Here is a 72,089-nt window from a genome sequence, read left to right on the forward strand (position 1 = left end):
GCATCAGAAAAAGCAATACAAGTACTGCCTACTCAGACATAACCCTTGGATCCTTACATTCTGCCCCCAAAAGGTAATTAGTTTACAGTATGTTCCATACCAAAAACGTAAGCAACTCACCTGTTACCATCTGTGCTTGCCTCCCTTCTTTAGCCCAAAGAAAGAAGTAGCAACCGGATCACTAGTAGAGATTTGCTAAAATGAGATCATTACTGCAGAAATATTTTAGAAGATTCCGTAGCTCAAACTCTGACTAGTCTTTCCTTATTTGAAATGTTTCTTGCAGATTTAACCATGATACATAATTAACAAGTGTGTGTTATCATTAATACAGTTAAAGTTAGATGCTAAAATGCTTTGTTATATTAGAATTCCCAAACTGACTACCTGAATGACTTCAAATAAACACTGAAAGGCTGAAGAGATTGCTCAGTGGCTGAAGAGAGTGCCCCAAAATCTGCCAATCAGTTACTTGACACAGAGGAGTTAAGACAGTAGACACAGTTAAGGTTGCTAATCTGCTGATATTAAAACCAGATTAGCCTAGATTATCCATGTGGGTCCAGTGTAATAACTAGGATCCCTCTAAAGCAAAAGAACAAGAACACAGTGCTGGTAGCATAATAGGACCTGGTCTATTATGTCTGGCTTTGAACATAGAAGACTCCATAAGCCAAGGGAAAAGGGTGGCCTGAAGAAGCTGGGAAGGGAACCCAAGATGATCTCCTCCCCTGAAGAGCAGGCAGGAGTACAGGCCCTGCTGATGTGGTTTTGTGGTCTAGAGAAATGCATGTCAGGTTTTTGACCTTTGCAACCGAAAGATAATACATCTGCATTGTCCACAGTGCTAAATGTTTTGGTCATTCATTTCAGAGGCAATGAAAAAGCAATATGGAGAGTAAACATGAGAGGGAGAAACGTGTATGCCTGGGGCAAGGGTTTACAGTGGGAGGAAGGCAGCAGCAGGGCAAACTAGAAACTGAGTTTAAAAGCAAGCTTTAGGAGTCTTCTGTCTCAAAAGGAAGGTAGAGCTTCCTTAAGCTCAAACCTATCAGACTGCAAGAGGCTAACAAAGACCCAGGATCATGAAAATTGGGAAGAAATGATCTGAGAAATATGCTTTGGAAGTACAGAAGAGTTTGATGACTTACTGTTGCCTGTGCCCTGTACTACTGGCAGCCTGATTCTACCTGCCCTTGGGGGTTAGAGGAGAGGTGGCTCTGAGTCAAAGACAACAGGCTCTGGGAGCAGGTGAGAAATGCCACAGCAAGCTCCTCTGAATGCTGCCACAAGCTCCTTTAATATCCTCCATCTGCACCCCATTGGTCCCAAGAAAGCAGCTCTTCTAAACAGCAATTCCGGATTGGCTGGCATTGTCTGTACCAGCAATCCTTGGTATCTCAGGCAGTCCTCAATTAGGTCCTCCTGCAGGAGATGCCTTTGTGGCTGCACAGTCCCCAGAGTTTACATAGAGGTGGCCTCCCCATTTCTCCTACAACTTACTAGAAGAGAATAAAAGACAAAGGGACTCAAAATGCTACCCATGTTGGCATCTGGATAAGTGAAGGGCTAGTCCTTTGAAAGCACCAGGAGAACTAGAAAATCATTTGTTGAACTGCTCCTTGAAAGGAACTAAAAGATTCGCCCATGCTATTGAATCCCAGAGCCAGAGAAACAAAAACTGGACCTCACATGCCCATCTCAGCTGATGCCCTCCCACAGTGAGTGCAGGACACTGGTCCAAGGTCTGAAAACATCCCATGAGTGGAATATAAAACTGGATAAAGACAATTCTCCATGGTGGACAGGGAGTGGCTCGTGTAATAGGGAAACTATTTTCGGCTGGTCATCTTAGCAGATGGGTCTGTTTTCTACCCTGGAGTTAAATAAACATCTCCTGTGTCTTGCAATAATGGAAGGCAGGCATAACAACTCAGAGTGATTTCATACCCTTTTATTAGGTGGGTGTCAACACTTTCTTGAGGATATTGTTGACCTGAGAAGTAATTCGCAAGCTAATACTGGATTCCTCATCGTAATACTGTGTTCTGTAGTTTGCCAGGAGTTTTTCTTATACAATGGTTTGGAATCATGGAGGAAGAGATCCTGAGCTGCTAAATTAATGTTGACATTAGCAGAACTGACCCTTCTGGCTGGAAGATTATGTCAGTCTTGTTAAGTATTAATTAGCCTCCTCCTAGGAGATGGTCACACACCAGCAACCATACACACATAACTGATAATAAACTCCAATTGCTAGAAAATAAATGAAGGAAATTATACTTGGGTCTGATTGAGTTCAGTCATAAGTGTTCCAATCACCGCCCAGTATTCTCTTTGTTCCGTCGTTTCTTCTGTAACCGAATCTGTTGCTGTACAATTTTCCTCATACGTATGGATTGCTAAAGCATTCCCATTCATTTTGACAGGGCAAGTAACACATATAGGAAACAGGTAAGTTATTTGCCATTAGGTCTGGAGCGGTAACTTTAGGAAAGTCAGGAGAGTGGGGAGAGGAAGGGAATGGCCCCAGGGTCAGAGATCTGTGCCTGGTGTGAGGGACCCCAACATGCAAGGCTCACAAGTCTTCTTTTGGATCCTAAGTGCAGCCTGGATATTGGGGAGGATTGTAAGGGTAGACTGTAACAATGTTTTCTCCACGATTTTATTGTGAACCAGTTCCTGTGCAAGGGGGGAAAATACCCTGAAAAACAACTTCTTTTCCTCCATGACTGCAGCACTCAGCACTCTGGACGATGAGCATCTCCAGTGCCTCGCCTTCCGGGATGATCTCCATTCTCAGCCCGGAACAAAATACTTTCCACAACCAAAGGAACGATCTTAAAATAGAATTCAATAAATAAAATTCACTGAAATGCTCCACCCAGCATATTCATCTTAAATTTCTGATCCAGCATCCTCAAAGACACAAACCCAAAATTCCCTCTAGTCCAGTGTAATTCTTCTCTAAAGCGGAAACTCTTTTTGCTACCGGGTGGCTGGGGTACAAGGAAGCTCTTTCCCTAAGAAGAATCTCAGATTATGGTGCCAAGACTTTTTATTGTTACTAATGATCCTCATCTCCGAATAGTTTATCTTTAGTTGGCTCGTTGTTGGCTGGCTGGTTGCGTCTTTGGTTTGGTTTTCTTTGTTGTTTATTGCTTTGTTTTTAACAAGGTTTCACCCTGTTGGCCTGGCTGGCCTGGCTGGCCTACAACTCACCATGTAGCCCACGCTGGCTTCAATTCACATCAATCCTCCTGCCCCAGCCTCAGGAATGCTAGGGTTACAGGCATGAGCCACTAGGCCTGGCTCGAATAGTGTCTTTATCTTTGTCTCTCTGACATATGATAGAAAAAGCCATATTTTTAAAAATGTCATTTTAAGAATTGAAATACATCCATATAGCATAAACTCTATCAATATTAAAAATATAGACATTCCTTACCTCACTCCTATCTGTCCCCCTAACTCCTCTATCTGTTTTCATGAATTTACATAATCTGTACATGTAATAAAAACATAATCATAAGACTTCCAGGTACAGGTGATGCAGGCTCGCTACTCAAGGTTTGATCTCATGGCTTCCTGCTGCCGCCATGCCTGCCACTTGTCATGTGGTCATACACGCATCCTGAGTATGTAATGGAGCTGCAAATCAAAGTGACATTTTCCAGTACAAAGGATGAACTCAGGTACTTTGATTAGCACTGTTCAAAAGAGATGGCTAAAGTTGCAAGGTCATCACATCCTCCAGCTTTCACTGCATATATGGGGTTATAATATGTGGCATCTTGTATTGGGCTTCTTTCACTTAGCTTACTTCCAAGGCTCATGTCTTATGTATCATATATTAGTATTCCATTCTATTTTATGGCTGAATGAGATGGATGTTTATTCTTTCCACTTTGAGCAATTATGAATAATACTGCTGTGAACATTAACACACACAATATTTGCATGAAAGTGTGCTTTTTATATGTCTAGGAGTGAGATTGCTGGATCATGTGTTCATGATTATTTCAAAGAATAAATCTGATGGGCTTGGTCCAGAAAAGCAAGTTAGGGCATGTAATTTTTCTCAAGGCATTGTTATGATCTGTTCCACTGGCAGTACATATTTGCATAAAGGAAACCCTAAGACTCTACCACAATTAACACTGAGAAGTAAAGAGAGGGTGTCTTAGTTAGGGTTTTACTGCTGTGAACAGAAACCATGACCAAGGTAAATCTTATAAAAAACAACATTGAATTAGGGCTGGTTTACAGGTTCAGAGGTTCAGTCCATTATCATCAAGGTGGGAGCATGTCAGTATCCAGGCAGGCATGGCACAGACAGAGCTGAGAGTTCTATGTCTTCATCCAAAGGCTGCTAGTGGAAGACTGACTTCCAGGCAACTAGGGTGGGGATCTTATGCCCACACCCACAGTGACACACCCATTCCAACCAGGTCACACCTATTCCGACAAGGCCACACCTCCAGATGGTGCCACTCCCTGGTTCAAGGATATACAAACCATCACAGAGGGGAACAGGTTGGTTGTGACAAAAAGGCCAACGGTAAGTTCAGCAATTAATGTCCTCCAAAAGCCAGGTCGAACTTAAAACTACATAAAACAAAAGGTTCACAGAGTTAATAGCTTAGAGGAAAGGAAGATTTAAAAACGAGGAGCTGGCTGGGAGTGGCGGTGCACTTGGGCAGAGGCAGGTCTCTGTAAGTTTGACAGCCTGGTTTACATAAACAGTTCCAAGACAGTCTGGGCTACATAGGGACGTTATCTCAACAACAGCAAAGCAGGAAAGGAAAATAGTACTAGTAAAATGGATGTGTTATCTCTCTGAAAAGTTGCAAAGATGCTAATGTTATTTGGTATTCCATATGGAATGTATTGGGTTCTTTTTTTTTTTTTAAGTATAAATCTGATCATGATGCTCTCCAGTTGCTAAGTTCTTGGGATGCTTTAACGTGCCTTCATGATCCAATCTCATATTCTGCTATGCTCATTGTTAACCATGCCGCAATCAACTGGCCTGCCCCCTCTTTTCTCATAAATATCAAAATCCTGAGTATTGAGAAACTGAGAAGTCAGATGTAAAAGATTGAGGTTGGTTTCCTATCTTAACCACATACAAAACTTAACTCAAAATGAAGAAAGGATGAAAACCTACAAAGCAGGGGAGGGAGGCTTACCCAGGGCACTGGATTTGGCAGGGAGTTCTTAGATAGAACTCAGGACGAAAGCAAACTCTAATCCCCGGTACATGACAGCAATCATTCAACAAAAGTTAACGGACAACCTACAGGACAGGATACAATGCTTGTAAATCATAAGTAACTAGGGTTATTATCTAGAACATATGAACAAATCATACACTTCAACATCAATGGCTAATGTAACAATAGACAAAGGACTTGGGTCTATATCATGCTACACATTGCTACTGTAAGGAAATATAAACCAAACCTACGAAACCGTGCCTGTAACCAGAGCTGAGAAGGAAGATGTCAAGAACCAGGCCAGCTTGGACTGGACAGTAAGATCCTAGATTAAGAGAAAATAATTGAAAGACCATTCCATACCACAGAATGAGCAGAGGAAAACAAAACAGAACAAAAAACAGAACACAACATACCAAACGCTACTGCGGATGTGGAAAAATTGAAACCCCGCTGTACTATTAGTGGAAATACAAAATGTTTCTGTCAGGGAAGTTTCTCAAAAACTTAAAAATGATTATTGTATGATCCAGCAAACTAAGTCTATATCCAAAAAGAGAAAAAGAAAAGGAAAACTGAAGTATGAAAAGAAAAGTCTTTTAAAAATATACTTATTACTTGTGTGTGTCTGCTTCTGTGTATGTATATATGTGTGTAGTGTATGTGTATGCCACATGTGCTGGAGTTCCCAGAGGCGTTGGTGACAGATTTCCTGGAGTTAGACTTACAGGTAGTTGTGATCTGCCCAACATGAGTGGTGGCCATTGAACTTGGGTCCTCTGCAACTGCTGAGCCATCTCGCGAGTAAAGGGAAATGCTGGAGAGATACTTACATATCATGTTCACAAGAGCATTAGTCTCAAGAGGCAAGAGAGAGAAACAATTCAAGTGCTCCTAACAGAAGCAACAAAAGTGGCAGGTATCTACAGTGGAGTGCTAGTGGGTGAGTGGACAAACAAAATGCAGGATATATGGCATTCAGCCTGAAAAAGGAAATCCTGACATATGCTTAAAGACACTACTCTGGGAAACAAGCCAGTCATAAACTTACAAATTCCACATGATTCCACCTATATAATGGAGCTGACATAGCCAAACGCACACAAATAGAAGGCAGATCTGTGAGCAGGGTGTGGCAGCACATGCCAGGACCTGAGAGAAGGATCAGGAATTCAATGTCATCCTTAGCTACATAGAAATTCTGAAACTAGCTTGGTGGCGTGAGATTCCATCTCAAAGTCTGGGGTGGGGCTGAGGAAGGGCAGAAAAGGAAGGTAGAATTATGGTTGCCAGCTAGTGGAGCTGGGGACAAAAGGGATGTTGCCAGTAAGTATACAATTTGAATTTCGCAAGCTATAATAAAGGTTCCAGGGGTTTGATGCCCAACATGTGAGTGTACTTAACACTGAAAACCACCTACTTCAACATAATGAAGATGGAAAGGTTTATGTGTTTTTAAGCACAATGGTCAAAATACTATTTTTGAATGCCACATTCTTTCCTGCCTAGTGTCCTTTGCTGTCCTTCTGCCTGGAACATTCTCTCCCTTGTTTTTCATGACAGGAGCCTTTCACACTTTTAGTCAGCTTAGAAGTTTCCTACTCAAAGGTACCTCCCTCAGAAAGCCTATTTTTTCTTTTTATTAACTTCTCTTCTAGTCTTACTGTCAATAATTCTTTTACTGTTTCCTAAATATGTGGCAATATGTAATTATTTGATGTACTCATTTCTGTTTGAAATTTAATCTATGGTAAAAGCAATAATGTATTTTGAACTATGCTCATGACTTAGTAGCAGACACACAATAGGTATTATGCATGTGAATATACACCTGTCTCTAAATATTCCAAATGAACATTGTCAATTCTCTCCTTACACCACATAGATTCCCAGAGATCAAACTCAGAACATTAGTTTTGCTGCCATACCCTGTACCAGCTGAGTCACAACTAGCCCAACGTTTCTTTTTATGTTCTTGAAATATATATTTTTTAAAAAAGATCAAAGACAAAAACAAAACCAATGCCAATGGGCCAACTCTCACTAACCAATTTTGATGGCTTTTGTTGGTTGTCTGGAATGAGCTACAATCCAGAAGTGAAGGGTATACCGGTGATCCAGATCTCAAGGGAGCAAGACAATGTGCCTTTAATCCAGATCTTGAGATGGGAAGACACACTTTTAATCTGGGCCACACCTTTGTGACTTTACATTTGATGCCATTTTATTTTCTCTTTCCCAGTTCACAATCCCTCACCTGTATCTAAGGACACTGCTAAAGACAGGTCGTCTCTTCTAGTCTAGAATTCGACATCTTGTAGTCTCATCCTCTCATTTCTGTAGCTATTTATACTTGGGTTTTCAACTTCACTCGTACATTGGCTAAATGTTGTTATTAGCAAATATAACTTGTTTATTTTCCATGGAACCCTGACTCCACAAAACGTGTCTTAGTGACTGTTCTATTGCTGCAAAGAGATGCCATGACAAAAGTAACGATTATGATAGAAAGCATTTAATTGGGAATTAGCTTATTATTTCAGGGTCTCAGTCCATTATCTGCATGCAGGGAGCATGACACCAAGCAGGCAGGCAGGCAGGTGCTGGAGCAGTAGCTAAATCCTGATGGCTAGGCAGCAAGAGACTCTAGGCTTGCCATGGGCTTTTGAAACCTCAAAGCCCACCCCTAGTGATACACTTCCTCCAACAAGGCCACACCTCTTAACCCTTCTAATCCTTTCAAAATGTGCCACTCCTTGGTGACTCAGCATTCAAATATATGAACCTATTGAAGGTCATTCCTATTCAAACCACCATAAAAACAAATCTGTAATTCTACTAAAAATTAAAATTGTCAATGTGGCTTCCATTTCTCCCTTGTTAATCAAAATACTTGTGAAAAATCAGTAATGGCCTTGGAGTCAGTAAATCTATTGGCTTTTCTAGTATTTTATTTTCTCTGAGGTTTTGATAAAAATACTCAGTCTCCTTTCCACTTCATTGGGGTGGGAGTGTTGGTGTTTCAAGGGTTAAAACCCTGCTAAACAAGTGCTTGACCAGCCTGCCACACTCTTCTATTTTTTATTTGTTTTCCTTGTGCCCCCGCCAGGTGTGTGTGTGTGTGTGTGTGTGTGTGTGTGTGTGTGTGTGTTGCTTCACATTGCTGAGGCAGTCCTTGCTATAGACCCTCAGACTGGCCTTGAGTTTATCATCCTCTGCCTTAGCTTGTGATGTTTTCAGGGATGTACCACAAGCCTGACTTGTCTTATTTAAAGTGTCCTGTCTTGACTACTCTGTACAAGTGTGACCAATGACAGCTCTTCATCCCTTCACCCCAGATGCTAACAGGCACTCATTCTTAGAATCACTTTCTCCTTGGCTGTGGTCTGGAAATCCTTTGGGAAGGCTTCCCAAGCGTCTATATGTTAGTCCTCAGAGCAGCAACGTTGGAAGGCAGTGGAATTTTTAAGAAGTGGAGCTTAGTGGAAAATAATTAAATCATCAAACATATCAAGACGGTGGATGAACTAAAATGACAGACTCAAAGCTAAGTTCCTGAAGGTAGTACCTTTGTGTTATAAAAGCAACACTCTGTTCGCCCCACTGTGCCTTTCTATTTTTCATGAAATCTCTCATCTTTTATGTGCTCCTTCCATGAGGTCATCTGCTTCATGATGTAGACAAGGGGCCCTGACCAGAGACCAATCTGATGGGGCTATTTGATCTTGGATTTTTTCATCCTCCCAAATACAGCAGTTAAACAAACCTTTTATAAAATACCCAATTCCAGGGGCTGGAGACATGGCTCAATAGTTAAGAGCATTGACTACTCTTTCAGAGGACCTACATTCAATTCCCAGCACCTACATGGAGTCCCACAACTGTCTATAATTCCAGTTCCAGGGAATCAACACCCTCACACATATATACATACATAGAGGCAAAACACCAATGCATATAAAAATAAATAAATAAATTTAAAAATAATAAAATAACCAATTCTGATATCTCAATGCATCAATAGAAAATAGACATTCTTGTAAATATTCTTCCTTGGACTCTTCCTAGAGATGGCAATTGGGAGGATCCCTATGCTAAATGACTTGCTACCCTAAAAAAGAAAAGAGGCACAAGGAAGAAAAGAAAGACTTCATTATCTTTCTTTCTGCCTTTCACTACAATCCACTGAGTTGGCAAGAGAAATGGGAAGAGAAATAGATCAGGGTTAGTTAGCCATGGCTGTATTCCACTACCAGAAACCCTTCTCCTACAACTGTGACTTCTGCTTTTCTTCTACTGTGCGTACTATTGCAGGAAGCAATCCATGCCAAGACATAGTAATGTCTTCCCCTTATTACTACCTCCAAGATATGACAGCACTCTGACTTGACTTCACTGTGGTTTTAGTTTACTGTTAAACTCAAACAATTTATCCCATTGTTCACTTGACTCTAAGCCTGACTAAAATCCTTTTCAACTATTGCTTATTTTACAGTTTGGATCTTAAACATCCCTCAATAACCCATATATTGAAGGCTTGGTCTATAGCTTGCAGTGCTATTGGGAGTTAGTAGAGATTTCAGGACATGGGTTTTTTGGGAGGTCTTAGACCATTGGAGACATAGCCTCCAAAAGAACAGTGGGGCTTCAGCCTCTTTGACTCTTTTTTTTTTTTTTCTTTTCTCTTCTTTTTTTTTTTTTTTTTTTTTTTTGAGTCAGGGTTTCTCTGTGTAGCCCTGGCTGTCCTGGAACTCACTGTGTAGACCAGACTGGCCCGGAACTCAGAAATCTGCCTGCCTCTGCCTCCCAAGTGCTGGGATTAAAGGCGTGAGCCACCACTGCCTGGTCTCTTTGACTCTTTTTCTCTTGGCCACTATGAAGTGGTCAGCCTGCTTCTCAAAGTGCTGTTTTGCCATGATAATCTGTCTCATTTTGTGCCCAAAAGCAAGGAGCCCAAGTTATGAGCTAAAATCTCTGAAACTCATTAATTCAGTTGATTTTCCTTCTTTTTATGCTACCTCTTGCTGTGTTTGTTACTTTTCTATTGCTATGGTAAAACACCACAACCAACCTATGGAGCTTAAAGAAGGAAGAATTCATTTGGGTTTACTTATAGTTCCAAAGAGTTAAGAGTTATGCTGGTGGAGCAAAGGTATGGCAGCAGAAGCGGGGGGGGGGGGGGGGAGGGAGAGAAAGAGAGAGAGAGAGAGAGAGAGAGAGAGAGAGAGAGAGAGAGAGAGAGAGAGAAGCTCAAAGCCCACCTCCAGTAACATACTTCCTCCTTCCTCCAGCCAGGGCCAAAGTTCTTAAACTTACCCAAACAGCAACACCAAGTGGGGACCAAGTGTTCAAACACGTGAGTCAACAGGGGAGATTACCACACAATCATTTTATCATTGTAACACAAGGCTAACACACTTAGTGTTGTGTTGCTGTATAAGACTGTATTTGGAAGAGAATGTATAGTTCACCACTTTTATATCCTCAAACTTTAATAGAATACCTATTTGAAAGATTAGCTGATCCACTACACCTAAAATTAGCATTACCACTTTCAGCAAGAAAGCCATGTTTGACTTTCAGCACACTAAACCCTCCTAGATCAAGTGGGATCATCGCAAGGTACTAAACTTGAAAGAGTGCTTCTATATGCTTTAAGAATAAGCTGGGGGGGGGGGCATGGCTTCCCCATCAACAGTAGATGGGCTGCAGGAAGTCCACAGCTACCACCACAGGATCAGACTGAGGTCCTGCTGGAGCAGCTAAAGATAAAACAGAAGAATCAATGGCAGACAACTGCGAGAGGAGAAAATAAGAGAATTCTATGTTGGCCTGCCATTTGACACTATTGATATGGTGTCAAATCAAAGGAAGGCTACAAAAAGTTAGTCGAAAATAAGACCAGGAGTCAATAACCAAAAGCTTGCTCATCAGTTTGGAAGAAACTTGGCACAGGGGACATTTTCAGAGAAAGTCTAAACACTTGCACCTGGTGCACCCTCTCCGCATCTCCCTAAAAGTAACTGGATAGAGTCAAGACTACAGGCTGAATGCAGTAGTACACAATGTTGCATAACTAACCCCTCTGAATTGGAGCACTGCTCTTGGAAGGAGAGGCTCACAAGATTCGGGAGGCTACAGAATGCTACAATGCTACAGAGCACAAGATTCTCAAGACACTAAGCTCATAAAAGCAGAGCTGCTAAGTCTCTCTAGTGGAGTCATCTGCAAGTTGGGCAACAAGCCATGTAGGGGTTGGCTTTGGGTGATGCACTCTCTGCTTTTGAGTCACCCACACTCCAGGAAGTAACCCCAATCAACTCTTTGGTTCACCACAATAGACTGGGGTGGAATTATTCTCTTGTCTGCTGCTGGTGCCCTAGCTGAGGAAAAATGGACATTTGTTCACACCTCCCTAGGAAGTCACACACCATAGAAGGAAACTGGTCAGACAGTGTATTTATTTATGGAACTTTCTCAGCCCCCAGGTTGTAGGAGCTGTTGTCTGGTCCGCTGCTGGGCCACACAGCATTGTTCACCATGGGTACTCCACACAGCTCACAGAAATTGTGTCTTTTAAACCAAAACTTTTTTTTTTTAAGATTTATTTATTTATTATATGTAAGTACACTGTAGTTGTCCTCAGATACTAAAGAAGAGGGCATTAGATTTCGTTACAGATGGTTGTGAGCCACCATGTGGTTGCTGGGATTTGAACTCGGGACCTTCGGAAGAGCAATCGGCGCTCTTAACCACTGAGCCATCTCACCAGCCCCAAACCAAAACTTTTTGATAGGCTCTGTATAACAAAATTGTTTTACTTGTACTAAGATAAAATAACATACTGACTTTATATTTTACTATCTCCATTTTGCACTAGTTTTTAACTATAAAGTTGATAAATTGATTTTTACTATCCCATTCTCTTGTTATTTGGCTTATAAATGCTGTTTAAGTGTTAGGAAATTTTCAGTATTAGGAACAATGTATCACAATGCAACATTTAAAAATAGTTTAATTTGAATATTGGTTCTGTTTTATTTTCTTTCTTTCTTATGTAGACCAGCTGACAATGAATGCTCAGAGATCCACTTGCCTCTCTTCCTGAGTCCTGGGATTGAAAGTGTAGGTCACATTGACTTCTAACTACAAATATGTGACAACCACTGTGTCTTAGTCTACCTTTGTGTGATTGTGGCATCCTGGCATGTTAATTCTATACAATTTTAAAGAACTTAGTAGTGAAGTATCTGAAAAAATCCTAATTTTACTGATATGTCTATTCAACATTGCAATTGACTCAATTTACCAGTATACTTCCACAATTAAACATTTTTATCCCTCCTTTCAAAAAGTAAGAACTGCCTAGTTTCTATTTTAGGGGAAGCATGTGACCTATTTGGATGAAATATTTATTTTACCTTAATGTAAGCTTATATCTCTGCAATATTCATTAATGCGTATTCCCTAAAACCCTGAACAACTACACAATCTTATCTCGGAATCATGCTCTCTAAATTGACAAGGAAAATGATACTATCTCTAGGTTGTTGTATAGTAATAGAATGGGTTAACTATGAGGATGGTGCTTAAAGACAGGCATTTCACAAATGGTGGCCATTTTTAACAGTAAATTAAGACATATAACACAACCAGATGTGTTTCCTTTGATGTCCTCATTTGAAGGAGGGGCATTTCCCTAAGATGTATAGGGAGTTAGGGGGGAAACAGAGTGTCTCTACGAACCCTTCTTTTAATGTCATGTTTAAGTTTTCTGAGGAGTCATCAGGGCATTCCCAGTACCATACAAACATGATTAAAAAAAAAAATCATAGTCAATCTGTATTTTAAAGCCGGGCTCCACATAACTTACTTGATCAAATGATACAAAGTAGGGACAGGATTCGATTACTTGGCATTGCTCCTTAGCTAACTCTTGACTTGGGTGCACTTTTTGTCCAGGGAACTCTATGTGCTTTCTAAGCGAGATGTATAGTTACCCCACTAATACAGAATGAGCTAGCTGACTCAGCTATGAAACAGCTGTTAAACACTGTTATGCTAATTAATAATTTACACTGCTACTTCTCAGTGATCTATACCCTTGGAGCCAGATTCCTGATGGACTTACCATAAGTAATCTCAGCCCACGGATATGTTGCTAAAGAAACTCCACGTATATGAATTGTTCTGCAAGCAAATACTATTAGTTTGTTTGCCAGGGAGTCTGTATTTCTATATGTGAAAGACCACATTCTTGTTTGCTTAGGAGTGTTTCCCTATAAAGAAAGAATAGACAGCATATTTTTTGCTGAGCTGTCTCCTACTGCTATTCACTGACAAATGGAACTCAGCATTTTATTATTTCTTATTTATTCGCATTCTTATAATTTACATTCCTTTTTTTTTTTTTTTCCTCATAGGAAACAATAGCAACAAACGATTGAAAGCTGGAAAGGAAATAAATCAAGCAGCAATCACCTTAGCAGATTTGAGAAGTAGGAATCCTGGGCAGGGCATGAGACAACCTGATTTACACACAGACCTCAAATACGGCTCGGGAATGGGAATGAGAATTTCTGGAAGAAAGCATGAGATGAGCTAAATCGAAAAGAAATGATGGAAAGTCCACTTAAGAATCTGACGCTTGGGGCTGGAGAGGCGGCAGCTCAGCAGTTAGGAGCACTGGCTGGTCTTGCAGAAAAAACTGATTGAATTCCCAGCACCCACATGGCGCTCACAACCACCTGTTTCTGTTGTTTGTTTTGAATTATTTTTCATTAATTATTTATTTACAGTCACAGCCCCTCTCCCTCTTTACCTCCCAGTCTCACCCTCACAAGTCCCTCCCTCCACTACCCCCTCCCCTTCTTCTAGGAGAAGGGGAAGCCTCACTTGGGTACCAGCAGGCCCTGGGATATCAAGTTACAGCAAGACTAAGTGCATCCTTTCCCACTGAGGCCCTGTGGCCCTATCAGGCAGTCCAGCTAGGAGAAAGGGATCCAAAGTCAGGGAACAGAGCCACAGACAGCCGCCACTCCATTTGTTAGGAGACCAACGTGAAGACTAGGCTGCACATCTGTGCTGCAAATGTCTAACAGGCCTAGATCCAGCCCCTGTATGCTCTTTGGCTGGGGGTTAATTGACTCTGTAGGTATTGTGTCCTTGACTGTTCTGGCTCTATCTGCTGTTTCTAATGCAGCCACTAGAAATACTAAGAGTCCAAGCCGGATATGGTTGCCCCTGCCTTTAATTTCAGTATTTAAGAGAGAGAGGCAGATGGATCTCTGTGAGTCTGAGGCCAGCCTGATCTACATAGTAAGTTCCAGGACAGCCAGGGCTACATAGTAAGACCCTGTGCCAAAGCCCAACACCTTTAGGATGCTTTCCTTTCTCCTTCTAGAGCAGTGCATCTCAGCCTTCCTGATGCTGCCAGTCTTTAACACAGTCCTTCATGTTATGGTGACCCCAACCATAACATTATTTCACTGCTACTTCATAACTGTCATTTTGCTGCTATTACAAATCAGGATGTAAATATCTGTATTTTCCGAAGGTCTTGGGCAATCCCTGTGAAAGGGTTGCTTGATACCCCTCCCAAAGGGGTTGAGCCCCACAGGTTGAGAACCACAGCACTAGGTGAAAGACACTACTTAAGTGATTAACGTGTGTGCATGCAGAGTCTGGTGGGATTCTGAGTCAATGTAAAGAAGACAGACACAATGAAGGCGGCCATGCCTGCCTCTCATACTACCTTGATTTACCTGTGGGCCCAAGCACGTAAGGACTCAAATGATCAGTGCTTTTTAATGAAAGTGGTTTCTAAGTTCTTGTTACAGAGATATTTGTAATCATTCATACTTACTGGTACTATGTGACTGTGGTGGTTTGAGTAAGTATTGCCTCAGGAAGCTGACAGCTTTGAATGCTTGGTCATTAGGGAGTGGCACTACTTGACAGGGTGCTCTTGTTGGAATAAATGTGGCCTTGTTGGAGGAACTGTGTCACTTGGGGTGGGCTTTGGAGTTTCAAATGTCCAAGCCAGGCCCAGTGTCTCTTTTGCCTGCTGCCTGCAGATCTAGAAATAGAACTCTCAGCTTCTCTCCAGCACCATGTCTGCCTGATGCCACCATGCTGATAATGGACTAAGCCTCAGGACTGTAAGCTAGCCTCAATGAAATGATTTCTTTTATAAAGGTTGCTGTGGTTACGGTGTCTCTTCACAGCAATAGAACAATAAATAAGACAGATACTCACACTGACCATAGAAATCACACTTCCTAAGTTTTCACAAATGCTAGTGATAGTCAAAGGGTCTCTCCCACATTACTAAAGAAGAGTGAGGGCATATGTTCCTGGCCCAAAAGCAATCAAAATAAGTAGCCAAATTAAGGCATTATGACTAAATACAAAGAAAAATAACAGATTATTCATAAGAATAATAAGACATATATGAATGACATGTCCATTGTAGCTCTATTATCGTATTTCCTTATGCTGTTAACAGACAAGGACATTAACTAGCAAACAAGGCAAGGAAGTTCGGCGTAGTAATCAAATATATGGATAAAATCATCAACTGAAGGGGCTGGAGAGATGGCTCAGTGAGAAAAAGCACTTATCCTTCTTGTTAAGGACCCAGGTTCAATTCCTAGCACCACATGGCAGCTTGCAACAGTCTGTAACTCCAGTCCCAGGGGATTTGAAGTTCTCATCTGATCTTTAAGAGCATCGGGCATACACACAGTAGTGTATGCACATGTATGCATGCAGCCAAAAACACTCATACACATAATAAATCTTTTAAAAACATTAAATGAATAGAAACAAACAAACAAACAAAAGACTACCTCTGGGCTGTCTAGTGACTCCGTGATAATCTCACTACCATGCCCTGCCAGAGACACAGACTAAGATACTTCTATCTGGGCAGGCCATTTCAGTCCAAGTCAGCCAAGTTGTGAGGTGAAAACTCTCAACCAGTGAGCCCAACAGCAACCCTACACTAAAGAGCGGGTGAAAGAGGGCTTTCTCCTGGAATTTTCCTCCTCCGGTTTGTTTTCTTGTCCCTGAGCATCTTTTCTTATTTTTGTGTCTATCAAATAAACTGGCAATATATTTCCCCACAGTTTAAAAACTCTTAACAAAGGACTAATAACCATTAAGCTTAAAAGACATGTAGGAGGATAAATTAAAAAAAGAAAAGAAATACACATTTCTACGGTTTTGGACTAAGTCTAGCAACGCCAGACTTCTTTAAATAAATATGTCAAGCAGAGACCGAGAAGGAGATGAATTATTGGCAGAAAGGCAATGCAAGGATGGTTTCCCGCCTGAATCCCTATGTCTGGATCCTGCCATTTAGGCTACAACCAAAAGGAATGAAACTGAGTACCCTCACCAATTTTGTAAATGGTATTAGACAGATATTTTATCACATGTGGCCCCTTTTACTCAGGTCCTTCAGAGAGCCCCGCAAAGTAGCATCTTCTACGAGACCTACATCCTAGTCACCCTTTCAGCGCCAGTTGAAAGACTTCTCCTCAACGTTCCCTACTCATCCCATGTACAACCCACGTGCTCCTCCATCGGATCTGAACGTCACAACCCCTGGAGGTTCTCTGGGATTCAAGAAAGACGGAAGCGATCGACCCGCTCAGGGTCTCCATTGCCTGAACATACCCCCTCCGCCAGAAGACAAGACCCGGAGCGCCGAGACGCTCGATCTCCGTTGCCTGAGACCGCCCCCTTGCGCCCTCTCCAGGACTCGGAGTACCGAGAGGCTCGATCTCCCTCGCCTGAGCCCGCCCCCTCTACCCAGCGCCAGGCGGCGGAGCGCCGAGTCGCTCGATGAGCGGGGGCGCTGCAGCAGAGCGGAGCGGTGGCGGCTCTGCGCCTTCGGCCTTCCCCCTCCCACCCTCCTTCCTCCGCTTCCCGCTCCCTCCCCCGCCCGCCCTGCGCTGCCAGCAGGGACTGCTGCCCGGAGCCCATCGGAGACCGCAGGTATCCCGCCCCGGCGCGCCTGAGGAGGCAGGAAGCCAGGCGACGCCCCTGTCTACCGCCCCCAACGTCCGCTGGGGCTGGGAGCCGGCCTGCGCGAGGGTCGGGTCGCGAGTGGGGAAGGCCGGGGGCCCGGGGTGTCCTGAGGAAGGGGCGCGAGGACTGGGGAGGGGCTGGGGCGGCCGAGGAGCTTTGAGATCGAGTTGCCCTCCAGGGGGAGAGCTGTTCCCGAGGGGGCACCTGTACGGGGAGTCGGGGGCCAGAGTTCCGAGCAGATGTCGGGGTGCGTGGCCTGGGGTGGCGGCAGCGAAGGGAGCCGAGGAATTGGCCAGAGAGGATCGCCCGAGGTCCTTCCTCGGGGGTTCGGAGAAAGCGCGCATCCCCGCTGTGCTTAGAATGACCCGGGGGTGGAGGTGAATCCTTACACGTAACAGGTTTTGCGAGTAAGATTTCCAGTCACGATTTGCGTGGAACTGTCACCAGCCGAGACTGCAGATGAGAAATGAGGAAGAACTGGCGAGGGGGTTAGAGGCTGAGCAAAGGAAAGCCGTGCCCAGCCAGATTCGAGCTTTTTTAGCGAAATGAAATAGAGCTTGTTTTGTCGAGGTAAAAAGCCAATGTAGATTAAACAACAGGTTAGAAGTGGATTACATGTAAAGCCACGGAATAGAGAACGTACTACAGAAGATGCATACGTGAGATTTGAGCGAGCGGGGAAGTACACGTAAGAGTCGTGCGATGTTGACACTTCAGTGAACCGTGTGGTGTTCCATCCACGACGTGGAAAGACATCACGATGACTCTTACTTACTACGTAGACACGTTAACCGACAAGAGTGTTTTTGGTAGGAGGAACTGTAGGCAGAATGGAGTCAACTCTAATTTCTGAGTACAATTTATTTACGCTACTTATTTTTAATCTGTAACTATCATTAGTTGCGGGCAGTTCCAGGGTAGCTCGTTTATCAGTCTGCTGATTTGCTGGTGGTTTGTTTATTTGTCTGGCCTGAGTTTGCTTCCTTCCTCAAACTGATAGCTTGGATTTTAGAACTTGAATAAGAGGTTTACTCCTCATTACGTTTTAGTGTCATACCGTGTAAAGACATTTTGTGAATTTGCTTGATCCCTCTTTCCTGTTGGCCAAGATCAGCTTTTGCTGTTGGCCAAGATCAGTATCTGTTATCAGCCAGTTGTTTCTTTTGGGCTGTCAAGGATATAAATATTCGTCCAGATACAGTTTAAATCTCATTTTCTCCCGTTCTTGCCTTATCAACTTTTTCCCCGTGCATTCTGTAACATTTCTGCATGAAATTTATTCTGAGATTAAGATGTAAGGAATAAAATGGGCCAGATGATTCTAACGGAAGTAATGTGGAATAAAGACCCCCTGGACTGTGACTCATGCATGGATGGATAGCAGCTATGTTATGAGTGAAGTTGTTAGTTTGAAAACAAATAACAGGAAGCTGATTTCAATGATATTACTTTGATTCGGGCTTCTCTTAGTGCCTTAAATCAATAAACTGATATCTAAATTATTTAAATATCTGTTTGTTTTTTATAGAAGATAGGTTGTTATAAGAAAGGATACCTTTCTAAAACAGAGTTCTAGAACACGATGACAACTAAATGAATAAATATTAAAACTGATAGTGCATAGCCACTTATTGGTCTGTTTGAGTGGTGTGACATAACACAGTTATCTTAGTAAATTTTCTTAATGCTTACTTGAAAGAAGTGTCAAGAATTATGTAACCCAATGCTAAGAATGCTTCTGTTACTGAAGATGCATACATGGGTTTAGCACATACTAAGCATCTTAGGCTTGTATAGATTTTTAGTCAGTCATCATCTGCTCCAAAATACTGGAAATGTGTATTTGCATATAGCCACTCCCCTAGAAAAATTTGATTATGTTGCATACTCAAGTATTCCCTGGAAAAATCACAGTGCACATTAACATATAAAAGGCTGTGGGGTGCTTCCACAACAAAGGAGCCCTGCTTTATCTTCTTTGTTTTTATGTATGAAAAAGCACATTTTCTCTCAGAAAATGTCTGTGTACCCAGACAGCAAGGAGGGTGTTTTTCCTCAGAAAGCAAGCAATTTTGCAGGAGATTTTCCAGGAGATACCAGTTGAGAGTCCTCTTAGTTCATTTCTACCACTGTCTACTAGGAAGTAGCCACAACTGTCCCCTTCTTCAGGTGGCCACTGAATAGAAATGTTATACAGAAGATACATACGTGAGATTAAAGCGGCGGTGAAGGACACTTAGAGTGTACTTGCAAGTTACTGTACCTGATTGGCTGTAAATTGTGATGGCCACAGTCTCTTTGTTGGTTTCAATTAATTTACTAGACTGGTTCACAGAATGCAGGGAGACACTTTGCTTAAGTTTGCCAGTTTATTTTTAAAGACTGATATAAAGGGTGCAGATTAATTATCAGATGGAATAGATGGAAAAGTATGAGGAGCCCAGAGCTCTTCTGACCCTCCAGGTGTCCACCCTCTAGAAAGTCACATGTTTATATCTCAAAGCACCCTGGGGTCTGGACCTCTTGGATTTTTGTATCTGGGGTCCCAACCACTTGGCTTTTCATGGAAGCTTCATTTGTGGGACTAGTAGATTATAACAGCAGCTGTCAGGTATCACTTCTGCCTTTAGCCCACCAGCTTCTGCAGAGGTTGGAGGGCTGTGGACTGAAATAGCTGGGCCTTTTAATCCTGACTTGTTTTTTTTCAGTGATAGCCTCCATTCTGAAGCTGCTTATAGACTGCCGGACACCTGTCAATCTCATTAGCATAATACATATTTACCTCTCATGGGTATGGGGCTTTTGGGGTCTACATGTCAGGAAAAAAGAGGAAGGCCAGAGAGAAAACATGTACATATACACACATTTGAATATGTGTATACATATATGTAGTGAGTTATATATGTGTATATGTGTGTGTGTGCATATATATAAATATAGAATTGTTATTACCAGATTGTCACATTAGTACTTACAAACTAGCCTTTCTCTTGGAACACTAATGGATGATAGTTTATAAATGTTTTTGTATGTGTTATCTCATGTCACCACCTAACTTCATGCAGAATTCTGGAAATCACTCTTTTACAGATGAGGAACTGAATCATTGCTTAAGCAACCAATTAAAAGTGCAGTGACTAGAAGTATGCCTCTGTGTTCTGACTCCAAGTGAAAATTATAAAGCTTTTTCAAGATTTAGGGACTATTCCCATTTTCTCCCTCTTTGACAGTATCTGTTCTCTCGTGTTTCCTTAGGGGAATACCATCCATTTTTATTCTGATTTTAACTAGTTCTTCAATCTAAGCTTAGCATATGGAGTGTGGTCAGTGGAATGGAGGAGAAGTAGCTAGTTAGAGTTAGAGGTGAGGAGATAACTCTCTTGTAGGGCACGGTACAATGTCAGGCACTTAGTTTATACCCCAAGTTCCTCATACGGTGAAATTTGTTTGTTTTTTCCCCCTAAGGTGGTGGATTCTTACTCTGTTGGGAAACACAGGAACATTTGTGAGCAGGAAGTATGCCTCCCAAGTTCAAGCGCCACCTAAATGATGATGACGTGACCGGGTCTGTGAAAAGTGAGAGGGTAAGTTTAGACTCTTCAGCTTTAAAGAACCTGAGTGTAAGTCTCATTCCCCGCAAGTGATAGAAGAGCGTCTGAAATGCATGGAAACAGAAACAGGGCAGTCCGTTTCCTCTTCACCTACAGGGTCCTGCCTGATGCCCCATAATAAAAGGAAGGTTAACAGAGGAAAACTAGAACATATTTATTTGTTCATGGTTTTATTTTATGTGACATGTGGGCCTTTAGATTGAATTCCTAAAAGCAGGGTGAGTTGGCCCGTTTTTATGCTGAGGTTTAATGAACATGGACGACTGTATGGAAGTGCAATTGGGCAAAGGGTGTGATCTAATTACATAGAGAAAGGAGGAGGAAGAGAAACTGTTTCCTCATTTCTCCTTGGCCTCTGCTCCTTCCTTCCTGCTGGAGATGGGACAGACAGGGTAGATCAGAGAATGCTTTTAATGATCAGTTCCTAGGTAGAAAGATGGGGGCAATCAGGGCAATATTTTCAGGTTTTATGGCCATTTAAATGGGATGTATACAGTTCAGAGGATCTTGGTATTTTAGAGTTGGGCAACTACTGGCACAGTCAGTTTTAAGACCTATCAGTGTCTCCGAAGGAGACCTTGTCCTCTCTGCCAGTCCTCCGTGTTCCATTCATCCCTTTAGCCATGGCGAGGAAAACTCTATTTTGACTTATTCTGAACATTTTATAAAATGTAAGTGAAATCATAGGATGTGTATCTTATTGTGGTTGGTTTCTTTGACTCATAAAGTTTGCAAAATTTGCGCATATTGTATTAGTACCTTATATTCCTTTTATCTAAATATTTTATGTATATAGGTGTTTTGCCTGCATTTGTGTCTGCACACCATGTGTGTGCAGTACCCAAGAAAGCCATAAGAGGGCTTTAGATCCCCTGAAACTGGAGTTACAGAAGATCATGAGCCATCATGTAGGTGCTGGGAATTAAGCCTGGCTTTTCTGGAAGAGCAACCAGTGTTCTAACTTCTGTGCCATCTAACCAGTCCCTGTATGTCATTTTCATTGCTTCTTGAAAGATGGTACATTTTATAATTGTCTCACAAAAGGTTTTACTTGGTTATGTCTTTCAGTGGTTTAGATTACTAATATTCTTTATGTGTGAACTTACCAGGATATCTTTTCTCCACACCCCACCTTATTCTTTATTTGACATTTACATTAGGTGAATTTTTTTAAAAAAAAATATTGGCTAGAGTTTGTGGTATTCCAGTCATATAAGATTTTAATTTTAATAGGGTCATTCATTTAATGTAAATAATACCATCGGACTTTCTCTGTGCCAGCTGTTCGCCTATGGGCAGTGAATACCGTTTCTTATTTTTGGCTGACTCTTTATTATCATGTGAACTTCAGTTTAAATTTCATCTCTGCAGAATGATTTTCCCCAACAATCTAAATCCCATGTAGTCACCTGTCCCTTTCTGCCCCATCGCTGTTTGAATTCTCTCCATGGCATTTGTCTCAGGATTACCCAGCACTTTGAAAGTTGAGACATAGTACAGCTCACATATTAAATGCTCAGTATTAACAAGTATTTGTTAATGAACATTTCATAGAGCCTTCCTTTGTTACTGTTTAGTATGTGTTATATACTAATAATTCTACATAGACACACAACACACATGCATTTTTTCTGTTCCCTCACACTTGTGCCAAATTGGTTATTTTTCTCCTCATCTTTACCTTTCCTTGGCACCTCTAGGCACCTTAGTGATTTACCCTCTTTGTTCTTCTTCCCTCTGTTTTTCAAATATTAACTGACTATTTAAGCAGCGATATTTAAATAAACTGATCCACCTTTGCTAGTGTACTTTTTCTTTCCCTTCCTGCCCTCACTCCTCACCAGGATGTGCACATCAGCACACACCCACTTCCTCACATCGTCCCACACTCAGCCTCAGAACTTTTAATAGGACAGTCTTAAGCTCTCTTGGAGACTTCTTTTATGTTATACTTTCTATTAACTTATTGTCCACTGACTTTATCGTCTCTTATTTTAATGTTTGTGTGTGTGCATGTAAGCGTGCTCACCTGTATGTGTGCGTGTGAGGACTACAAGTCAACATTAGGTCTCTTCCTCTGTTGCCTTCCACCTCATTTTTGAGACAAGGTCTCTTGCTCACCCTGGCACTTGCTGACTGAGGAGGCTTGCTGGCCAGAGAGCACCAAAGGTCCTCCTGTTTCCAAACCTCAGCACTGCGGGCAGAGATATGTGATGCCACACATGGCTTTAAAACATGGAGGCTGAGAATCCAAACTCGGGTCCTTGTGCTTATGAGCCACCCCCTCACTCCCCAAACATTCAAATGTGGTTGCAGGTTTGAGTAGATCCTTTAATTAGATCCTTCTGTGTCTTTTTTGTTTGTTTTTCGAGACAGGGTTTCTCTGTTTAGCCCTGGCTGTCCTGGAACTCACTCTGTAGACCAGGCTGGCCTCAAACTCAGAAATCTGCCTGCCTCTGCCTCCCGAGTGCTGGGATTAAAGGCGTGTGCCACCATGCCTGGCTGATTCTTCTGTGTCTTAAGACTTATTTGTGGCTGGTCTAATTCTTGGAGGAGCAATGTCCTCAGAAAAGATACATACATGATTCATTTCCCATTTCTGTAGAAGCAAATTACCCAAAGTTAACGCATGACAAAGCTACTATTTTATATTCTCTTAGTGGGAAATTGCTCCTTGAGACAAGCTGCAAGAGGCTCCTTGCCTTTCTTGGTTCATACCCTTCCTCCATCTTTAATCTCAGTCTCATAGTGTCTCTTTCTTGCCTCCCTCCTCTCTTGGAAAAACCATTTTCCTTAGTTGTGGCTTAAATGAAAAATCAGTAAGAACCTTAAGACTCCTCAATTACCCCTGCCAGGTCTCTTTCACCTCACAAGTTAACAGTCACAGGTTTTGGTTTTGGGACTTGGATATCTTTGGGGCACCATTACTCTGCCTACAAACTGTATATTATCTGTGTCTGAAGGTTTAGATTTCGCTTAATTTTAACCTCCTGTTAGGACCTCATGCTCTTCTTTAGGGAGATGCAGCCCCATCTCCATTTCAAGGGAGACTTCCTGTTTGATAATGTGAAGCTGTAGAGTTGTCTTGTTGGAAATTAGCATATATTTCAGGATAAGTATCTAGAAAAGCCTTTCTCTCTGCCCTAAGGTCACCCCTGTACTCATTCTGCGGTAGCCCTTGGACTCCACAATTCAGTGCTGCCAACAGAGCGGGTGGAGGCAGGAGGAACGATAAGATTCTGGGATTGAAAGCATTTTCTCTGGAAGACCAACAAACAAGGTTCCATTTCTTCTAGCTGCCACGGAGGCATCTGTAATTTACTGTTCCCTCTTTCTGGAAGCTTGGTTTTAAGAAATGTGAGCATCCTAGAATTTGTAGTTCCTCTGTTTCTGAAAATTCAAGGCCTTTTCATTTCTTAACAGAGAAATCTTTTGGAAGATGATTCAGATGAAGAAGAGGACTTTTTTCTGTAAGTTAATTTTTTTTTAATCCGGTGGTTGTAATTAACATATAAGGAAGTGCATCTAGTTAAAGTGTTCATGTGAGGTTTGCTCTGTGCTAAATCTTTATAGTATCATCAAAATAAAGGACGGGCACACAGTTGCCTAGAACATTCCTGGCGCTCTCTGTAAGCTATTGCTGTTCTGGGCTACACTCCTTTCTGTCACTGCAGAGTTTGTTCCCTAGGGTTTGATATAAATGAAACTTATATGTCGTGCTTCCCCCCCCCCCCCCCCACACACACACACATCTTTTTATATGTTTCAAACTGGCTTCATTTACATGGCCTGCTTATTTTGAGACCCATCCGTGGGTCAGTAGGTCATGGCTTGGGGTAATATTCTATTGTATGAGTACCTACAATCCATGTATCCACTCACTTGTGTGTGTGTGGTTGACGTGCTCTCTAGATGCTGGCTCACACATACAAAACTGTTGTCAATGCTGTGTGCAGGCACTTATGAGAACACAGGCCGTATCACAGGGCTCCCAATGGAGAAGCTAGAGAAAGTACCCAAGGAGCTAAAGGGATCTGCAACCCTATTGTTGGAACAACAGGATGTACTAACCAGAACCCCGGAGCTCTTGTCTCTAGCTGCATATGTATCGAAAGATGGCCTAGTCGGCCATCACTGGAAAGAGAGGCCCATTGGACTTGCAAACTTTATATGCCCCAATATAGGGGAATGCCAGGGCCAAAAGAATGGGAATGGGTGGGTAGGGAAGTGGGGGGCGCTATGGGGGACTTTTGGGATAGTATTGGAAATGTAATTGAGGAAAATATGTAATAAAAATATTAAAAATTTAAAAAAATTAAGATAATTTAAAAATTAATTAAAATAATGTAAGATAAAACAAACAAACAAACAAACAAAAAAAAAACACAGGCCTTAGTCTCACTTGGCCAAACCCCTAGGCGTGAAGGCTTCTGCACACTCATAGCTGTGTCCCAAAGTGACCACACCACGACTAGAGCTTTGGTTGGATTGAAATCAATTTTATTTTCGTATCTACCCGTTCCTTCCCATCCTTCCACGGGGTCTCACTCTGTAGCCCAGGCTGTCCACTCTGTAGCCCAGGCTGTCCTCCAACTCAGTTACCACTTTGCCTCTGTTTCCCAAATGTTGGGATTATAGATGTGTGCCATTGTCTGTCTGACTGTGTCTATCACTCTGTCTGTCTTTTTCTTTCTCACTTTTCCCTCCCTTTCCTTCTTCCTCTCCTCCCTCCCCCCCCTCTTTCCTTTATTTCCTTGTTAGTTCTTATATCATAAATACTATAGTGAAGAAATAAGCCATTATAGTAGATTTAATTTATGTTTCCTTGTACGAGCATTATAGTGTGGACTTCTGAGTTTGACCCTTTAGGCATTTTAAGTTAAATTTTATACATTGCTGAAGTAAGGATAAAGGACTTTTTTCTGGCGTATGACCATCTAATCATTCCAGAACCTCTTAATTAAAAGATTATTCTTTCCTATTGAGTTACCTTGGTATCTTGCTGTAGTTGTGAGGAAGACTGCTCATTCAGGGCTAGGTATGTGCTTAGGAAGGACAACTTTGCTGCAGGAGTCTTCTGGCCAGGCGGTGTAGAGACACATGGTCAAGATGGTCAACGTGTCTTCTTTCTATCTCTCTTTTCCCTCTCACACTTTCCCTCCCTCTGCTTCTCCCTCTCCTCCCTCTGAACTTCTAGGGCCCCGAGGAAAACACTGTACTGGGCACCTTAAGAGTCCCACACACACATCTAGCACTTGGAGTCTCTACCTCGTGGCTCAAACCTCCTGGATAAAGAGTATATCAAGCTCACCCAGGGTGACTCTTAAGGTCCCCTAGTACAGTGTCTTCCTCGGGGTCCTAGAAGTTCACAGAGGGAAGAGAGGGAGAAGGAAAGGGAAAGAAAGAAAAAGATAGAAAGAGTGATAACTAGACAGACAGAAGACAAATTCACCATCTGCAGGCTTCATGAAAGAGGTTAATTTGGAATTCTTCCAGTTGATCACTTAGGTTCACTGACACTTTAAAAGGCTGCTTCCTCTTGGTCCCTGGACACGTCTTCACTCTAGTACTCATGGCCTGCAGTGAACAAGCAGCAGCCATGGATCCAGAGCATGTATCCCATAATCTGTGATGAACATTCCATATACCCAGCACCTGGAGTCTCTACCTCCTGGCTCAAACCTTCTGGCATCAGGAGCATATCAAGCCCTCCCAGGGTGACTCTTAAGGTCCCCTAGTACAGTGTCTTCCTTGGGGCCCGAGAAGTTCACAGATGAAGGGCCAAGCCTGTCTGTTGTCCTTGGTGTCCCAGTGTGGCCCCTGATAAAGGTTTTCACCACAGTGCTGAGAAGAGCTCCAAGGTAGCCAAAGTCATTACGCAGCAGGCTCTTCCCTGCCAGCTCCAGGTGTGTGGTAAGTCCTACACGCTCATCCTGATTAACCCGTAAGGAGAATGCTGCTGAGGGAAGATGGAGGCATCTCTTCAGGCCAACAGGAGACAGCCAACCCCTTCTCAGCCTGTCTGAGGACTCAGTCCAGGGCCAGTGTCAGTGCTGTGGCAATGTTGGGAGAGAGCTCAGCATCCCTCTTCTGACTCAGTAGCTATAGTCACAGACCATAATTCTGCCCTGGTAGCACCAAGATTTGTATCTCACAGACACTGAAGCAGAAAGTATCCTGTCCATTTCCAACCACGGTTCCTCTGAAGCCTCTTGGTTTGTTTGGTTTTGGTTTTTGTTTGTTTTTCTGTTGTTAATAAAAATATTTTGTGACAATTCCTTGAAACTGAGTATGGTGACAGTGCCTGTAGTTCTAGTTATTTGGGAAGTGGGAGATTGCTTGAGCCTAAGTGTTTAAAATTTAGAAATTAAAAATTAAATAAAACTGAAACCCATGAAGATTGTTGATTAGGCTACAATTCTAATCCGAGAGTGGGAATCGTATCATTTGGGCAGAAATATGAGATGAAATATAGAGATATTTTCTATAGTTAACACGCAGTTGGAATGTTTGGTTTAGTTTTGTTTTGGGGGTTTCTCTACATAGCCCTGACTGTCCTGGAACTCACTGTGTAGACCACACTGGCCTCAAACTCACAGAGATTTCACCTGCCTTTGCCTCCAAAGGGCTATGAGTAAAGGTGAGCACCACCGTGCCCAGCTCTTGGAGTGGCTTTAACATAATTATTATTAAGTAACTACCTCATCTGTCACATCCTTTTTAATGACTGCTTTTCTATGCTTTTCTCTTGATTTATTATAATCCCTCTTATTCAGAATATAAAATCTTGTGCTTTGACTTATTATTTGGAATAGAATGCTGGTCTAGAACTCTAGTATTTAGTTGGAGCTCTGAAAACCTAAAGGGAAAAACTTACAGAAGTTATGGCAACATGATATTTTCATACTAATAAATGGTATTATTTTAATGAATAGTTTGATTTTTTTTCCTTCAAATACAATCTCTTACAAATGCATACTTTGACTTCCTTTAGAAAGTTTCATGTGCAATAAAAACCTATGTTGATTTTTTTTTTTAGTTTTGTGGTTTATACCTTATTCTCTATCTTTAGAAAAGTATTCATCAAAACACCCTGAAGCTCCCATTCCTAGAACATTGAAATGGGTAGATCAAGGTGTTATATAAACTTAACTATAACAAGATAACATTAGGAACTTGAGACTGTTAAATACTTCCTAGTGGGTTTTTTTTTTTTTAATATTTTTATTACATATTTTCCTCAATTACATTTCCAGTACTATCCCAAAAGTCCCCCATAGCGCCCCCCACTTCCCTACCCACCCATTCCCATTCTTTTGGCCCTGGCATTCCCCTATATTGGGGCATATAAAGTTTGCAAGTCCAATGGGCCTCTCTTTCCATTGATGGCCGACTAGGCCATCTTTCGATACATATGCAGCTAGAGACAAGAGCTCCAGGGTTCTGGTTAGTACATCATGTTGTTCCAACAATAGGGTTGCATATCCCTTTAGCTCCTTGGGTACTTTCTCTAGCTTCTCCATTGGGAGCCCTGTGATACATCCAATAGCTGACTGTGAACATCCACTCCTGTGTTTGCTAGGCCCCGGCATAGTCTCACAAGAGACAGCTATATTTGGGTCCTTTCAGCAAAATCTTGCTAGTGTATGCAATGGTGTCAGCGTTTAGAAGCTGATTATGGGATGGATCCCTGGATACGGCAGTCTCTAAATGGTCCATCCTTTCCTCACAGCTACGAACTTTGTCTCTGTAACTCCTTCCCTGGGTGTTTTGTTCCCAATTCTAAGAAGGTGCACAGTGTCCACACTTTGGTCTTCATTCTTCTTGAGTTTCATGCGTTTAGCAAATTGTATCTTATATCTTGGGTATCCTAAGTTTTGGGCTAATATCCACTTATCAGTGAATACATATTGTGTGAGTTCTTTTGTGATTGTGTTACTTCACTCAAGATGATGCCCTCCAGGTCCATCCATTTGGCTAGGAATTTCATAAATTCATTCTTTTTAATAGCTGAGTAGTACTCCATTGTGTAAATGTACCATAATTTCTGTATCCATTCCTCTGTTGAGGGACATCTGGGTTCTTTCCAGCTTCTGGCTATTATAAATAGGGCTGCTATGAACATAGTGGAGCATGTGTCCTTTTTACCGGTTGGGACATCTTCTGGATATATGCCCAGGAGAGGTATTGCTGGATCCTCCGGTAGTACTATGTCCAATTTTCTGAGGAACCGCCAGACTGCCTAGTGGGTTTTTTTTTTGGTTTTTTTTTTTACCGAGGCAGGGTTTCTCTGTGTAGCCCTGGCTGTCCTGGAACTCACTTTGTAGACCAGGCTGGCCTCGAACTCAGAAATCCGCCTGCCTCTGTCTCCCGAGTGCTGGGATTAAAGGTGTGCGCCACCACGCCCAGCTGTTTTTTTTTTTTTTAATCTTTTTTTTTTTCCAGATTTATTTATTTTAGGTATATGAGTACACTGTAGGTGTCTTCAGACACACCAGAAGAGGGCATCAGATAGCATTACAGATGGTTGTGAGCCACTATGTGGTTGCTGGGGATTGAACTCAGGACCTCTGGAAGAACAGTCAGTACTCTTAACCGCTGAGCCATCTCTCCAGCCCCTTCCTAGTGTTCTTGCATTTTCTTCTCACTGTGTGGGTATCTCTGTAAAAATGATGTTCAAAATATACTTCAAATTTTTAAATTTTTAAAATAAATTCGAAGTGAATTATATGTTTTAGTTCTTGAATTGACCATGAAGTTATTCAAAGTCACTTACAGTTATATTGATAGGACATTTCAGAGTTTTATGTAGAGAGGAGAAAATATCACTTAAGATTAGGATTATGTGCTGTGCAGTAGTAGCGCATGTCTTTAATCCCAGAACTTTGAAGGCAGAAGCAGGGGGATCTATGAGTTCGAGACCACCTTGTTCTACAGAGCAAGTTGCAGGACAGACAAGGCTACACAGAGAAACCCTGTCTCAAACAAGCAGATTAGGATTATGTAATCTGTACCTTCTCAGGACGTTCTAACACTTGGAAGAAGTAGATTATGGTCAATGACATATTCCATGACGTCTATCCATGATTATGTAGCATTCATTTCTACCAACACCTGTAAATACAGTTTTGTATGATTAATGATGATCCATATTTAGAATCTAGCTTGATTGCACACATAGGTGTAATTCTGTGCTCATATTTGTGAAATATTGTCATTACTAATGTATACTGCATGTTTTATTTTCAGGCGGGGACCATCTGGACCAAGATTTGGACCTAGAAATGATAAAATTAAGCAGTAAGTTCCTAGATACTCATTTGTTTAATTGATTGTCATAGTTCTCTGTAGACCACAGCTACCAGACTACAGTCTGTGAACAGACCTGCTCATTGTTTTTATAAACAAAATTGTTTTGATTAGAACAGAGGCTATATCTATTTGTGTCCATATTATCCATTGCTGTTTTTTAACTACAGTAGCAGAGATCATATGACACAAAATGCCTTTAGATTCATATTATATAGAAAAAGACAGTGGCCAGAGGCGCTATTTCCTGCACCATTGTCTCACACTGCAGCAATAATACCAAAAGGAGCCAGTAACTGTAATTCCAGTTTGGAATCCTGTGTTACAAGGGAATTGTTGCTAGACTTCAGCTAAGTGGATTTTATTATAGTCTACATATGTAGCCTTCAGACACAGCATTCTTCATCAGTACCTGGAAGCTTTAAGAAACTGTCTAATGATGGTCTTGTAAAGTACACATGGAATGGAGTGAAGCTGGCCTCACAAGCCATTATCTCAGGGTCTTAGTGGATTCACAGGACGTTCTGCATTGTATATGAGAGTGTGCTTGCAAGGGTGTCTGTATATAATTGTTAAGCCAGAGTGACTATCCATCCACATCATCTGTCCATCTCTCAGATCTAAGGTGTCACTGGAGTAGAACAATCTAGAGACATCTGGGTTTTCTGTTCAGCCAGTATACTTTGTTTCCATCTGAAATGCTTCTGCAGAAATGACTCTAATGTAGAATACGGCCCAGTGTGTCTTTGGAGCCACACACAAATGATGTGTATATGGGAACTATTACTGCAACTTTAACAATCACAGAATTTTTTAATACAAAGGAATTATTAAGTGATGTAGTGGTTCTTACTCTAGAGCTGAAGGCTGGCTGGATTTAGTTAGAAGTCAGTCATCAAACAAGCAAATTGTGCCTTGATGGCTGAGTCTCATGAACACTAATCCACACAGCATGACTCACCAGTGTGTGCAACGTGACACACTGGCCAGGCCACACAGCATGACTCACCAGTGTGTGCAATGTGACACACTAGCCAGGCCACACAGCATGACTCACCAGTGTGTGCAACGTGACACACTAGCCAGGCCACGTGCTTAGGGAAACTCCCTGACATTAGTATATCAAATTGGTCATTTTATTCAACTAAGATGCATTGTTACCACTTCATTTATAATAACTCAGTAGAGTATTTCTCAGCTATATAGATCAGCAACATTGTTTGGATGTACATAAAATACGTAATTAAAAACAACCAAAAAAGAACCCTCTTTTGCTCAACAGTACCTTTAAAGACCACAAGATGGGCATTAATGGGAAATTAGTGTTCTCTCTATAAAGTAAAGAAGAATGTGTGTATTGCAGACAGGGATTTTTTTTTTTTTTAATGGAAGAGCATTGACATTATCAAGTACATGGCTAAGCATTGCATGCCGTGTAAAGTGTGTGAAAGACTATCACATTTCATTCTCACAAGTGAGATAAACTATCCTCCTCATTTGAAAGGTGAGAAAATCCACGGCTGAAAGAGCCTTCCTTGCAAGTAGTGTACACACATAGTAAGTGCCAGGCTAAACTGCAAGGCAGCTCAAAACTCAAAGCTCTTCCTCTGTGTGTCCGACGACCTTTTCTAGTCCTGTGTGATCTAAGGCCGTGAAGCTGCTTCACCTCTTCTGTAAGCTGTTTTAGTTGTTAATTTTCTTTCACCTGGGGCCATGTCTTTCTCCCACTCATCTACATAGCTTCTAGATCTAACAGTCTTCTTCTCTTTGCTGTCCTCAGTTCTTTGAGCCATATTCAATTCACCCAGTTGTTGAAATAACCCTTCCTCTTTCATATATTCTCTAGATAAATCCAGTATCTCCTTTACCATGCCGAACTCATTCTTTTCTAAAAATTTTATTATATATTTTAAAAATATATTTTATGTGTATGAGTGTTTTGCCTGCATGAATGTGTATGTACCATATACATAACTAGTGCTTGCAGAGTTCAGAACAGGGTGTTAGATCCCTGGAACCGAAGTTAGAGATAGTTGTGAGTCACTATGTTGGTGGTGGGAACCAAACCTGGGTCCTTTGTAAAAGTAACAAGTGCTCTTAACTGCTGAGCCATCTCTTCAGCTGCCATACACACCCCCAATTCCTTCTTTACCCCTCAGAATTGCTTTGGATGTTTAGCTTCTTTATTTCCATATGAATTTAGAAATGTTTTTTCCATTTTTGTGAAGAATGTCATTGGAATTTTGGTGAGAGTTGTACTGGCTCTGTAGATTGCCTTTCATAATACAGCAAATAACCTCTGAACACAGGAAGTCTCTTTGTTTGGTGTTTTCTACAGCTCTTCATCCATGCTTTAGAGTTTTCAGCATAGGGTCTTTCCCATCTTTAGTTACGTTTATGAATTTATGACTTCAAACTGTGCTACGGAGCCAGAGTAGAACACCATTGTGCTGAACCAAAGCTAGCCACACAGAGACCAATGGAGTAGAAGACCCAGAGGGAAGAGAGCTCCACACTCACATCACCCCATTGCTGATGAAGGTGTCAGAACATGCATTGGAGAGATGCTGCCTCTTTAATAAATGATGCCGGGGACACTGACATCTACCTGAGGAAGACTGAAACTAGATCCCTTTCTTCTACTGTGCACAAAAGTCAGTTCAAAAATGAGTCTAAAGACCTAAGACTTTGGAACTACTAGAGGAAAGCACAGTGGGAGCATGTGCAGAGCAAGAGAGGACTGATGGCTTTGCATCAAACTAAAGAGCTGTGCAGCAGAAGGACCGAGTCAGCAGGATGGGAGAAGATCTTTGCCAGCTGCTCCCCCAGTGTGGGATTAGTAGCCACATTAAATAAAGAAGGAATAGCAAAAGGCAGGTAATCTAGTTACTAAAGGACACTTGTGAAGAAGTACACATAGCCAATACGTTCCCAGAAGGAATGTACACCATCTTCAGCTGTCAAGGAAATGTAAATTAAGACTACATTAAGATTTTACCTCAGCTGGGCAGTGTGGGCTCTTGTCATTATCCCAACTCTCAGGAGGTAGAGGCAGGTGGATCTCTGAGTTGGAGGCCAACCTGGTCTACAGAGTAAGCTCTAGGACAGTCAGGGCTGCACAGAGAAACCTTATCTGTGTGTGTGTGTGTGTGGGGGGGGGGGGGAACAGGGATAGCTGGTGGGGGGCAGTGGTGAGGGATTCCTTCACACTAGTCAGAATGGCTGTTGCTAAGAAAAAGAAAAGACAAATATTTAAGAAGATTCAGGAAAAAATAAATCCTGACATACAGCTGGTAGAAATATAAATTACTCCAGCCAGTGCAGACATCAATGTAGAAGTTCCAGGGGAAAAAGTTAAAAGTTACCCTACACATCTGGACACCCACCTGCAACCCAGGAGTGGACAGGCAGGACAGGAAAATCAGAAGTCCAGGCGTGTCCTCAGCCAAGTAAGTTCTGAGTTTGAGGCAAGCTTGGATTGCCTATGACCCCATCTTTAAAAAAAAAATCTTAAAAAATTGAAAATTTTATGAAAACTCATGCTCTAACTCTATTCCTTTTGGGTGTGAACACCCCTTCCTGCCCTCCAGAAAACCCCTCAGAGGCCATCTAGCACAGAGAGGTATGTGGTGTCTTTCATCACAGCCTCCGTAAGAGCAAAGTTATGGGACCAGCCTAGGCGCCCATCAGCAAGTGGAGTTGCAGGGTTCCTCTGTGTGTGTAGCCTTGGCTGTTCTGGAATACACTCTGTAGACCAGGCTGGCCTGAATTCACAGAAATCCTCTTGTCGCTGCCTCCTGAGTTCTGGGACTAAAGGCATGCTCCACCACACCTGGCAGCAAATGAATTTTGATTCAGATGCAAAGAAGAGTAAATAACATGTACAGAAAAGTGGGAGGAACTGGGGATTACTGTGTTAAGTTATATATGTAAGTTATGTTATCCTAAAGACAATGCCACATGTTTTCTTGTGTGGAGTCTGGTGGGTGAAATGGACACAGGTAGGAGGAGAATAGGAATGAGAGAAGGCAGGGAGAGAGGGTGAAAATAGACAGTACAGGGGATGGATATGCTCAAAGTGCACTCAAGAAAAAGTCATAACCAAACCTATTTCATTGGGGAAAGGTGGGGGTGCCAGGGGTTGCTGCAGTCTGCCTTGACCCATGGAGTTGCTTACAGCAGTTTGGACACATGACTATTTCTTCAACCTTTGGTTTTATTTTTAAATCATGTGTAGAATGGTACATTAATATCCATAGTAACTATAATCTGTCCGGTTGTGTGTAGCAGCCACCGTATATTTTGTTCATTTCTGTCTTGTAGTCAACATTTGTGTAATATACAGATGACTACCTGAAAATGTCAAGACTGCCCAGGCTTGCCCCAGACTCATCTGTAGCTGAGGATAACCCTGAATGCCTGGTCCTCCTCTGCCATTCAAGTACCAGGTCTAGGTGGATAGCAACATACCTGTGAATATTTTTCATTTTTTTCCGGAACTTCCACATTGATTTCTGTATTGGCTATGTTAATTTACATTCCCACCAACAGTATAGGGGTTCGCCTTACTGCATTCTCACCAACATTTGCTGTGAGCACAGACTTGCTCTCATTTTTAATGGTTAGAGGGTTTTCTGTCACTGCTTTACAGCTCTCTAGATACTAGGTCATTTTTACACACCCTAAGTGTTAACTTAGCCAGCACAGACATTTACAGTACTCCACCATAAGCCTGTTGTAAGTAAATCCATAGGCACTCTCACTTCCTGCTCAGTCCCTAAATGAAAAAAAATAAAAAGGTGTGACTGAACTGACTGTGTTTTAGCTTTAGGATTAATAAAGTGTGTTAGTTGTGCATATGAGTAGTTATATAAATATTCATGCCACTGTTCTTTAGTAGAATAAACATCTTTCGTCCTCTGTGTTGATAATTAGGATTTGCAGTAACACATCTCTTGGAGATTCAGCGGCCATGTCAGGTCTTTATGCACATCCCTGCTTGGTTGAGCTAGCTAGCCTTAGAGCCTTCAGTAGAATAATGTGTGGATGGAGAACTCTGGGAAGCTGTGATGAATCCTGAAGACTGTAGATAATTCATGAGTATATGTAATGTTTCTAACATAGGTGGGAGATGAGCTGATCAGTCATAGTAATTGCTCCTAAAATGTGATGGCACTGCCTCTACATCACCTATGTCTGAATGGGCCCTCACCTTGTTTTTAAAGCACCCACGTTGACTAGCTCAAGTAAAGGATAGTACTCTCTTCTTCATAATTGCATATGACTGGGTTGATTTTCGGGGAATAGTGTAGGACAGGATGGATGATCTCTCTGCCCTCCCCCCCTCTCACACACACACACACACACACACACACACAAAGACAAGTACATATTCTTATTTGCCTAAATATATGTGGGTTTCTGTGTGTATATAGTTGCTAATAGTTATTGTGCTTTAAACATTTTTTGAGTTATAAGGACCAGAGATTCACTTTATTTATCTTTTTATATATTTCTTATTTAATGTTTCTTATTTAAATATTATTATATAAAGTAATTTAAGATAGGTATTTGTCTATGGATAGAACATCAGAGAATACTAGACATGCAAGTATGTCTGTGTTTTTGTAGGAGGTAACTCCTAAATGACAGATAGCTGGGAACATCTGACTAATTCTTAAGTTTGTTTCAGTTTTCATTGACCACTCTGAGTTTGATTAGAAGAGGCTCCCATCTCATAGGGAGGAGAACATCTTCATTTATAGACTGAATGTTTTGTTTTTGCCTATTAGTGAGCATTGCCCAATATTCTCTGGTGCTCCAAGTTGTCTTGAATCTTGCCTGTGCTGAAGAGAGAACTAATGAGCACTGCAGAGTTACCTCCATTGGGTATCCTGTGCTCAGAGGGGCACTGCACGCTTCCATTTGGGAAACTAGCTATTTCTCATTAGCCTTCAGTAAACCCAGTCAAGCACGGTGGTAAGTCTTCTGGTTGGAGTGCGTTGCAGAGGAAGGTGGACTGTGATCACTAGTTTCAACTAATGTTTCACCACTTTACTGACAAGAAAATGAAACATTTAGAGTCACACTGAGCATTCTGTCAGTGTCTGGTTTGCTTGTGAGCTACATTGAAGATAGAATCAAGACTAAAAATAAGCTGCCAGTGAAGTATTACTTTAAAGTGTATCCTTTGTCCTTAATTACTTGGCTATTCAGACCCAGAAATGGAAGAACAGTGCTTAATTTTATAGTTTAATGACAACCCTCAGTTCTCTGAGAATTTGCCACATGTAGTAAAAGTTGTAAAGGTGTGGGGTTTTCTACAAGAAGAATAAATGTTACCTTTTTTTCCAAACTAGTGTTCAGAATCAGGTGGACGAAGTTATTGATGTAATGCAAGAGAATATTACAAAGGTAATTGAAAGAGGAGAGAGGCTGGATGAACTACAGGACAAATCAGGTACAGCCTCTCGCTGCGCTTCTTGATGTTGTGACTGTGCGTAGTTAATGCTTACCTTCCCTTTGTCTCGACCGCCCTCCCGCCCGTGGTCAGGAATCATGGCTTCCAAGATTAACATTCAGTTCTTAAACTGGATTTTCATGGCCTAGTTTCTGCCCATTAATGTAAATTACTGTGCTGTTTACTTCTTACTCAGATAAGAATGGAGAGTTGCCAAAAAGTCATATTGATGCACTTTGTGTTTCTTAGGATGTCAAGATGTTAAAATCTATTTTTTTAGTACTCCTTTTAAACTTGCCTGATATTTCTGTTTTGTCTTCCCTGGTCCTCAGGTAGTCTGTCTTTCCCGACAGATGTTAGTCTCTGTGTCCATGATTCCTAGCACACATCTGGATCTCACGTATCGTTTGCATGATGACTTACGCTTGCTTCCCTGGAAACTTAGCAGCTGTTGTTTACAGGCAGATGTTAGTCTGAGCCTGTAACAGCTCTTGGCACATGTTAGCCCTTCTTGCTGTGTTAATGGTGAATAGCTGTATGCCAGATTCATTCTTGATAGATTTGCTTGATTTTTTTTTCACTCAAAATCAGTTATCTTTATTTTCTAAAAATTAAATTTTTTTCTGTGTGCAAATTTTTTCTAGAGATGTGCCAAAGTATTTATTTTGTTTCTGGTGTGACATCTAGTGTGTACATCAGGGATCTGCCCATGGGCAGCAACCCCAGCCCCTAATTTAAAAACTTTTATTACATTAATTGTGTGCATGTGGAAGCTAGGGACTTGACTCTGTCCTTCCATCACGTGGGGCTCTTTGTATCAAACTTAGGTCATCAGGCTCTGTGTCCAACTTGTCTCCCCCAACTATTATTATTTTTAAACTCTTATTTTCTTACCAGGATTAAGTTTGTGGATAAGCATTGAGACCTTAAGAAGAGTTGTGGAAATCTTGAGTGGGTGTCAGGGTAGGGGTGGGAGAGTTGACAAACTGACCTTCCACTATGTTTTCCTTTGTTTTGTTTGTTTGTTTGTTTGTTTTAATGGAGACTAACAGACTCTGTGGGAACCAAATTTTAAGAAGTAGAATTACCGTTTATCTTTGTATGACTATATAAAAGAATGCTGTTATGTCATTTAATCCTTCTCTCCACCCTGTGTGATATAGAAAGCTTATCGGATAATGCCACCGCTTTCAGCAACAGATCCAAACAGCTTCGAAGGCAAATGTGGTGGCGTGGATGCAAAGTAAGTGAGGGGTGGGGGAGGGGCAGAGAGACAGCAGCGAGTCTCTGAGCTTGTGAGGACAAACACTGGAAGTGCCTTGCCCAAAGCTTTCCTCCCCTAGGAAACTTAAAAGAGCAGGGCAGTGCCTGAAAGGCTGCACTCAGCTCTCACCATCAAAGTGCCCGAGTTGGTAGGGACTCAGCATCTGGACACGTGGTGACAAACATGCTACCCTTCTTAGACTCACTTCCACTTCTTCCTAGCTCTTGGAGAACAGTTCCCTATGTACAGAGTGGGTTTGAATTTGGTGTTTTGTTTTTTGTTTTCTGACTAGAATGAAAATTTGAGGAAAGTGTGATTTTTTTTTTTCATAGTGGGAAAAACAGTAACAGTTTGTATGCCAGAGACTCTCCTAACAAAAGATTAAGGAAAAAGACTCATTTTATTCCTTCATAATTAAATTTTAATAAGGACAAATGGAATCACTGCATACTAATATTTCTGCAAAAATGAATTTTTCTCTTAAATATGAACAGTCATGAAAAATATCTTGATTTTTCAAAAACAATTATATCATGAGAGCAAATGTTTCCTTTTTCATCTTGAATCTAGGTATGTGTTTTTATTTTGCCAAAATCCTTAAACATGGATTTATTGTTTTTAACCCCTCATTTTAGGGTTCAGCAATAATTTTCTAAACCCAACTTTGCTATATGTTAAGGATCTCTTCGAAAACATGTCTTGGATTTACTGAGTTTTGTCTGGTTACCTGTTAAATATTCTGTTCCCAGAAATAGAAGTGAAGAAGGACAAGTTTCATTGTTCTCTTCATAATGAAGTTTTTTCCCATTTATTTTTGTTTGCTTCAGAGAATAAATTTTGTATTTTCTTTCATTTCTTCTTCGCCTCCTCCTCTAATGTTTTAAAGAGATTTAAAAATATATAGGATGGTTTTTTAAACAGGCAAGGCCTTAGTTTAACTTGGTGGAGCACTAGTAGCATCCAGCGTCTAATAAACAGCATTGTATCAGTAGCGAGTGCCTCCGCCCTACCCTCCCTAAGGGTCACCCTACACGATTAGTCATGCTGTTCCTGCTCATCTGGGGAGGTGCCCCAGGCCTCCTGTTTTTTTGGATTTACTTTCATCGTAGTGATTTAGGAAGGCTATTATAAAAAAGGAGATTGGAAAAAAAGACATCAGACGCTGCCACTGGGGGAAGGCTGTGGGGTGGTAATGGGCTGCGGCTGATAATGAAAGAGCTTTGAGCAGTGGTAGGAATGTGTCTGTCTGTGACAGTTTTAGATAATGGGCCCTGCCCACATTAGAAACCCAAGGAAGAAGAGACTGTTCAGTACAGGTTCTTTACACTTTGCTTGATATTTCCATTTAAATTTTGTAAAGTTCAGCCTAGTCATTTTATATTAATAGGACAAATTAATATATGTTTTAGGAAAGCTACTCTTAAATTCCATATTATTTAGAAAATATTTTTAGGTTAAATAAAGAATTGAAGTATATTTTAGTGTAAGCTCAGGTTCAAGACTTTTTATATTTTTAAGTTATAATTAAAGACCTGGGCTTTTATATCTAAATTCCAAAGCTTTTTGTATATTTCTTGGGTGGCTTTGTTGGTGTCACGGCTGCAATGTCACAAAGTGTTAGCAGTCAGTCTATGTTTAAAACATTGAATTCCTAGAATTTAACATTTAATTCACTAGAATGAATCAGCCTTTTATGATATTGAATATACTGATTTTTTTTTTAATTTTTCAAATGAACCTTATAAAATCTTGGAAATAAAAAAAAAACACATGCAAAATTAAGCAATATATCTTGATGGCCTTGTGTGTAGTTAGAACAGCCACTCTGAAGCTGTGGAGGCTCACACTGGACTTCACGCTTTCGTGGTCTAGTACATTCTTATGCACTGGTCCACTAGAACAGTGACTGTTTTTTTAAGACTGGCTGGCCTGAACACAGAGATTTCCAGTGAGTTTCCTGCCCCAAGTGTTGGGAGTAAAGGCATGATCACTCGTGCCTGGCAGCCACAGCCATTTTTAGTTATGTACAATGAAAATGCTGAACGAAAGCAAGGCTTTTGATTCATCAAGGAAATAAAATTAGTTTATATAATGTATGATTTTAAAAAACAATGCAATGGTGATTGTGGCAATTCCATGTAGAAAGATAACATGAGCTTAAAGTGTCAAGCAGCTGACTAAAGTGTGATTTTAAGGCTTCTCCTTCTCACTTGAAACTGTACAATACTCTCAAGTCACTTAAGTATAATTATTCATAAAGAAAATATAGTCCTAAAAATGGCAATTAAAACATTGTGAAGGAAGTAAGCTGAGAAAACAACTCTCGGGTACTCAGAAAACTGCCATGGCACCTGCTGCCATGTGTAACTGTCCCCCATGGCACCTGCTGCCGTGTGTAACTGTCCCCCATGGAGCCTGCTGCCATATTGATAGCTGTCCCTGCTCCATGGTGGTTTGCCATGTTGTCTATATTGTTGCTTATCCACAGTGAGCTGCGGACTATTTATCATGGCTTGGAAGAGAACCGCCAAATTCATTTTGCCTTACTATATACTCGTTCCATTTTGCTGTTGGTTATTAGTCTCTTCTATATAATTTATCAATTTATTATCATAGGTTGCCTATATAGGGACAACTCCATGTAGAGGATTTGGTATGATCCATGGGTTCAGGCATTCATGGGTTTCTCATCTAGTCCTGAGCGGAACTGCAGAAAGTACAGTTGTGTGTCTCACATTAGAAGCAGGCCCAGCCCTGGGAAGGCTTCTGTTGTGGCTGCTTACTGTATCGTACAGCCTCAGGTAGTGACATCCAACACAACAGTTTTGGCTATTTTTACAAGAATACAGAACAACCATCATGTTCGTGTGAGAAATAGAGAATTGGACACCCCTCAGTGAATGTGCCTGTTTATTAATGAAGCTGTGGAGACTAGTAAGTAGCAGAACAGATAGTCTTGTCTGTATTAACAAGTCAACTCTTTCATTTGCCTTTTTGTGTGTTCTAGATAAAAGCCATCATGGCTTTGGCTGCAGCGATCCTTTTGCTAATGATTATCAGTAAGTATTTACTGGATCACTGTTTCTTGGGCTATTGTGTTTTGTAAGGTTTAGGGTTTAATTTGGTCTTGATTTTTTTTTCCAGAGACATAGTCTCACTATATAGCCCAGGCTGTCCTAGATGCCACTATGTAGCTCAGGTTGGCCTCTGGCTAGGGTATTGTGTTAAAAATCAGTTTAATTCCTTTTAATTTTAGTTAACCTAATGTATGGAATGTCAACGTTGAATAATGGCATGACTTGACTAAGGAGCCAACCTTTACCTAGAATCTGTCAATCTCTGAAAACTGCTTTTAAAATGTATAGCCTATGTGATTATGCATGTGTGCATTTCTGTGGGGAGTCTATAAGTTTTGTTAGATTCTCAAAGGATACTCCCTCTCCTGCCCCTCAGCCATACCCAAGACACAGCACAAAACTCAGCTGGTCTTTTTTTTATTTATTTTTTTAAGGCTAAATCTGGTAAGTATTATACTTGGGACCAAAATACAATTTTCTGTTTATTGCATATAGATTTGAACTGAATTTTAGTTCTGAAAGTATAACTCCTTCTCTAATTTTCTTTAATATTCTTTTCAAAGTCAGATCATTTTTGTAAGTACCTTTCTTCAAGGTCTCTTATGTTTACAGAGATTTTATGAAGAACTAGAAAATTGAAACTAGACAAATTAAAAAATTTTATAAGACTATTTTTTAAAAGAGAATTTTATAAAGAAATACAATCTAGTGTCATCAGCTAGGTTGTTGTGTGAATTTGTTCTCTAGTTGCAGCACATTTGTAAGCCCTGTGTTAGTACTCATATGCAGCGCATTTGTAAGCCCTGTGTTAGTGCTCACGTTTCTTCCATAGTCATGTGCAGATGCATTCAGAGCAAGAAGAATTTCGACTCCCTTGACCCACAGGTTTCTAGCTGGGGTCAAACGCAGATCTGCCTTTTTATTTCAGCTTTCATTGCATCACCAATGTCTTTTTCGTAGACTGCATGGTCCACGCATATGTTGACTTTATGGTTTGAGATGGACCGCAAGGATAGTCTAGAAATGCTGTCCCCATTACTAAGTGTTAGCTGGCTGTGATATGCCTTAACAGGAAGTGTGTGGGTTAGGTAGTGTTCAAGGGTGAGCTACAGTGCTACTCACTGGCCTGACTTCACAGTAATTTTTTAATTGATGATATCTATTAAACATGACGCCTTTTAACAGAAACACTTAAGACAAGATTACGTATTGATAAGTGTAGTAGCCAGAGGCTCATGGGAACTTAACCCTGTATTTTTCCTAGGAGTATTGCTCAGTATTCACCATATTCATTCATGATAACTTGGTAGAACAGATAACAAGATGGATACCATGCAAAATGCAGACAAGCATAAAAAGGACCATACAGTAGTCCACTGTACTCTCACTGTGGCGCTAGCTGCTGTCAATATAATTATTATACTAGCAGAACTAGATTAATAAAGGTATATGCTTTCAGTCTTTTCCTATTGATATGTAAGCATGGTTTTCAAAAGCTAAGATCACATCATTATTTCTAGTATTATATGCATTATGTTCCTATATTATTAATTGTGGTAATAATATTTTTACTGTTTTGTCATAGTTTATTTGCTCAAAAGGCCTGTGTTAGACAGCTGTGTTGTTGATATTTTTTGCATTCTTATTTCATAGTTGTTTTAGATCCGAGTCTGGCCCTCATTTCTCCTTTAGTGGCCAATGCCTGCACTTAGGGCTGTGCTTTTGACTCAGTGTGACCCGGTTCTGATTCTGATGTATTCTTTTTCTTTTTGTTCTTTTCTCTCTTTCTCTTTTTTTGTTTTGTTTTACTTTTTTCTCTTACAGTTCTTATAGTTGTGAAATTCCGTACTTGATTTGATGACAGAGACCCTCATTAAACAAGATCTGGGACAATAATATTTAAAGATTGCTGCATAATGTAAATGAAACCTATGTATAGAACTTTCAAATTTTCTTTTTCAAGAAACTAAAAGGCAAGTACCAATTCAAATTGGAGCATTGAGAATATCAAATGATCATCTTTCCAACTAACAAAATGTGTTTTGAATAATTATATTTGATGTAGAAATATCTCTATTTTGCTTTATTCCAAGGATCTAATTTGAAACTAGATACTTGCCAGTTTGTTATTTGTATATATAGTTGAACACTGATAACAATACCCCATACTTGTGTTTTAGTTGCTTTAAAGACATTTTATTGCATCTAAGGGAGAGTCAGTCTGGTGACCAGGAAGCCAATGTAGAGTCCTGACTCTTTGCTGCAAGAGATGCATAACCATCCTATCAGTATTTGCAAGAATGTCATTCTTTTCATATTGTAGTTGCTTTGCAGGCAATTTCCACACTTATGGATTAACAAAAGCTAAGTGTTGTAAATGTTTCTGCCTTCAGCTCTACCTGAAAACATTCCAGTAAACCTATTCTGACTGTATAAGAAAATACGTGGTAATTTTTTGGTATTTGGATTTTGAAAATGGGAAATTTAAACAGTGTGAAAATCATAATATGGTACTATAAAACTGGAGATAATAAAATTATTGAAGAATGTCATTGGAGTGTTTGAAAACGAGCACTATGTAGCTCCCAGTCTTGGTCCAGTTGGTTGTCAGTTAAACTACAATAAAAAGGGACTAATTCTGACGTGAGTAAGTGAAGTCTGCAGGTAATTTTTTTCTTGACTTCATTTTTTTAGTGGTTTTCTCTGTTCAATCTTAACTAACCCTGTGCCAGAGGTACTGAAGTTAGCACAGTCATGTGCCTCTCACATTATATTCTCATGTTCTCTGACACTCCTGAAGAGATGGGTGTTACAAGTGTTCAAACAGCCAGTGTCTGTAAGTAGCCGACTGTCAGGAGCATAGGTGTCTTCACATAATCACTCAGTGACTGATGCTGAGGGGCCACCATTGACCCCAGCCTGCTCTTAGGACAAGTTGTGTTCCTTGTAAAGAGTACTGGCCTCTTAATATTGATTAAATAAGTCAAAGTGAAGGTGCTTCCTGATGTGCAGGGGGAAGGCAGAGACCACAGGAACTTGTTCACATGGACATCTCAAGCTAGAAAGAAAGCTCACAGGGGTGGCCAGGATTTGGGGTGGGATTGGGGGACAATGGTCCTGTATAACAGATATTACTTTTTGTGATCATTTTAATTCAAAATGTGTAAAGCAATTTGGATTTTTCTTTGTTTAATTCTACAATGGTTAATACTAACAGACAAAATGTTTAGACTAGAAAGAAATTTGAAAAGGTGGAAACAAGATTAAGTGGTAGCCGAGCCGGGCATGGTGGCACACACCTTTAATCCCAGGACTCGGGAGGCAGAGGCAGACGGATTTCTGAGTTTGAGGCCAGGCTGGTCTACAAAGTGAGTTCCAGGACAGCCACTGCTATACAGAGAAACCCAGTCTTGAAAAACCAAAAAAAAGATTAAGTGGTAGCCTAGGCATCTATATATAATTGCTGGAGTTTACAGTTTGTTGCACACTGTGGAAAATCGACTCTGGCCTTTTCACCATGCTCGTCAATTCCTGTGCACAGCATCTGAACTGAGAATACATCATTTGGAAAGAGATGGGCCAAGGAGTGGTCTCCATCCCAGCAGCTGGTGGTTCAGGGATGGAGGTGTTTCCCCCTCAGCAGAGCTGATCCCAGTGTGTTTGTCTTGTACCTCAAGTCATGAGTTCCATGCTTGGTGTGGAAGGCTACTGTCACTCAGTGTCTGTCAGCGAAGATGAAGTGTTGGGTTTTCTTCTTTAAAAGACTCCAAATTTCAATCTTCTTTTAATTACCTATACCACTTTTAAACAATTATAAAACATAGAATTATAAAGTTAATTTTAAAACATTAATTATAAAACATATTATTTAACTACCTATATATGTAGTTGTTTATATTTAAAGTTCTCGAATCTGAGGAAATCCTATTGTCATGGGACTGAGGATTTTACAACAGTGATGGCTTCAATCCCAGTTTATCACTTTGTCCCTTTTGGTCTTATGTAATTCTGAGAGCTAACAATGACATTAGGGTGAAATACTGGAAATGTGGGTGTTTCTACAATAAGATGCTGAGAAGAGCCAGATGTGATGGCTCATACCTGTAACCCCTGCTCTGTGAACACTGAAGTAGGAAGGTTTCTCTGATTTTGAAGCCATCCTGGGCTTCATGGTGTGTTCAGGACCAGCCTGGGCTATAGAGTAAGAACCTGTCTGGGGGGAAAAAAAAAAGCCAACCAAGCCAACAAATCAAAAGAGAGACAGTTGTCAGACTGATGCCAGGCCTGCCTGCCTTCCCTCCTTAATCATTCTCTTTCTCATTCAGCTCAGATCATCCTGCACTTGAAAAAATGAAGCTTTACCACCATCAAAACTATCATTATTTAACAACAGTGAAGATCAACAGAAAAATTCAAGTAGCTTTGCTAATGTTAGTTGATGCCCAGTGAAATCAGGTCACCACTGCCGTGCCTGATGCGTGCCCCTGTGGTTTGTCTGTAACAGAAGCCTCTCCCTTGCAGCAGTTTGTGATGAATTGGGTTCCTCCTCCATCATAACCCAGTGTTAGTGTTGCCTGTGGTCTTTTTATTCCTTTGTCCTAACAAAACTCACTGGGAAATGTCCCAAAAGTTTATAAACTGGGAAATGTATTGATTGAGAGAAGGTCCAGTGCTGCTGATGGAACATTGTTTAAAATGGAGAAAGGGTAACACACATCAGATGCAGAGGTGCCTGTGACTGCGTTCCTGCAGACTCTCAGTACAGTTCACTCTGGGTTCTGTGTTAGAAAGTAATGTTGCCATTCCGATAGCAGCAGCCGGCACCTTTCTGTTCTGTATGGCATGTGGGTGCCCTCAGATGTGACAAGAGCCTGACCTCTGTCCTAGTCACTTAACACCTGTTCTGTGTCCTGCCGGCACTGTAGACCAAACAGACTTGTATTTACATCTCATAGATATTTTATGGCTAGAAAATATGCAAGAAGTTTTTAGTGTTGAAAACAAATGTCATTAGGTGTTCTTGGTTGTGTTACTAAGTTAGGGACTGGACCACTAATCAGATTTTGTGGTTTCTCACAAAAATTCTATCGGAGTCAGCGTTACTTCTCTGTGAGTGATAGTAAGAGCATGACTCAGCCTAAACACATGAGGGTGGGGGTTGCCAAATAACAGCAGAAAGGCAGTGGCTCAGAAGACACAGAAAGAATGTGCCTTCCCTTAGACTGACAGGGTCTGAGTTTATCTTGTATGTCTTGGTTCTTTCTGTTGGTTGGTTGGTTGGTTGGTTTTGTTTGGTTTTGGTTTTGGCTTTAGTTTTGTTTGCTTGGGTTTTTTGTTTGTTTGTTTGTTTGGGGTTTTTTTGTTTTGTTTTGTTTTGTTTTTGTTTTTGAGACAAGGTCTTACTGTGTGGCCCAGACTGGCCTCAGATGCACACAGAGCCATCGGCCTCCCACATGCTGGGATTAGAGGTATGTGCCACCACACCCTTCAGCCCTTTTCTTTTTGATCAAAGAATCCCTGGGCTCAAGTTATCTTTCCAGCTTAGCCTCAGAAGTAGCTAAGACTACATGTGGGCACCAGCATGAGCAGGAGAGCCTTTCCTTTAAGCCTGATGTTAGTCTCACTTGGATATTTATTTTCTTATGTCAAGCAGAATAAGGGTGGAACACACTTTTCTTCTAGCTCTTGTTTTATTTTACAAGGCTGCTTAGGTTAGCAGAGATGGGAAGAAAAACATTGCTAATACAGTTGGGATAAATGTAAGTTTGAGCTTATAAAGCAAGGACCACACCACATTGTGTCTCTCAGCTGCAATCCCTGTGTGTATGGCTGTGCCCCAGAAGTCACACCGTGCTGGTGGTGTACAAGTGAGGGCTGATTTCCAGTGTGTGCCAAGAAGTAACATGATTGAGGTAGGTGAACCTCAAGATAAAAGAGTTCTTATGATTTAGTATTGAAAAATTCTGGTTTTATGATGTTGCATTCGATTCTTTTCACTTGAAAAGTCATATATTTTAAAGCTGTAAATTGTATATGTCTGAGGATTTAGTAAAATGTCAGAGATCAATCTATAAGAAAATTCAAACATTGTTTTTATATCTTAGTAGTATGTCATTATTTTAGATCTCACAATCCCTAATTTAACCATTTCGGCAAGTGCCTTTGACACATAAGGAGTATTATGGGAGATGAGCAAATGTAGTGCCACACCCCATTTCCCGGCTTGTCAATGCCTCGTGATGGTATATGTTTTACAGTGCTGCACAGTTCAGTTCTTTGTGTTCATATGAGATTGTATTGTAGCCTTTCCATAGCAAACAGCAAAATAAACCATTTTGCAGAAAATGAAAAGTAAGCACTGTGGCTTGTTCAGTGTGTTACCTGTTGACCTAACTTCAAAGCAAAGTACCTATACAAGCACCCGATTTCAGCGCTCCCTGTTTCCAGTAAAGTGCATGGGAGAAAGAATGTTCAATGTACAACATCGTGTCGGCTGCAGAGAAGTGATCAGGATACTCTTGCTTATCCTCAATGGTGTCCGTTTCAAAGAGAGAAGAGGACAAAGTCCACTTAATTTTAATACTTCAGTCCTAATCAGAGCTGAGAATGCTGGTATATATGCTCATAATCCCAGCACTCTAGAAGTGGAGACAGATGGTCAGGAAGTAGTTCAAGGACAGAGACAACTGTATAGCTTGAGGTCTGCCTGGGCTACAAGACTGTGTGTGTAGGTGAGTGTGTGTGTGTGTCACACATATACATGCATGCATGCATACACACACACACTGGCACTAGCTGTACGGTACTGTCTTTTACAAGCAGTCTGAATAGTAACCATTGTCTCCAGCCTCCCTCCAGATCCTAAATGTTATCTCAGTACTACTCCAAAGAGGGCTATAAAGTGGTAATGTCAGGAATAGAGATAGGAACACCGTAAAGACATTCTAAGAATGACACTATTTAATATAATCTAATTTTTTGTCTTATGGGAGAGCCCGTGCAGAAGGCCAGGACTTGCATAAATCCAACAGTAACCCTTAGACCCTTAGCCCTTCGATGCTAAGCACTGATGGGCAGCGTTCACTTCACTTTCCTGCTGTAGGTCCTTGAAGGAAGGTAGTGCACTTAGGTGGTTGTGTAAGTCTCCAGATCTCACTGAAGCATGTGTATAAAGAGATGCACATGAAGTCTATGAATAATTAACACTGAACTGGGAGGGAGGATGTGCTAGGCTGATCCTTGTAATACAAAGGCTTGCTGCTCACTCCATTTAAAAACTGGAGCCAGAGAGTTTGTTCATTGGGTAAGAGTGCTTGCCCTGCAAGCATGAGGACCTAAATTCACGTCCCCAGGACCCACATTAGAAGCAGGCGTGGCTGCATGTATCTATAACCCCGGCCTTGGGGGGCAAAGGCACAAGGGTCTAAGAGCTCACTAGCCAGCCACTCTAGAAAAAAGGATTGTCTTTAAATGTATTGAGAGACCCTGTCTCAAAACATAAGGTAGAACACCAGAGGAAGAACTGAGGCCTTGCTCTGACCACTATGTACACATGCAGCCACACACTGACATGCTGGTACCACACAGACACATAACCCCATCATCTTCTTAACCTGCTTGTCCTGTCACCTTCTACCCAAAACTTTCATCTGTGTGGAGCTTTTTGTTTATTCTCTTAAAGTATTTTGGTCAAGTTTTACATACATATCCACCCAATCTTAGTCTCATTAAGGTCACCAATGACCCCTGTGCTGACAAATCTAGAGGTCCCTATTCTGCCTTTACATTTGCATATCAGAATGTAATACAGTTTGTGACTCCATTTCTGAAATTCCTTTTTATTATACTGGTTGGTACTCATCTCTCCAACTCTTAACATTGTAATGATACTGTATCCAACCCTTGCTCCTCTCTGAACACATCCCCTTAGTAATCTTACCTATTGTTATCATGAAACATCTTTGTTCTGCGATAGCGAAAGTTCACGTATCCTCCTCTTGAAGGTGACTCATGAGGTAGTCCATTTGACATCTTTCCTTATTGCACTTTTCCAATTGCACATGCCCAAAAGTGCAATTCTCATGCCAAGTGTGCTAGCACATGCCCATAATCTCAAGGCTGCCTTCAGTGTGTTATCAATTCTCTGCACTTCTCTATTCTTCTGACTCCTCTAGCATCTTATAGAAGCTAATTATTTATGCTTGTTACCTCTCTCCCCTCATTCCAAATGTTACCTTCATAAAAAAGAATTTTTGTCTCTTGTTCACTAATATCTCCTAAATCATTTGCTCTAACAGCAGTGATGGCTAACTGAATGGCTCCATTATCCTGAAGATTCAAAGGAAGGCCGTAATTTCGAAAATGATGTACTACAGGAGCTAAATTGACTTTTAGAGTAAGCCAGTGATAGGATGAAAGATGTGGTCTCTCTGATTCAGAAAGTCATAGACAAAGGCAGAGGTAAAATATATATATATATATATATATATATATATATATATATATACATACATATATATAATTAAATACATGATGAGGGCAACTCAGGTCAGCTACAAGGGAAACAAAATAGCTTGGTAGAGGGTGCTGGAGAGGCGTCTTAGTATGAGAACCTAGCCTGCAAGCATAAGAATCTAAGTTCAAACCCCCAGTATCCAATGTAAAAACAAGGCCAGGAAAAGTGAGTACTTATGGCTCAGCATTGCAATGACAAGTGTGTCCTCACAGCTCACTGGTTCATCAGCCTACCCTAAATAAACCATGTCTGAAGGCAATAACTCGGGGAGCACAAAAGAAAAACACCCAATGTGTACATGCACAGCACACAATGCACTGACAGTCACTTGTCAGAAAGCAGACGGCAGCATGCCCATCAAGCCCTTCATGGAAGCCCCTGGGGATAGAACTGCTTGAGAAAGTGGTGTGAGAGAGGGATGCTAGAAGTGACCACAAACATCAGAAGTAAATGGATCTTAAAGTTACCGAGACTGATACAGTGTTCTGAAACTAGTAGAGTAGAAGAGAGCCCCATGTTTTGAGTACAGCTTCAATTTTGAGAAAATCATCCAAGATAAAAAGATTTTTCAAGTACCTGTAGCTCAGTGGAAGAGCACTTCCTGGCCATGTGTGAGGTCCTGAGTCAGCATCAACAAGAAAATCCCATGGCACTGAAGGGACTTACAAGAATACAGATAAGAAACGTGAAGTCTTAGCTATCTCTAAACAACACATCACTAGGCTATCGTATATGGAGCTTTCAGAAGAACTGACTATGGGACTTCATACACATATGACTACAAAAAGGAAGGTTCAAAAATACAAAACATTCTGTCTTTTTCCTTGGAAAAATAACTTGAAAATTGGTAGCTACAGGAAAAGGGAGATAAAAATTGAGAGTTAAAATAATTTCATTCTATCGAAAACCGTTTCGTGGATTCTCATTATACAAAGGGTAGACTAGGCTTTCAGTCTTGTCTCCCTCTGCTGTTGTCAGCTCTCTTGTTACCATTCACCTCACCCAGTATACACTGTAATGCAGGAACAGGCAGGCTTAAAGAAGTGACAAGAATGGGATCTAGGGACATCTGAATAGAAGGCCCTGAGAATCTTGACTCCTTGTGTTCTCAGAACCCCAGAGTCTGCACATGTGGCTGAACGTTTACTGAACAAGAAACTCTCACTTTCACCTGCCTCAGGCTTATTAAAAAGCCTCTCGGAAGCCTCAAACAAGGCAAATGCCTTCCAAGATATCACTGGGAATCGAAGTTCAAGAGATTGAACAATGTTCCCAGCTCTTGCATGTGTGATGTGTGACAGGTGGGTGCAGCTGAAACCTAAAGTGGAGACAAGCACCAGGTCTCTCAAGCTGCATTGCTCAGGCTGATCAAAACCTATTTCTGTTGTCAGCAGAGATGAGGAATAGATGGTCACTATCTCCTGATGGAGAAGGGTCTTTAATTCACAGATATATTTTTTTTACATTCTATCCTTTCTTTTGTGGTGCTAAGGCTTGAACTCAGGATCTTATACGCTCTAAACATGGTACCACTGTTATATCCCTAGCTCTGAGAAAGATCACAAGTTCAAATGATCAGATCTTGGACCTTTTCACCTTGCTCCTGCATTCCTGTTAGCAAAGCTGGCTACAGCATTTCAAGCACCCAGTGTGAAATTAAAATGGGGAGGACTTTGCTCAAGGAGCAAGGAGAGAGGGACCTTAAGTTACTAATATATAAGACATTTCCTTTATTAGTTATTAGTTATAAATTATTCCAGGCTCATCACTAATAATCCCTAGAGAAACATAAAACCACAATAAAATATGACCTCACATCTGAGGATATATTAGTATGAAAGCAACAATACATGTTACTGAGACATTGAAGGAATTAAACCTTTGTACCATGCTAATGGGAATGCAAATTGAAAATAGCAATTATGAAAAACAGAACACTAGATCAATTCGCATAAAATTAAAAATAGAATCACCATATGATCCAGTTGTGTAGCTATATCTCCTGAATTAAAATATTTCTTCCTGGGGCTGTAGAGAGAACTTCAGTGCTTAAGAGTACTTTCTGTTTTTCCAGAGGACCCAGGTTCAGTTCCCAGCACCCACATAGTGGCTCACAACCATCTAACTACAGGTCTAATGCCATCTTCTGGCCTCTGTGGGCACCAGCCATGCACATGGTTCACATACACACATGCAAGCAAAATACACACATAAAGCTAAAATGTTCCTTTTGGGAGGAAGCAGGGAGGTTCATAAGACCAAGGAAGCCCCTGAAACAAAAGAGGCTCAGGAAGGTTACAAGGTTCATAGGGCCCTGCCCAAGGTTATATGACCATGACAATTGCTGCAGAGAGGAGTCAAGAGTGGTGCTGCCTGTAAGCAGGGCGGGGAACTCCAGGGATGCAACATTCACAGTTTTATCACCCATGCTGGGTATGCTTTTCAGTGATGCAGCTGCTTTTGAGTCACCTATGGTTCTGTAAGCCATCCGAATACATTTATTGGCTTATCAAGCTACACACTTTAATAAACTCATTTCCATTTTGTCAGCAGTGTTTTATCTGGTGCAAATAGACATTTGTTCATCTCCCCAGGAAAAGTCACATGCATGCGTGCACGCACGAGTGCACACACACACACACACACACACAAGCACACACAATTCTACTTTTGATAGATTAAAGCAAACTGAGCCAAGTATGGTGGCAGACAGATATAGCTGTCCCAGTACCCAGGATTCTAAGTCAGGAAGAATAAAGGTTCTAGGCCAGTGTGGGCTGTACAGTAAGGTCCAAGCTCATAAAGAGAATAGGTGAAAAAGAAAAAGTGAAAGAAAGCAATGAAAGTAGTGGTGGCTCAGTGGTTAAGTGCACTGGCTGCTCTTCCAGAGGTCTTAAGTTCAATTCCCAGCAACCACATGGTGGCTCACAACCATCTGTAATGGGATCTGATGCCCTCTTCTCATGTGTATGCAAACAGAGGTGTGTGTCTACATAAAACAAATATTAAATCTTAAAAAAAAAAACAAAAACAAAAGAAATGGGAAAAGAGCAAAGGGAAGATGTGTATATACCCATGCTCACAAGCAGCATTATTCTCTACTGCCAAAAAGTGGAAGCTTCAGAAGGGTCCACTGACAAGTGAGTGGATCAGAAAAACATGGCTTTTACATATTGAGACATTATCCAGGAGCTCTAACACATAACCGCATGATGTAACTTGAGGACTTTATGTAAAGTGCAATAAGCCAGCTGTAAAAAGGAAAATACACAAGACCTAAGTTCTATGAGGACTCTAGAATAGTCAGACTCAGCAGAAAGCAGCACTGTGGTTACCAAACTGGTGGGAGGGTTGGTTCAGATGGGCACAGAATTTCAGTTCTGAAGGATGGTATTTAAGAAAATGGATGGTTGTGATGGCTGCACTATAAATGCTAATGCCACAAAATTGTACGCTTTCGAGGTTAAAATGATAATCTTATGTCAGTTCTACCATAGTTAACAGTAATGATTGCTTAAAGATTTTATTTTACTTGAATGACTGTTTTGCCTGCATGTCCACGTGTAGCATGTTTGCGTCCAGTGCCCTCAGAGGGTAGAAGGCATTGGATTCCCTGAGACAAGAGTTATGGGTGGTTGTGAGCCACCATCTGGGTGCTGGGAACTTAACCTGAGTCCTCTGCAAGAGCACTAACTGTTCTCAACCTCTGTGCCATCTCTCCAGCCTCCACAAGAATTTTTAATGGTTTAACAGTACCAATTATCATTGTGAGTAGAAGAAATTTTTAAATTTTTTATTATAAAGTAAATAAATTTTTAGCATTCATCAATTTAAAGACAAATTGTAAGAACTCTTTTGTGGGGCTGGAGAGAGGGCTCAGTGGTTAAGAGCACTGACTGCTCTTCCGAAGGTCCTGAGTTCAATTCCCGGCAACCACTTGATGGCTCACAACCATCCGTAATGAGATCTGGTTCCCTCTTCTGGAGTGTCTGAAGACAGCTACAGTGTACTTACATATAATAAATAAATTAAAAGAAAAAAAAAAACTTTTGTGCTTTTTAGTTAAAAAATGTCCAGGTGTTCATCATCAGGACATTGATAATGCCACACACACCTTATTTCACCTTTTGTATTCGTGCATCCTGTCTTTGGCTCAGTGATGAGTACGCAAAGACAGTCCTTGTAACGTGAAAACTAGAGATCAACCTATCTTCCCTGCTCCTTCCATTGAAATTCCAGTGTAAGTGAGTAGGTCATGAATAGAGCTTGCAGAACAGCTGTGATAAGCCAATAGGGTTTCTGATTTGTATAATTATCAATACCTTCTGTGTTTGAGGCAAATGCCGCCTCTGCTGGAAGGTGTGGTTTCCTGTGGGCTGTCAGCCCTTGCTCTTGCCATGTTGTTCATGTGTGCACCCGGAACAGGTGTCCATAAACAAGCAGCAGGGTTGGCTAAGCACATGTTCACATGAGAGAGTACAGCACACAGAATTCTGATGGATCCACAGAGAGGCGGGTTGGGTGAGACACAAGATCAAGTGCATCGTGCAAGCAGAAGTGCGGGACAGATGTGTACTCCTCTGCTCACACATTGCTCCACTATCACATTAGGTTCCACATGCAAACCACAAGTTAAAAGAGCAATTGTTGAGAATTAAAGACCAATGACAGAGCTCTTAACATCCCTCCCCACCCATCAAAACAAAGAGCCTGAGCAACTCTTTGTGACTCTACACTTAGATGCCAACAAAGGCAGGCCTGCTCTTCCGTGGCGCTCTTGAAGCATTTACAGATTTTCAACATGGCTGCTAGAAGACAGGCCCCACCCAGAGCTAAGCAGGGTCACGCTAATCTGATAGAATTGGCTGGGCCTACACCTATAATCCCAGCTGTTGGGAGGTTGAGGAGGTTGCTGTTTCAAGTTTGAGGCTATCCTGGGCTACATGAGTCAGTGTTTCAAAGAACAAACCCCAGTAATTAATGGTGCTTCTTTCTGCAGAAGAATGAAAGAAGATCCACACCCGCCCCCCCCCAAAAAAAATTGTTCAAAGTAGATCAAACACCTCAATTTAAAGCCTGAAACTGGGGGCTAGTGAGATGGCTCAGTAACTAAGACCACATACTGGTCTTGTAGAATGCCTAGCACATGTGGTGAGCAGCTCATAGCTGCCTGTAACTCCAGCTTCAGAGGGGTGCAATGCTTCTGGCCTCTGTAGGCATCTGTACTCATGTGCACCTACCTACACACACACACACACACACACACACACACACACACACTAAAAACAAACCTATTGTGGGAAATATTTTTTTTTACTTTTATTTTTTTAATATTTATTACGTATTTTCCTCAATTACATTTCCAATGCTATCCCAAAAGTCCCCCATACCCTCCCCCCCACTTCCCTACCCACCCATTCCCATTTTTTGGCCCTGGTGTTCCCCTGTACTGAGGCATATAAAGTTTGTGTGTCCAATGGGCCTCTCTTTCCAGTGATGGCCAACTAGGCCATCTTTTGATAATATGCAGCTAGAGTCAAGAGCTCTGGGGTACTGGTTAGTTCATAATGTTGTTGCACCTACAGGGTTGCAGATCTCTTTAGCTCCTTGGATACTTTCTCTAGCTCCTCCATTGGGGGCCCTGTGATCCATCCAATAGCTGACTGTGAGCATCCACTTCTGTGTTTGCTAGGCCCTGGCCTAGTCTCACAAGGAAATATTTTTAAAATGAACCCGCCAACTCTCAGGCCCTGCCAGGCTACTTTCCTGCACTTACCGGCACCGGTAGGCCATAATGCTATGTCCTGGTGGGGTCTGCCAGCTCTGTCCCACATTCCAATAACCATATACATCCACCATCCTTGTGGTTTGATTACACAATACCCAGTAACCCAGTAAAAACAAGACTCAATGCTTATAGTTAAATAGATTTATATATCAATAAATTCTCAATATAAAAGATGCCAATACAATAATTTCAGAACCAATTGATAATGATAAAAGCTGCCCACCTAGATTAGACAAGTTTTCTCAATATTCTAACCTTTATGATATCATAACAACCTGTGGCTGGTCATAGTCACTGTGATTCACATTTGCTACTATCTTCCTTTCTCCATGCTACCCTGAGATGCTCTTTGTCTCTTGATCTCTTCGTGCTCTCCCTTTCCACTGGCCAATCACAGGCCTCCCAGTGCCCTCATGTAATTGGACAGGGAAAATCCTGCAACACAAGTCTCTTGAAATATCTCATTTCATTAAAAGAAGAAGTCACCATCAAGCATGGTAGTGCATGTCTTTAATCCCAGCATTTGGGTGGCAGAGGCAGGGTGGATTTCTATCAGTTCAAAGCCAGCCTGGTCACTTATAGTAAATCCCAGGCTACATAGTAAGACCCTGTCTAAACCACGCCCCCCCCCAAGAGAAATAAAACCTGAAACTGTTAGAGGAAAACATGCAAAATACAATTCAAACTATAGTTATGACATTCAGATAGCATAGGGCATGATCCCCAGAATCAACAAACAGGACTACATGGAGTTAAAACTTTCTGCACAGCAATGGAAAATACCAGCAGAGTGAATAGACAACCTACAGAATGGGAGAAGACTCTGCCAGCTATACCTCAGACAGAGAGAGTTGTTATCAGAAATATATAGAGAACTGCAAAAGCTAAACAACAACAACAAAAAGAAGACAACCCCAAGTGCCAACCAAGAAGTAGGCTAATGGAGTCAACAGATACTTCTCAAAAGGAAGAATGCAAACAGCCAATTACTTTGGTTATAATTTGAATGTTCAGCGTCCTTAGCTACCAGGAAATGAAATTTTAAACCACTTTGGGATTCCATTTCTCAGTGTCAGAATGTCTAATATCAAGAACAAATACTGGGCTAGAGAGATGGCTCAGATGTTAAGAGCACTGATTGCTTGCTCTTCCAGAGGTCCTGAGTTCAAATCCCAGCAACCACCTGGTAGCTCACAACCATCTGTAAAGAGATCTGATGCCTTCTTCTGATGTGTGTGAAGACAGCTACAGTGTACACATGTATAATAAATAATAAATAAAATCTTTAAAAAATAAAAAGAAAAGAAAAATACTAGAGAGGGTATGGCAAAGATTTATTCACTGCTGATAGGAACTAGTGAAGCCTTTGTGAAAATCTGTATGAAGCTTTCAGAAAACTTAAAGCTACCATATGGTTCAACTATACCATACTCCTGAACTCCAGAGAATTCTGTGTCCTATCACAGAGATACCTATACAACCATTTTTACTGGTGAATTATTCACATTGCAAGGCAATACATCCAAGCTATATGATCATCAATTAAAGAATGGATAATAAAACATGGCACACAGACACAATTGAATTATACTCCACTGTAAATGAAAATGAAATTATGGAATTACCAGGAAAATAGACAGATCTGGAGAGTCTAACATTGTGGGGTGAGGCAAACTCAGAAAGAAAAAAAAAATACAGATACCCTCCTGCACGCAGAGTCTAACTTTGAATATTTGTACGTTATCTAGATAATAGGGATGTGGACACAGGTTAAGAAACTGTGTCTTAGATAGGGTTTCCATTGCTGTAAAGAGACACCATGACCAAGGCAACTCTTATAATGGACAACATTTAATTAGGGCTAGCTTACAGGTTCAGAGGATCAGTCCATTAGTATCATGGCAGGAAGCATGGCAGCTTCCAGGCAGGCAGGAGGAGCTAAGTTTTATATCTTGTTCTGAAGGCAAACAGGAGAAGACTGGCTTCCATGCAGCTAAGAGGAGGATTTCAGAGTCCACCCCCATAGTGACACACTTCTTCCAACAAGACCACACCTCCTAATAGAGCTACTCCCCGGGCCAAACATACTCAAACCACCACAGTAGATAAGAGACCACAGAAGGGAAAGATTTTGAGGAAAGGAGGGGGCAGGGCAAAGGGATCCAGGTAACAGGAAAATGGGAAGGGAGTCAATGGATGCAGAGAGGAAAGGAGGAAGAGAAACGCGGGAAGCAAAAATCTGTTTGAAAAATGCTACAATGAAACAACATTTGCATACTTCCTGACCCACCCTGGTGCTGACTAAGTCAATTAGCAGCCCCTGGTCAGCAGGTGAATGTTTGATTCACCTCTGTATCCTGTTGTGTTAGTTATCTTAATCTTCACAAAGGCAAATGCACAGGGGGCTGTTTTTCTACTCTTGATTCAGCCATGTGGTCAGTCAGGAATATGTTCTAGCCATTTCTGCCAGGCACTCCCTTGTCTTCAAGCCTCCCATCTCCTTTCTCTGTGGATCAAGAATGAGGAATGGTGGTGGTTATCCTTAATGTCAAACTGAAGAAAAAGCCCTTCTGCATTTCCACTCTACTCCCGTTTTTACCAGCCCTTTACTCTGTGATCCGTATATTTATCCCCTTAACACGGTACATGCTGCAGTGTGGTATTTGAGGTCACTGAAATGTATTTGTACATGGAACTCAGTCCTTAGATAGAAGCATTAAAGCACCAGCTCTGACAGGGTGTTATTCACACTCTCTTTAAAGTGGCTCAGCAAGGGGGTGGGGGATTATTAGGCACTGGCCCCAGGGTGCAGGGACACTGAGCAGCGAATAACTACCAACAAAAAGGATGGAGTTCAAGAATTTACAACTGGCAGAGCTGCTCAAATGAGCCACTGGCTGACATGAGTCTGGCTCAAGGTAATGTCCCACTTTCACTTCTGAGGGCCCCCCTCTCTCTCTGTGATTGGCACAGATGCAGAAATGAATCAACTCTGCTAGGACTCTCTGAATGTGGTACTTAGTGTAGCCTCCTGATTCAAGTGGTACCTTATCTACATCCTCCCCTTAGTAGGATGAGTAAGTTAGGATGGATGGTGGGTAAGGGGTGGGAAAGGGCAACAGAAGAAAAGAATTAATCTCAGCACCCAGAAGGCAGAGGCAGGGGAATCTCTGAGTTTGAGGCCAACCTGAGCTACAGAACAAGTTCTGTTTTAAGCACACAGCTCCTGAAGGGTGTCTCTGGTCTGGGAGAAAGATCTATGGAAAGAATACTATGTCATTTGTCAAAATAACTATAGTTATCCTGGTGTTGTGTGAGAGACTTTTCCTGAGGGGATGCAATACATACACATACATACACAGACACACACAGAGAGAGAGAGAGAGAGAGCGCGCAATTCATTTCAGGTATGATATGAATTCAGGACTGACAAAAACAATGATTGCAGCAAAGTCCAACTCAGCGAACCTATGGGTTTTTATGAGGCTGTGAAGAGTTCTGTGAGGAGCTGCATACAGGAGCACAGAAGACCCAAAACCATCACCAACATGCCCACCTGAGACCGTGATGACATAGAGCTGCACCTCTGTAGTTCTCTGCATGACTTGTCTGAAAGATCCCCTCTGTGTCTTCACTCAGCAATGGCTTGAGTGTTGATGGCTTTTTAAAAGCTACTGCGTTTTCCAGAATCTTCCAATTTTCAGCTTTTCCAGGCATGTGATATCTGTTTATCTCCTGTGTCTCATGAGCCACCCTCTTACCCCTAGAGGGAATGTTTTTATTTAGAGAAAACTGTCAGGCAGAGAACACATCCTTTCTGAGTCTGATATTTTGCCTCTAATGTGGAGGGCAATGGTTACCTCACAACCTTTCTAGTATCCCCTGCATAGAAGCTAATCAACCTCTGCCCAGTTACTGCTTGTTGCATGCAGTAACCAATTATTTACCAACCGTATATGCACAATGGATGTGGAGTTCATTGCCTTTAGATGAAATATGAGAAACTTGAAAGCATTACTAAGCCTGTGAGTAATATCCTATCTTCCTTCTCTATGTCTCCCCTGGAAATAAATCCTATTTGTCTGATGGGTGTGTACTTCTCACAAGGCCAAGTTGCTATTAATTGGTACCAGAAGATGCCCTGTGTATAAAAGAATGAAGGCCTGGAAATAATTGAACCCAAAAAAGGCAAAGTTTGATGAAAACCCAGTCAAATCCCTTTATCCCCCATGACTCCTCCTTTGTCCTCCACCCTCCGTACTCACAAGCTCCGAGCCAGCCAGCGCTGAGTGTGAAGCAGGCATAGAGAGCCTGAAGTAGCCAGGAACAAACTCTAGGCCTCTCAAGCTTACATTTACGTTTGAAGACCATACATTTTGCTTAAGAGCTGCTCTTTCTCTCCCTTTACCCTTTTCCAAACTAAACCAGTTTTCAAGGCAGTTCGTTCTAGAGCCACCGACTTGTGTATTCCAAGAATATGGCTGGGACTTGGTGTTCTGCTCCCTCCCTTCCCGGCCACTTCTTCCTGCACCACCCCCACCTTCCACCTCATGCCGCTCCATCATCATCATCCATCACCATTCACAACAACTGTGGTGGTTTTGAGTGCTGAAGGGATGGTGTATTATTTACATGTCCCGGTGACCCTTACTTTGTTAGAAACAGTCTAATGAGCATAGTTAATTTATTAAACAAGCCCACTGATTGCTTTTATAAACAGAAGATAAATATTGTGATTTTATTTTTTTGACAGGGTCTCAAGCTCACCTCAGATGTTCTCCTTCCTTCACCTCCAGAGAGCTGAGATCACAGGGAATCACAGGCATGCCCCACTCTATCCCCGTTCAGATAGTGAATTTTAAGTAGTCTATCCCAACATTTTTTTTAAGTTATGTCAGTGGCAGATTGGCACCCATAGGATGTTTGTCAGTGTGTAGAGACAGTTTGGTCCTCATAGCCGCTGGTGGTGTTGGTTGCTGTTGGTGTCTAGGTGGTCAGCCCTTAACATCCTTCCAGGCACAGAATGACCCTTTGTTAAGGATTATCTGGCCAAAAGCATCAGACAGACTCAGGTTGATAAGTCTTAAGATAAACTGATCTCCTGTAGGGATGGGAGCCGTATGCCACTAAGAAAAACTTTACTTCCCATTGAAGTTTACATCACATCAAACTAAATCACCGGGAACATGTTTCAAAGCATTGAGAGAAAAACAGCCAACTACTTTTTAACCTCTGTCACGCAAAGAACGAAAAGTAGATGGTTTAGCATCGTAAAAATACCATCTCCTTAATAAAAAAAAAAATAAAAAGTTATTGACTCAGTGAGCAGTGTCTTCTTTTTACAAGGGAGCTGGGAAATTTTCACTCTCTTATGTTTTGACCTTTACCTTCCAGTGTTTCTGACTGACCCTACGATGAACCTGTTTACCCTCTTAACCAAAAGCTTCATGTTGCTTTCTCCAACTGCGGGGCTTCTTCCAGATTGCAAAAGAAGAGGCTTGAAAGAAAAGCTTGCATTTCTCTATTTTAAATAAATAGCAAGCTCCAACAACAACACTAAGCATTTTCTCTCACTTCTGATATCTAACCTCATATTCCATATAGTTTTATCAGTTGTTTGCTTTCCTTATTCTCTATCTTCAAACAATGTCAATTTCCCCCTGACTTTCCTAACCCTTGACACCCTGCCACCGTCTGCACTGTGCTGCCCTCCCACCATATTGTTTGTCTGTGCCAGCCCCTGCAGACAGAGCCCACTCCTTCATGGTTTTCATTCTTGGCTTTCTTCAGATCCACTGTCAAGTGGACCTAGCCAGTTTGGCTTATTATTGTATGTGCCTAAGTTACCTGGAGATGTATTAGTGCCAGGAACAAACTCCAGGCCTATTCAGGCTTACTGTTTATATTTGAAGGCCGTTCGTTTTGCTGAAGAGCTGCTCTTCCTCTCACTTCACCCTTTTCCAAACTAACCAGCTTTCAAGGCCTCTCATTCTAGAATGAGCCACTGAGTATACCAAGAATGTGGCCAGTGGACTTCGGATTCTGAACCACGTGCCCTATCCTCCTGGAGGGGAAGCTTAGGAAGAGAGAGGCTAGCCTTTTCAGAGGTGTGCAGCTAAACTGCTAACCCAGCTACTTTTCAGAATTGGATGGATTCTTCCTTCTTTGTTTTGTAAAATGGATGGGGTAGAGGTCATCGAAGCCTAATGACTTCCCTCAGGTCAGGCATGTCCTTGTGTCTCTTGCTAAGGGCGCTCTGGTCTATAGTCCTCAGCATCTCCATCCTCTGTCCATTTTCCTTACTCTAAATTAGTTCTGAAAGAAATTTGTGCTGAGATATTCTCTGTCCTGTATTAATTGGATACACAAGTAGCTGCAAAGAGTTTGATACCTCCTTATTTTGCATTTAACTTACGATTGTAGTTGATACTGCAAAGTAAATATTAGGTCCTTGCATCTTCCAGCAAACCCATTTGTAAACTTACTCCAGATGGGTCTGAAGGCAGAAGCATGACTTAACAATGAAAAACTTAAATACTGACATAATTTTCTATTTTCCCCCCCAAATAGTTTGGTTACTATAAATAAGTATTTGAAGTAAGGCCTAAATATAACCACTCACGTAAGGCTGAGTCTTCTTCCTTCAAGTTCAAGAACTAAGCATTACCATTTGGCTAGCCTTCACAAAGGATCTTAAAATTACTTCCACTTAGAGGCTGGGTATCCTATGGCCAAATGACTCTGTTTGTTCCATGTTTGCCTTCAGAGCAGCCATGCACTCCATGTAACTGCCTTTCCAGTAATCCTAACTCCTAGTTAAAAAAAAAAATCATAGGATTGCATCTTATATTCCCTTTGTGTTTATCTGTGTCTTTATTTGTGGCCAGATGTATGTGGTGGTGGAATACATGTGTACATAGCTGTGGAGACAGAGGACAGCCTCTAGTCTCTTTGTTTCATGAGACAAGGTCTCTTGCTGGCCCTGGAACTCACCCTTCAGAGTGGGCTCACCTCCCCAACACTGGGCTTATGAATCCATGCTAAGATCCAAATGTCCTCTTTATTTCTCAGTATACGAAAAATCTAATCAGGAAAAGTATCCCCTACTGAGTTGGGAATCTCTGTGTCTTATACTTTGCTGACCCAAATACCTCCCAAGGCTTTCCTCTATATGATTTTCCTTTTGGTCTTCGAAAGTGGATAAAGGAACTTTCTGACCCGTAATAGACCCAACCTATCAAGAAGAAGAACCACTGACAGGGCACATCTTACTGAGCCGTTGACTCACCTCTGAGTACCTCTGTGCTAGCACATCTCCTGCCCTTTAATTTCCCTGCGATGTTGTCCTTGTAATCTATTGAGAGTTCTATTCTTCAGTACTTTCCCCAAATGCCTGTCATTTTTTAGTAGTGTCATCCCCGCCCCCCCTTAGGGTTTCAGGTATTTCTTCTAAGATGTCAATTATGGTTTGTTTCTATGGTTTGGAGAATATTATTGTTTAGAGATAGAAGGTGATGAGTTTAGACAACATTGATCAGAGCATCACTCAACCCCATCAGAGAAGCTGCTTCTTGCAATAGATGGAAACTAACGCAGAGACCCACAGCTGGATAGAGAGCAAGAGACTGGGACACTCAGTCCTAAATGGCATTTACTAAATGGGTTTACTAAACCCCTCCGCTCAGGGCTCAGGAGCCTAGGTGGAAAAGGAGGCAGAAAGATTGTCAAAGCAAGAGGTGCTGCATGATGACTGCAGGGAAACAGTTTCTTCCCAACACAACAGGGCTGATGCGCACATGAACTCACACACCATATACAAGACCTACACAAAATCCAAGCAGAGAAGGTACAAAGTTCCACCCCTAACCATGAAGCTATTTGCAGCTGATACCTGGTGGGAGAGGGAAAGTGAGTTTTCTCCAATGGAATGTCATTGAGTATATCAACCACCCTCCGTGCAGGGCACATGCTCAGTAGTAGTCGGCCAACACAAAGTAGACTTCATGCTTTACTGTGTTCTTTTTGTTGTTCTTTTTTTTTTTTTTAAAGATTTATTTATTTATTATATGTAAGTTCACTGTAGCTATCTTCAGACACTCCAGAAGAGGGCGCCAGATCTCGTTACGGATGGTTGTGAGCCACCATGTGGTTGCTGGGATTTGAACTCTGGACCTTCGGAAGAGCAGTCGGGTGCTCTTACCCACTGAGCTATCTCACCAGCCCCCCTTTCTGTTGTTCTTATTATGGTTTGATATTAGTCTATTTGGTTCAGGGTTTGTTTTGTTTGTTGGATGTCATTTTGGGTTTTGTTTTTTGTTTTTTTTGCTTGTTTGTTTGTTTTTAGACAAAACATGAATTGGGTAGAATCTTAGGGGATTTATGGAAGAGAGGAAAGAATATGGTCAAAATATATAAAGGTTTTTTAGAAATAATTTTTACGGTAAGTTAAAAAAGAATTTGGACAAGTCAGAGTCATTCCATCTCATTTTTGCCAGTTTTGACATGGGTGTATATACACATATATATTTATTTATTTACTGGGTGCTCATAAACAGGCTTGGCTTCCACCCAAGAAAGGAGTCTATGCCTTTGCATTTGGGGCCATGGTGTTTCAGACTCCTGTTTGTAAACCACTGCTCATTGTATAACCTTGGACAAAGGCTAACTCCCCGCATCTGTAAAGTATTAGGAGAATATTAATATTTAGTGATGACTATGTTGTGGAAGCTTAGGGAGGTGATCCTGGTAGTGTCTGCATGGCTCCTGGCACGGGGATATGCCTAGTAAATACCGGCCACTGTTATTGCTATATCTGCCTACTGGCTCCTTTCTCCTAGTGTATAAACACATTAAGATTTTTTCCATCTTAAAAAATGTAATAGCCTGGAATTAGAGAGACAGCTCAGTGGTTAGGAGCACTTGCTGTACTTCCTACAGGATCTGAGTTCATTTCCCAGCCATTGTGTGTGTCTCCTCTCTCTCCTCTCTCTTGTGTGGTGTGTGTGTGTGCGCGTGTGTTCATCCTTCTCAACTCCCCTTCCCATACCCTAAATAAACCCGTAATATGGCTGGTACCTCAAAGGGAAGGGATGTCTCAGCATGGGCCCACCAAGGCACCCCTCCCACTTCACCATACCATGTTCTACAAAACATATCCTGCTCTTTTTATAAAATACAACATTTGGTGCCATGACTCAGATTTAGAAACTTGCAGGTTCACATTTCCCAAGACTCAGATTTATGAACTCAGCACAGGTTCGTATTTCCCACTGCCACATGGACTTTCCAGCCATTGGATTGCTAGAACTCTCCATCCAAAAGCCGGCGAATTAATAAGTTTCCTATATCCACAGTCTTGTTTTAGGACCTCTACCCTTGAGTGAACTCAGTCTGTCTCCTCAAGATGGTTTCAAAGACAGTTTCTCTCTCGGTTTCTCTCTCACGTGGCTGGAATATCCTAGGCTCAGGTAAACCATTCTCTCTTGGACTCTGGCCCCACAGCTTGGGCGCTGTTCCACAGCTCATCCACTATTTCGTGAAGACCTTGTAATTCTCGCCTGGCTGCTCGTTATTAGCTATGATTTATGCTTGGGATGCAGAAAGTGATGATAGTAATAGCCTCTACTCTCACCTTCTTCTGTACCTCCAGGCGCCCCGCTGGGATGCCTCTATCACTCAAAGTGAATGCCTTCACCCTACTAACAGGCTTACTACTGAGACGCCTCCCAGTTTTAAAGGCTTCCAAATTCACAGGATAAATTTGGCCCCAATACCCAATAGATAATTACTCTAAATGGCCACTTATCGAATCTTTAAAAACAAAATAAAACAAAAGACAAGAAACTTTCAGAACTCTTGCCCATGACCTAAGCTGGAAAGATTTCTATGTAGGCTTTCCCCCCACCTTTGCTCCCAACCCCTTTTTTCCTTCCCTCCCCACCCTGCTTGCTCCCTACCCTTTGACTTTTAACTGCATTCTCCAGACCTTGTTTTGGACTTAATTTGCTCTGTCACTGAATTCTCGGGCTCCTGCAGTCTCCCTCCCCTGCCTCCCTGTTTGCTTCAGCAGGCAGTCTTAAAGTTCTCCTTCTTGGGAAAATTTTATCTCTAATCTCTGATTTCCTTCCATTCTGATTTCTCTGATTTCTTAGATAGGTATGCCAGGAGAAGGGGTCCCTACACGCAACAGAGGCTGACTGTGGTGAGACCTACTGTCCACCAGACAAAATGTGTCTGTTTGTTTCTGCTGATATGTAGCGACCTTTTGCCGATCCATTCTAAGGTATAACACCTGACTTTCCTCCACAGGAGGTGCTATCATTTCAGTGCCATCTTAGCTAAGGGTGGTCACATGGCTGTCTATAGCTTCAGCACCATCTTGATTAAAGGCAAGCTCGTGACTATCTGCCATCTTTGTTATGGGCAGATAAGGTTTTTTTTTTTTCATAAGCTAGCACTTCAGTGCCATCTTAGCTAAGGGCGGTCACATGGCTGACTGTAGCTTCAGCACCATCTTGGTTAAAGGCAGTCTCATGACTATCCACCATCTTTGTTATGGGCAGCTCCCACCTCACTGCCTTCTTTCTATCAAGCAATCTGACTTATGGTCTCCAAAGACACTTCTAAGATAAGGTTTTCATATAATTTCTATCCTGGCTTGGTAAATAATTTTAATATTAATTTAAAGATCTAAAACAATAAAAATGTCAAAGATCACTGTCTTAAAGATATTTTTAGCCTTATTTTTACTATCATTAGGTTATAATATATCCTCTTTATTTGCTATATACAATCCAGGACAAGTAATTAAAAACAAGCACAGATTGTTTAACTCAGATATGCTTAAATTTAAGCTTATTATGACAGACAGAGACTCCCAAATGCTCACAGTTTTGCTCCTAACGTCTCTAAGAATATATGGGCACAGCAACAAGACACTGAAAGAACCTAGTGGGGAAACCCTCACTCTGTTCCTGATTCGGCGTGCACCCAAGAATCACGAACAGAACAGAACGTCTTGATGTAAAAATACCAGTTAGTTTAATGGCAGAGCTCCGGGTCAAAATGTACCTCACGCAGGAGACAGTGGATTCGACCACGAGGCTTGGAAGCTAGGGGTTTTTATAGAAAAGGGTCTGGGGCTAGGGGAGGAATTGGCGTGGTTTCACATGATTGGTCCATTTAAACATCAGCAGGCTGTACATGCAGATAATATTTAACTTAGGTCAGAAGGGTGGGAGATAGGGAGGCGCCTGGCCAGTCTGGACATGTCATTCTCTTTATCTTTATGGCCAAGCAGCCTCAGGAATGTCTTAACAACGGGCCTGCCCGGGCATGTCCTGGCCTGTTCTGCTATGTTCTCAGCCCCAGGTTTCAAAGCTCACAAACAACTCTTTGGGCTATTTGACATAAATTACATGAATCACAGATCTCAAATTTTATTTTCTTTCAACACTACCTGGATTGTGGTATGATAACCATGGAGAAACACCACTGCATTGCCTTGCCTGCTGTCAGGGCTTGGCCTAAATTGTGGACAGAGGATACCCAGAGAGTTAAATGTCCCATATTGCCTATGACAAGGTGGTCATTACTCCCATATTCTTACTCCACAGGAAAAAGCTTTTCATTTTCTGGGCCTGACAGCTAGGCTGACTCTATCCAAGTTGTGATGGAGAGAACAGGGACTGTTTAGATAGTGGACTATAAACTAACCTCTATAATTTTAGTTAATATATGACATCTAGATTATAATTTATTCTTCCCAGATTTCTGTTTATATTGACAGCTAAGCTAACTATAGCTCGACAGCTAGAGAAGAGACCTCTACCTCCTTACCCCAAGGTAATACATCACCTTATTAGCTCAATAGTCAATTTATTAACTAGTTAAGACTGCCAGATCTCTTATAAAAAGGACAGAGAGGTTTGCCTTACTCATAGGCTTCATGATAAAGGATACACAAGTTCAGATGTAACCTTTCACAGATGTAATCGTCTGCTACTTCCTTATCTAAACTCACTTTCCAGTGACTAAATGCTTCAGACTTTCTCCTCTTGTTATGCCACCGTCCTAATATGAACCAAAATGGTTCTTATAAATTAGCCTAGCTGTAATAAAACATTCCATTATATGATCCACGTTTATAATCACAAGTTCAAATTTTAAGTTTCCATTAGTTATCTACAGTCTTAAGGTGTTTCTCCTGCTAAGCTATCTGATCAATTATCATATTTACAAGTTCATCAAATTTTCAAGTTTCCTGTTTTTTACTGTATACATTTTAATTGTATACTTCAAAATGCTTCTCACTATGCTAAATTTGTATATATTCAGTCTCCTAGACAAAAAAGAGTCCTTCTTGTTCCTTCTGCTCCACAAAAGGTTTTTGTCTTTCCTAAGCTCACCTTAAAGACTGATTTATGCTGTTAACAACTTTATCTCTCTTATAAACCTATAAACTCCAAGAAATGCACTTAGATCTACCAAACAGACTCCCTCTGGATAAGTGCACCTGCCAGTCAATAGCCTAAGTTTCTACCTGATGTGAGGGTGGAATTCCTCTCCTGTTCCCTGGGATTGGGACTCCCCACACCCCAACCACCAAGACCTAAAGGTTTCAAATGTACACCTAAGAAAAACATATATGTGTGTTTTTCAGCATCTTGCCAAGTCCAGGTGTTTACTCAAAATCTGCATCCAGGACAGCTCCAGAGAAGCAACCCACAGATGTTCTAGCCTACTCTTACAGACACATCTTCTGAACCTGCTCCTTATACTCACAGGTAGTTCCACAGACCCTGGACAGCAAGAAAACAGCCAACTCTCCTAAGACTGAACCAACATCCCCATCTCCATCTCTATTTTCTTAGGTTTACACATTACCCCAAAGTCAACAGGAAGTAGCTAAAGATCACAGCAACCCTATTCCTGCTTGACCATTACCTCTTTCTAGTTTCTCCTTTTTAAATCAAACCAAAATGGAGGAATGTTGGCATTCCTTCTAGACTCTGCCCAACAGGTACCTGGTAACAGCCAGGTGGGCCTGGCTTGCTATTTATGGGGCTGCTTGGTCCCTTGCTCCCTCTACCCCTTTTCTCTCTTTGACTCCTTTGGCTCTCTCTAATCCCTTTTTCCCTCTCTCCCCTTCCCCTCCTTCCTCTCTCCACATGTTCCTGCCCAGTCTCTTTCTCTTTCTCTTTCTCTTTCTCTTTCTCTTTCTCTTTCTCTTTCTCTTTCTCTTTCTCTTTCTCTTTCTCTTTCTCCTCTTTCTCTTTCTCTCTTCTCTTCTCTTCTCTTCTCTTCTCTTCTCTTCTCTTCTCTTCTCTTCTCTTCTCTTCTCTTCTCTTCTCTTCTCTCCTCTCCTCTCCTCTCCTCTCCTCTCTCCTCCTCTCTCCTCTCTCCTCTCTCCTCTCTCCTCTCTCCTCTCTCCTCTCTTCTCCTCTTCTCCTCTTCTCTCTTCTCCTCTCCTTCTCTGATCCCTCTCTTCCTCCTTTCTCTGCCTCTATTCCCTTCTAAACTTCCCTTTCCATGCCCCTAAATAAAGTCTATTCTATACTAGACCCATCGTATGGCTGGTACCTCAGGGGGAAGAAATGCCTCAGTGTGGGCTTGCTGAGGCCCCCCTCCCACCGCACCATACTGTGTCTCTACCAAACATATCCCTAGCTTTTATAAAACACAGCACATGCGGCATATATTCACACAAAAACATACATATGTACAAATAATAATTTTTAATGTAGTAGGGATCTTGAGTTTGGAATAACTCAAATTTGTATTGCTGGCCCTGACACTTATATTTGGCTTCAAAATAAATGATCTCTTATGTCTTTTTTAAAAATGTAGTAGTCCTGTAGTAATTACTTCTATTTACAGCCCTTCTTTTTCATTTTCTTCACTCATATCTGTCACTTTGTCACATATACTAAGTGGAGCATGATGCTCAAGGAGGCATTATCGACCACCTGACTGCACCCCAAGCTGAGAACTATGGATGAGACGCAGAAGAAAGAGAACAAACTTGGGCCAAAGGCCTCCACTCCTAACAGTTTCCTAATTATGTAACTTGGGACAATTCTTGTTATTTCTGCATCTCAGCTTCATCACCAAAACACTGGAGGTAAAAACCTCTGCCTTGCAAGGGCACTGTGAGGTCAAAACAGAAAAGGAGCAGAAAGTGCAAGGCATAGAACCATGCTGTGGGCAATGTACAGAAGAGCAGAGGAATATCTGTCACAACATATAAGGATCACAGTGGCTTGCAACTTAGTTGAGGGATAAGGCAAGTACAGGAAAGACTGAAGAATTTGAGAGCCATTTGTCACCATCTCAAGGACATAGAAGGAAGCTCTGTGCTAAGCCAAAACCAGTCTGAGTTGAAATCTACAGAGTATTTAGAGAGCCTAGGGTCAAGGGTGTGTGCAGGACATCTTTTATCCTTGCCCCAAGCTGCCCCCAGGCAACATTAGACTCCCCCAAAGGCTTCTCGTATGTCCTCTTTTCTTGGGTTCTTTTAGCAGAGTAGGTTGAGCTGGAAGATGAAGAAAGAAGCCGTGGCACTGAAGACAGCAAATGGCCATCAGCTGAGCCATAGAAGCAGTGGAGAGAAAAGTAGATCTAGCTTTGACAGCTGCAGAAGATGGACATCTGTGGGAACTGCCGGTGGCCTCAATAATGGCAGAGATAGAGCTGTACACCCAGCAGCGGAACAGAGCAATGGAGAAGCAACAGCAACAGGCAGCAGGACCAATGGAAATCACTATAAGAAGGCTTCAGCGACCCAGGGATTGGAAAAGCTGCTGCAGCTACCACCACTTTACCAGCCAAGACACCATAGACTATGGAACTATAATGGCAGCTGCTATCAAGAGATGGAAAGTTCCAATTTCCTAAGAACACTCCTCATCCCAAGACATAGGATCTCTGACCCCAACCTGCTGCTGTTCCCATCTGTCTGTTGCTACCATTTGTGTTGTCTAACACCATAGATCCTGAACTGAAGAGCCTCTTACTGCGTTGCATGATTTCTATCCAGGAACCAAAAAAGGCCCCCAGTCATTTCCTTGGAAAGGGTGTAAGTAGGATACTTTGAAGGAGGAGAAGGTTTGGAAATGACTAAGTAAAGCTGTTGGGAATGGATAGTGATCAGAAAAATAAATGATTTGGGCAGCACCATCCTGGTACTTACAAAGCTAGGATTACAGGGCAAATAGGAATTCCAACCTGGAAATTAAATGTGGAGGCTGTAAGTAATGACAGAAGAATTGACAATATATTTCTATCTACTGTTAAATTTCAAAACTTAGCTAGGGCTAGAGGGATGGCTGGGCTGGAGGGATGGCTCAGAAATCAAGAGCTCTGACCGCTCTTCCAAAGGTCCTGAGTTCAATTACCAGCAACCACATGGTGGCTCAGAATCATCTGTAATGAGATCTGGTGCCCTCTTGTGGCCTGCGGGTGCACAAGCAGGCAGAACACTGTACACATAATAAATCTTAAAAAACAAAACAAAAAACAAACAAACAAAAAAACCTTAGCTAATTAAAACAACTAGTTCCTGTAGATTCTAGAATGGGTTATATTAGATGGCTCTGGCTCTGGCTTGGGGTCTCTCATGAGGTTACAGTCAGGGTAGCTGGATTGCAGGACTCACGTCCAAGCTCATTGGTGATGGTATATTTGTTGCCTTATTGCTAGACAGGTCCCTCCATGCACGACATACCAAACAGGAGGAGAAAAGCCTGAGGCTCGATGAAGAAGCCTCAGCCTCTTGCGTCCCCATCACAGGGTGACACACCATCACTCCTGCCAGTGATGTCTGTCGAGCAACCCAGCCCTGGTGTGTTGTGGGAGGTAACTTACAGTGGGCACAGGTATTGGAAGCAGGGTGGCATGGGATCTTTAAGGGCTATCTCAGAGGCTGGTGACCAAAAGTGAATTCCCCAAGTAGTCTTAAGATATCATGAGAAATTTGTGGATTTGCAAAGAGCATGGGACACACATCAATACACACCAGAAGGAAAGGCGATCTGAACTAAGTCAGAGAAACAACTAAAGATTCAGCAATACCAGTATTGCCGCAACAAGAGTGTGACAGAATTCCAGAAGTGGAGAGCCAATCGCCATAAACAACCAAAAAAAAAAAAAAAAAAAAAAAACCAAAAAACAAAAAACAAAAACAAAAAAACCCTACTTAATTTGAACTGTACTAAGTTGTTGGAGTCTGGCTTTGTTTTTAGCAGATTTACCTTTTAAATTCAGTCCTGCTGTTGCAGGTATTAAAATCATCTGAGTTCTCTGGCACAGGCTAGATGCACAGTGAAGTAGCTAGGAGGCTGGATTTATTAGGAGCTGGCTGGCCCTGAGTCTCATCCACAGATAGCCCACAGTGTGTGTAATTCCCAGGAGGATGCCTCAGAGCCAGTGACACAAAGACATCAGATTTTCCACATCTGATGTTTTCTGCTTTTGCACAAGCCAAAAAAGCCACAAAGAAGATAGTTTTTTCTGTTAAGGCAATTTCCCCTCGCTGAGAATTAGATGTAACCTCCCAGAACTAGACTTTTAAAGAACAAGCTGTTCTCGCTTAAAGCCAGACTTTGAATGTGTGCACCTGCCTCCCTGGAGACCTCTCATCCCCTGACTTTGCTAGTGGAAGGTCACAATTTGTGTTCAAAAACAAAATATGTTATAATGCTTAATTAAAACCACTTTGCCAAAACCTGTTACGCTCGTGGCTGCGTGGGAGAGGTTTTGTATTCTCTGCAGAATTAAATAGCCGAGAGAGGAAATGAATTGATGAACACAC

At 41.5% G+C, this 72,089-nt stretch overlaps 1 protein-coding gene and 1 long non-coding RNA gene across 5 annotated transcripts; one reads left to right on the top strand and one right to left on the bottom strand.

Annotated features, from left to right (window-relative positions):
* Nucleotides 1-2,329: 2,329 nt before the first annotated feature.
* On the bottom strand, nt 2,330-16,999 carry LOC115031296 (uncharacterized). The gene is made up of 3 exons (XR_003836894.2): nt 16,902-16,999; nt 5,193-5,299; nt 2,330-2,840 (listed from the first exon to the last, which is right to left on the bottom strand). It is a non-coding gene; the product is annotated as an uncharacterized LOC115031296 (long non-coding RNA).
* An 84-nt stretch (nt 17,000-17,083) lies between these two features.
* Vamp4 (vesicle associated membrane protein 4) lies at nt 17,084-47,331 on the top strand. 4 transcript variants are annotated; one of them, XR_015048068.1, is made up of 9 exons: nt 17,084-17,222; nt 20,721-20,839; nt 24,290-24,336; nt 30,116-30,166; nt 36,535-36,635; nt 37,799-37,878; nt 40,907-40,958; nt 42,801-42,949; nt 45,302-47,331. XR_015048068.1 is itself a non-coding variant. In XM_021172344.3 (8 exons), the coding sequence occupies exons 2-8, from the start codon at nt 20,774-20,776 to the stop codon at nt 45,328-45,330; spliced, it is 426 nt and encodes a 141-aa protein (XP_021028003.1). In that variant the 5' UTR covers nt 17,084-17,222; nt 20,721-20,773; the 3' UTR covers nt 45,331-47,331. The 4 variants fall into 4 exon arrangements, 3 of the variants coding, with proteins under 3 accessions (XP_021028003.1, XP_021027977.1, XP_085698641.1); XM_021172344.3 differs by lacking the exon at nt 42,801-42,949; XM_021172318.3 differs by lacking the exon at nt 45,302-47,331 and having other exon boundaries at nt 42,801-43,627.
* The last annotated feature ends 24,758 nt before the right edge of the window (nt 47,332-72,089 follow it).

This window comes from Mus caroli, unplaced genomic scaffold (genome assembly GCF_978045245.1).
Source record: "Mus caroli unplaced genomic scaffold, Mus_caroli_1 scaffold_1, whole genome shotgun sequence".
In the NCBI taxonomy this organism is placed as follows: Eukaryota; Metazoa; Chordata; class Mammalia; order Rodentia; family Muridae; genus Mus; species Mus caroli.

What these genes read in the sequence shown, in the direction of transcription:
- Vamp4 (XM_021172344.3), top strand. Translation starts at nt 20,774, where the DNA reads ATGCCTCCCAAGTTCAAGCGCCACCTAAATGATGATGACGTGACCGGG. An exon ending in GGTCTGTGAAAAGTGAGAGG is followed by an intron (nt 20,840 to 24,289) that starts GTAAGTTTAGAC and finishes ATTTCTTAACAG; the next exon opens with AGAAATCTTTTGGAAGATGA. An exon ending in AGAAATGATAAAATTAAGCA is followed by an intron (nt 30,167 to 36,534) that starts GTAAGTTCCTAG and finishes TTTCCAAACTAG; the next exon opens with TGTTCAGAATCAGGTGGACG.